This window comes from Hibiscus syriacus, unplaced genomic scaffold (assembly GCF_006381635.1).
Source record: "Hibiscus syriacus cultivar Baekdansim isolate YM2019G1 unplaced genomic scaffold, ASM638163v2 tig00110330_pilon, whole genome shotgun sequence".
Classification (NCBI taxonomy): Eukaryota; Viridiplantae; Streptophyta; class Magnoliopsida; order Malvales; family Malvaceae; genus Hibiscus; species Hibiscus syriacus.
In genome coordinates this window covers 863,541-934,794 of record NW_024062686.1, presented here as the reverse complement: position 1 = coordinate 934,794, position 71,254 = coordinate 863,541, and the positions used below count along the sequence as shown (strand labels likewise).

General features: G+C 33.8%; 9 protein-coding genes, 1 long non-coding RNA gene and 2 pseudogenes across 10 annotated transcripts; 7 read left to right on the top strand and 5 right to left on the bottom strand.

Moving 5' to 3' along the window:
* The first annotated feature begins 7,530 nt into the window (after positions 1-7,530).
* On the top strand, positions 7,531-10,805 carry LOC120119040 (PI-PLC X domain-containing protein At5g67130-like). The gene is made up of 8 exons (XM_039138949.1): positions 7,531-7,727; positions 7,815-7,937; positions 8,166-8,303; positions 8,737-8,835; positions 8,951-9,254; positions 9,352-9,575; positions 9,657-9,743; positions 10,349-10,805. The coding sequence occupies exons 1-8, from the start codon at positions 7,602-7,604 to the stop codon at positions 10,532-10,534; spliced, it is 1,287 nt and encodes a 428-aa protein (XP_038994880.1). The 5' UTR covers positions 7,531-7,601; the 3' UTR covers positions 10,535-10,805.
* A 233-nt stretch (positions 10,806-11,038) lies between these two features.
* On the bottom strand, positions 11,039-12,363 carry LOC120118906 (mitogen-activated protein kinase kinase kinase 18-like). The gene has a single exon (XM_039138821.1). It carries the CDS (start codon positions 12,288-12,290, stop codon positions 11,181-11,183), a length of 1,110 nt encoding a protein of 369 aa, XP_038994752.1. The 5' UTR covers positions 12,291-12,363; the 3' UTR covers positions 11,039-11,180.
* Positions 12,364-20,885: 8,522 nt separating this feature from the next.
* Positions 20,886-21,665, top strand: LOC120119051 (transcription factor HEC2-like). Its single transcript, XM_039138958.1, has one exon. The coding sequence runs from the start codon at positions 20,886-20,888 to the stop codon at positions 21,663-21,665; it is 780 nt and encodes a 259-aa protein (XP_038994889.1).
* A 10,040-nt stretch (positions 21,666-31,705) lies between these two features.
* Positions 31,706-32,913, top strand: LOC120119018 (glutamate receptor 1.3-like). Its single transcript, XM_039138932.1, has 2 exons — positions 31,706-32,196; positions 32,284-32,913. Exons 1-2 carry the CDS (start codon positions 31,885-31,887, stop codon positions 32,677-32,679), a joined length of 708 nt encoding a protein of 235 aa, XP_038994863.1. The 5' UTR covers positions 31,706-31,884; the 3' UTR covers positions 32,680-32,913.
* Positions 32,914-39,449: 6,536 nt separating this feature from the next.
* On the top strand, positions 39,450-41,120 carry LOC120118973 (heat shock factor protein HSF24-like). Its single transcript, XM_039138885.1, has 2 exons — positions 39,450-40,038; positions 40,301-41,120. Exons 1-2 carry the CDS (start codon positions 39,835-39,837, stop codon positions 40,958-40,960), a joined length of 864 nt encoding a protein of 287 aa, XP_038994816.1. The 5' UTR covers positions 39,450-39,834; the 3' UTR covers positions 40,961-41,120.
* Positions 41,121-45,415: 4,295 nt separating this feature from the next.
* On the top strand, positions 45,416-45,865 carry LOC120119075. Its single transcript, XM_039138969.1, has one exon. The coding sequence runs from the start codon at positions 45,416-45,418 to the stop codon at positions 45,863-45,865; it is 450 nt and encodes a 149-aa protein (XP_038994900.1).
* Positions 45,866-46,015: 150 nt separating this feature from the next.
* Positions 46,016-46,499, top strand: LOC120118977. The gene is made up of 3 exons (XR_005515804.1): positions 46,016-46,112; positions 46,179-46,280; positions 46,382-46,499. It is a non-coding gene; the product is annotated as an uncharacterized LOC120118977 (long non-coding RNA).
* Positions 46,500-47,098: 599 nt separating this feature from the next.
* Positions 47,099-47,892, top strand: LOC120118974 (calmodulin-like protein 30). The gene has a single exon (XM_039138886.1). It carries the CDS (start codon positions 47,221-47,223, stop codon positions 47,782-47,784), a length of 564 nt encoding a protein of 187 aa, XP_038994817.1. The 5' UTR covers positions 47,099-47,220; the 3' UTR covers positions 47,785-47,892.
* Positions 47,893-47,976: 84 nt separating this feature from the next.
* On the bottom strand, positions 47,977-48,878 carry LOC120118976 (annotated as a pseudogene).
* Positions 48,879-49,864: 986 nt separating this feature from the next.
* Positions 49,865-51,730, bottom strand: LOC120118972 (transcription factor HHO5-like). The gene is made up of 5 exons (XM_039138884.1): positions 51,341-51,730; positions 51,036-51,256; positions 50,629-50,953; positions 50,392-50,468; positions 49,865-50,328 (listed from the first exon to the last, which is right to left on the bottom strand). Exons 1-5 carry the CDS (start codon positions 51,537-51,539, stop codon positions 50,098-50,100), a joined length of 1,053 nt encoding a protein of 350 aa, XP_038994815.1. The 5' UTR covers positions 51,540-51,730; the 3' UTR covers positions 49,865-50,097.
* A 9,242-nt stretch (positions 51,731-60,972) lies between these two features.
* LOC120119027 (reticulon-like protein B4) lies at positions 60,973-62,582 on the bottom strand. The gene is made up of 4 exons (XM_039138941.1): positions 62,040-62,582; positions 61,772-61,958; positions 61,478-61,692; positions 60,973-61,358 (listed from the first exon to the last, which is right to left on the bottom strand). The coding sequence occupies exons 1-4, from the start codon at positions 62,554-62,556 to the stop codon at positions 61,183-61,185; spliced, it is 1,095 nt and encodes a 364-aa protein (XP_038994872.1). The 5' UTR covers positions 62,557-62,582; the 3' UTR covers positions 60,973-61,182.
* A 2,159-nt stretch (positions 62,583-64,741) lies between these two features.
* On the bottom strand, positions 64,742-65,992 carry LOC120119074 (annotated as a pseudogene).
* Between the last annotated feature and the right edge of the window lie 5,262 nt (positions 65,993-71,254).

Sequence of the window (71,254 nt, the reverse complement as noted above, 5' to 3'; positions counted from 1 at the left end):
TTTTGAAAACAACATAAAAATAAACCTCTCCGAGATTATCTTTGCTGAAATTATTGAAACCGTTAACCTAGTGCCAAATAAGAAACTCTGTTCTTCACTAGTTTACGGTTGTATTCTTAGTAATCTCTTTTCTAAAGCTCAACTCCGAGTTGGTCTAGATGCCTCATTTCCTCTTAAGAAACAAATCAATCTTCTTTCTTTAACAAGAGCGGGATGGGTCAAAAAATAAGGAAACCGGTGCATGGGTTCGATCTTCTACTCCGGGAGCTAGTTCTTCATAAGCTCAACCCGAAGCTAACGAAGATCCCGAATTTGAACAATTAATGAGGGATATTGATGAAGCTGAAGAAGAACCTGAACAACCCGAGGAGCACGCACAACAATCGACTCAAATGCCTCCATATTTTCAATCCTTCATGGAGACATTTGATTTCCGTTATGCTACAATGGATTCACGCTTTTCCTCTATAGAGTCTCATTTATCCACAATGGGAGCTCAACAATTAGAGATTCTTCAGGAGATGCGTGCAAACAATGAAGCAACCAATGCTCGTATTAATGAACTAACTCATGAAATGGCTGCTATGCGAGCCCGTTTTCCACCTACCGATCCGAATGCTTGATTTTATGTTTAGCTTTAAAACTTTGAACAAAATGAATATTGTTTCAACATTTTGAATTGTTTGATTTTGTGGATTGTTGGATTTTGGATTTATGGATAATGTGAACTTATATGTTTGGTATGTTTTATTCATTTTTGCATCATCATTAGCAATATGACCAATTTTGCCATATCACATTATTTATGAATATTGATGAAACTAATGGCTAACCTCTCTTTTGATTGTGATCTTAGCAGCTTAAGCTTATAATTAATAAATCAATTGGTTAAATGATTTCAAAATCTTGTTTTACAATGTCTTTTTGATTTAACAAAAAGGGGGGGAGAAGAATAAGTTAAGTGTTAAATGTTTTACATAATAAATTGAAGAAGTGTTAAAGTAAGGAAGAGTAATTTCAAAACTTGATTTCAAAAATCTTAAAATTACTAAAATGTTTTGTTATATCAAAAAGGGGGAGATTGTTGAAACATTTTGATATTTCGATATAACAAATTAAGTTAAATGGATTTTAAGATTTTCCAAATGATTTTCTAAGTATATTCGATATAACTATTCGAATATCAAAACATTACTCCAAATATTTCAAAAATCATTTTTAATCCTTACTTAAGTGTAAAATTAAGTTTTAATCATAAAACAATTTCAAAATAATTTTACAAAGTATTTCGAACCAATTCAAAGCCAAAAATTCCAGATTGCTCATAGGGGAACCGATTCCCCCCCATAGGAGGAACCGATTCCCCCCTGAATGGTTTGGCTCCGAGATTTCCAGAATGCTCGGAGGGAACCGATTCCCCCATAGGAGGAACCGATTCCCCCCTAAACAGTTTTGTTCCGAGAATTCCAGTATGCTCGGAGGGAACCGATCCCCCCAAGGGGGTACCGATTCCCCCTTGTACAACGGTCGAAATATTTGAATTTTACACTTAGGAACCGATTCCCTTCAAGGGGGAACCGATTCCCCCCACACTCCAAGCTGTTTTATTAAATGTTTTCACACTAAAACGGCTATAATCATCCCCAACGTTCAGAAGTGATCCAAGGTGTATTTAAGCAAGCTTAGAAGCCATTGATCAAAAATAAGAAACATCAAGCAACTAGAATCAAGAGAGAATCAAAGAGAAAGCATCAAACCTCAAGTTTGAGCATTTCAAGCCTATTTTCATTCAATATTCATTTTGCTTTCAAGAACACTTTTTGTGCTCAATTGTATTCATCTTTGAGTGTTCTTTTCTTTGTTCTAGAATTGTGCAAACATCTTACCTTGTGAGGTTTTCTTGTAAGTTTGCAAATTTGTAATATTCTCTTTGGGAAAAAGAGTGTTCTCAAGAGTTGGGGTATACTCTTGAGGGTATTGTAAGGTTATCTCTTTGGCCTCAAAAGAAAGAACAAATTAGTGAATTTGTTGGAAAATCCTTAGTGTGGATAGCTAAGGTAGTGGACGTAGACTTTATTTGAGAAAGTCGAACCACTGTAAATCGCTGTGCAATTACTTTTAATTTTCTGCAAAAGCTTCCACAAAAATTTTAATTGCCAATTCACCCCCTCTTGGCCGATTTCGTCAATCGATTAACTCAATAATTGGTATCAGAGCCTAACTCATTTGAAGGTTTTATCGCCTCTTGAGTCGATTCGGGAAGAGTTATATCGATTATTAAAGTCATCAATGGCCTCCGCTTCAAACTTCGACTCCGGTCTCGATTCGATGCCCATCAATAAGCCTCCTTTCTTCAATGGAGCTAACTATGCCTATTGGAAGAATAGAATGATGTACTTTATTCAAGCAAGTGACATGGGAGCATGGAATGCTGTAGAAGAAGGATACATCAAACCTCTCACTCATCCAAGGTTGTGGAGTGAAGGAGAGACAAGAATGTTCCAGCTCAACTCCAAAGCCATCCATATTATTTTTTGTGCTCTTGGACCAGATGAATACGGAAGATTTTCATCGTGTACAACCGCCAAAGAAATATGGGACAAACTTCAAGTCACACATGAAGGTACAGATGAGGTAAAGAAATCAAAAATTAGTATTCTAACGCATAGCTATGAAAATTTCAGGATGAAACCAAATGAAGACATCAAAGCTATGACGGATAGATTTTCAACGATTGTCAATGGTCTCAAATCATATGGAGAGATCATCTCAAATGAAAAGCTTGTGAGGAAGTTAGTCTACTCCCTCCCAAAATCATGGCAATCAAAGAAGACGGCAATCATCGAGTCTAAGGACCTATCGTCCTTAACTCTTGAAGAACTTATCGGTTCACTCCTCACTCATGAGATGATGCTCGAAGATGAGGTGGACCTTGATAAAGTTGAAGAGACACCAAAGGAAAAGGAGAAGAAGAAAAATATTGGAGTTGCTCTCAAATCCACAAAAGATGAGAGTGATTCTAATAATGATGATGATGACGAGGAAATGACATTGTTTGCCAAACGGTTCAGAAAAATGATGAGACCTTACCAAGGAAGAAAATTCAAACGAAACGAATGCCTCAAAAATGAACCAAAAGAGAAGGACCCAATCATTTGCTATGAATGCAAAAAGCCAGGGCATGTCAAATATGATTGCCCACAATTGAAGAAAAAGGGTCAATCAAAGAATAAGCACAAGGCTCATGTGGCTACATGGAGCGATGAAGAAATTTCCGATGAAGAGGAACAAGAAATAGCAAACTTGTGCTTGATGGCATTCGGGGAAGATTCTAAGGTAACCTCTAACTCATCCGATTTTGATGATTTATCTTATGATGAGTTATTTGAGGAATACAATGGGTTGGCTTCGGATTATGAGAAATTGTTTTTAAAATATAAAAATGATGTTTCAAAATTGAAAAATGAAAACAAACTCATATCCAAAACCAACAACGATCTTGAAAGTAAAATCAAAGATTTGCAAATCAAACTAGAAGAGTTTGAAAAGAAAAATTTAGATTTGCAAAATTTACTTTCAAAGATCAATGATGATCATCAAAAGAAAATTGATGATCTTAAAACTTCTTTTGATAAAGTTGGAACAAAACATTTTGAAAAAGGTGGAAATTCAAAATCCAACTTTGTTAGAAAAAGTTTTAGAAACTACAATCATAGAGGTCCCCAAAGAACCTCTAATGGAAAAATCATTAGAAGTATGTGGGTTCCTAAAGAACTCATAAAACAATTTCAAAATAATTTTACAAAGTATTTCGAACCAATTCAAAGCCAAAAATTCCAGATTGCTCATAGGGAACCGATTCCCCCCCATAGGAGGAACCGATTCCCCCCTGAATGGTTTGGCTCCGAGATTTCCAGAATGCTCGGAGGGAACCGATTCCCCCATAGGAGGAACCGATTCCCCCCTAAACAGTTTTGTTCCGAGAATTCCAGTATGCTCGGAGGGAACCGATCCCCCCCAAGGGGGTACCGATTCCCCCCTTGTACAACGGTCGAAATATTTGAATTTTACACTTAGGAACCGATTCCCTTCAAGGGGGAACCGATTCCCCCCACGCTCCAAGCTGTTTTATTAAATGTTTTCACACTAAAATGGCTATAATATCTTCTCTAATCATCCCCAACGTTCAGAAGTGATCCAAGGTGTATTTAAGCAAGCTTAGAAGCCATTGATCAAAAATAAGAAACATCAAGCAACTAGAATCAAGAGAGAATCAAAGAGAAAGCATCAAACCTCAAGTTTGAGCATTTCAAGCCTATTTTCATTCAATATTCATTTTGCTTTCAAGAACACTTTTTGTGCTCAATTGTATTCATCTTTGAGTGTTTTTTTCTTTGTTCTAGAATTGTGCAAACATCTTACCTTGTGAGGTTTTCTTGTAAGTTTGCAAATTTGTAATCTTCTCTTTGGGAAAAAAAGTGTTCTCAAGAGTTGGGGTATACTCTTGAGGGTATTGTAAGGTTATCTCTTTGGCCTCAAAAGAAAGAACAAATTAGTGAATTTGTTGGAAAATCCTTAGTGTGGATAGCTAAGGTAGTGGACGTAGACTTTATTTGAGAAAGTCGAACCACTGTAAATCGCTGTGCAATTACTTTCAATTTTCTGTAAAAGCTTCCACAAAAATTTTAATTGCCAATTCACCCCCTCTTGGCCGATTTCGTCAATCGATTAACTCAACAACAAGTATTAGATTTATTTATTTATTTATTTAAACAATGACAACTGGATCTTATTAATAATGGAAGGAATAAAAATTACAACGCATCAGAAAAACGAGATAAATTTGGAGACAAAAGTCACCAAAATACTCAAACAAAAGTAAGTAATAAACCTAACAATACGAAGAAAATTAAAATCTTCCGTTGAGAATGATGACCAATATCAAAATCCAATAACCTTCATATAAACTCTTTGTCTCTGTCGAATGAGACGCTTGACGAAGTGATAAAGGAGTTGAGAGGAACCAAATAATCTGGCAGACTACTTCGCTACATAATTTTGATTACATCAGCAAACAACCTTTAACCAAAAGAAGGGATCTGACTATATGTGACCACCGACTAACCAATCAAAAAATAAATGTGTTACTAGCATACTTTTTCATCTTATTGAAATTCAATATTCTTCTTAAGTGCATAAGTGTTTTTGTGCCAAAACTTTTCATGGAATATTTTATTAAGGGGGAGCTTTGTTTTTAAATGATTTATATGCTTGAATCTTTTATTTTTTTTACTTATTCTCCATTGTTGAATTATTTTTTATATAACAAAAAGGGGAGAAATAAGTGAAAAATTAAATTTCTCAAAGAAAAAAGGGAGCTTAATTTTTTTTATTAAATTCTGTTTTTCAAAATATATTTTTCTGAAGCGTAGATTTTGTTAAAAAAAATTCAAAGAAGTTTTGTTATATAAAAAAAGGAGAGATTGTTGAACTTGTATTTTGATATAATAAATATTTGTAAAATTGATTTTGGACCTAATAAAATATTTCAAAAATAATTCAAAATCCAAAATAACTTGAAAAATGTGTGTTCTTAATTGCTTTATATATATATGAAATATTTTGAGTTAATTAAAATATATTTAAAGTGTTTAAAATGTATTTAAAGCCTATTAAATATGAAAAATAATGTTCAATCACTATTTGACATTGTTCATACACGAGTATTGTTCATAGTTGGGAAACTTTGTAAGAGTTTTGAAACTTTTATTAAGAATTTGGAAACTTTACAAAAGTTTCAAAACTTTGTACACAGAAACTGTTGTAACAACCAGATTTTCTTCAACGGTCATACTTTTAAATAAGAGTTTCGAAACTTTCAATTACATTGTATTAAAAGTCTCGATACTTTCACAAGGTGTCGAAACTTTCTTCAAAGTTTCGAAACTGCATGTTCAAGTGGCCTTTATTGTATGTTTTTAAAGCTTCCCAACGACTATAACTCATCCCCAACGTTCATAAATGGCTAGCAACTCATCCCCAACGATCATAAATGGCTAGCAACTCATTCCACACAATATAAACACTCCAAGGACACTTGAAGAAGATTACTACACCTATTCAAGCTTAAAGATCAAGAGAAAAGAGTTTTTCATTCTTATTCATTTTCTCTTGTATATAGTCTATTGAGCCTTATTGAATATCTTTGTATTCATTCTTTGTGAGCTTAAACATTTGTAAACACCTAACTAGTGAGATATTCTTGTTTACCCAAATCAAATCTCGTAAAAGGGGAGTGGTTCTAGTTTAACCTTATAAAAACTAGAGAGTTGTAAAGGTTATACATCATCCTTGAAAGGTAAGAACAAATTAGTGAATTTATTAGAAAATCCTTAATATGGAGCTAAGGTAGTGGATGTAAACTTGGTTGAGAATTCGAATTACTATAAATCATTGTGCCAAATTTTCTATCTTTTATTGCTTCCGCACCAAAAAATTTTAAAGGTCAATTCATCTCCTCTTGACGGTTTTCGGCTGATCGTTTTGAGCCCAACAGTAGATCTAAAAGGTGAATCTCAAAATTTCCAACAGTATCTAACTTAGCCAACCCATCTACTGCCCTATTATTCCGCCGAGACACATTGGAAATGGATGCTCCGATCTCGCTGAACAAGATCATTAATATGAGAAACGATGGAGCTAGTATCACGGCCAGCACCATTGGATTGGAGAACTCTGGCTCCAGGCAATCCAACTCAACCACAACACAACGAAACGAAACCCCCTATACCAAGCACACCGAAGGCCAACGAAAACACCGAATTATTCAGCGTTAATAACCATGCAAGTACCACTGAACTTAAAAAATCCAAGCAACCAACGCCCTGCACTATCTCGGATAACTCCTCCACAGGCAGCGCGGAGAAAAAAGAGAATATTTTTATTTAATATAGAACTCATAACCTCAGAGAATATTAAAAAATAAAGATAAATAATTTAATCGGTCAATATATTTCTTCAACTACTTGTAAATCTTAAAAAATGTTTATAAAGGGGCCTTTAGTAGAATATGATGGCACCTTATAAATAAAGTGAAAACATGAAAAAGAAAAGCGCCACTTCAAAATAAGAGAAAATTAAAGGTGATAACAATATAAAAGACAAAAGCATCATAGTTAATTAATTTAAGAGGAGGATATATTAAATCATTGAAATAATATAAAATAATGACTATAAAATAATATTTTTTAAAAGAATTTAATATTTTACAAACATTATTATTTAAACTTAAAACATCTAAAAATATCAACTTTATTTTTATAGCTAAAATCATAGTCATATGATTGATTTAATTTTTTAAAATAAAAATAAAATTTTAATTTTATAAATAAAAACAAATTAAACGAGACAGCCTTCTGCAAAATTTCAGTCGGTCGATTGGCGTAAGTGTCAGCATCACACTCAAATCCACAGTAAAAATCTTCTCTTTACCTTTGGTTTAGTTTCTCTCTATCTCTTCCCTTCTTCGATTTATTCTTTTTCGGTCTCCCTTTTCCTCGAGCTCTGCATAAGCAGAAACGGAAGCCAAACACACACAAATAATGCTGGCGTGTTTCACGGACTATCTTAGCTTATGCAGATCTACTGCTGCAATTGGGTGCTTTTTCCTGTTGCACTTCTCTTTCTGCAGCACCATTTCCGCTGCTTGTTTGAACGGAAACTGCCAGGTTCGTTTCTTTTTTCTTCCTTCCTTTCCGTTTTCTTCCTCTGCGATCAGTTCAGTTTTGAGCTAAATTCACTAGAGATTGTTTCAGGTTCTTGACTCATGTTCCCAGTCTACAGATTGTGGTCCAGGTCTTTATTGTGGGAACTGCCCAGCTTTGGGCAAGAGTCAACCTTTTTGTACCAGAGGCCAAGCTATCATACCCACTTCTGTTGTAAGTGTTCTTCCTTTTCTTTCTTTTTGCATGCACTGGGAATGTAGTTTAAATTTGTTTCATTTTTTGGTAAGGAGGCTCTTTGTTTCCATTTCTTTTTATATTTTGGTTATGGATGGGTTTTACCATTCTGTTGTTGTTTTTTCCTCTTCTTTTGTACTTCCATTTTGTTCGCTGAGCAAATTGCTGATGGGACATTCATGTTTTTGGTGTGAATTTGGGGGCCAGATTGGTGGATTGCCTTTCAACAAATATTCATGGTTGATGACTCACAATTCATTCAGCATAGTGGATGCACCATCTCTGCAAGGTGTTCAAAGACTGACATTTTATAATCAAGAAGACACTGTTAGTAATCAGTTGATGGTGTGTACTCTCTGTTATTTTGCATCACCTTTAAATGACCTTGTTAGTTATTGCGATTCTAAGGGAAAAGACCCGGCTTCAACCAGCTTAGTCTGTAGGGTGTGTACATTAAGACTAAGAAAAAATTCTGAACCGATTCTACCTTATAATTATCAGACTAATAAAAAAAAAATTATCTAGAGGAAAGTATGAAAAGAAGAAATTGGGCATGATATGCTAAAATTACATATAGTCTAGTTAGTTGATAATGTGAAAGTTCCATTTATTTTTACACTTTGTATGATTTTGTCCGATTGGTATTAAATAGCATTTACTTAGCTTCTTTATGGTCCCCCAAACTATGGAAGCATTTCTTGTCTTTTTAAAGAAACAAATGAACAATTGATTTCTCTATATTCTAAACTTATTTGCTTTGTGGTTGGCTTCTGTCTAGAATGGAGTGAGGGGACTGATGTTGGACATGTACGATTTTAACGGCGATATTTGGCTCTGCCATTCATTCAGGGGACAATGCTTCAACTTCACTGCCTTTGTAATTTGTCTTTCCATCTTAGAAATTTAGCAGTTATAATGCATGCTCATCTTTTTAACTTCTAATTTTCAGTTTTTCGATACAATTTGCAATGTGTTGATTGGATCTTATTTAGCAACCTGCAATTAACACCTTAAGGGAAGTGGAGACATTCTTGAGTCAGAATCCATCAGAGATTGTAACCATTATAATCGAGGACTATGTGCATACACCAAAAGGACTGAGTAACCTTTTCACGAGTGCCGGTCTGGACAAGTATTGGTTTCCGGTGTCGAAGATGCCAAAAAAGGGTGAAGATTGGCCTACTGTGAATGAAATGGTGCAAGCAAATCACAGGCTTCTGGTTTTCACCTCAGTTGCTTCTAAGGAAGCGGAGGAAGGAATTGCTTACCAGTGGAAGTACATATTAGAAAATGAAGGTAATGGTTATATACGTATGATGTTTCTTTCTAGGTTCATATTGCGTACTTGCTTTCGAATATCGAGTAAACAACTTAATGATATTATGGGTTTCAGCTGGAGATCCCGGGGTAAAGTCAGGCTCATGCCCAAATAGAAAAGAATCACGGCCGCTTAATTCGAAAAGTGCCTCTCTTTTCCTCATGAATTACTTTCCGACTTACCCGGTTGAGAATGAAGCTTGCAAAGAACATTCAGCGCCCCTTGCTGACATGATTGGAACCTGCTTCAAAGCAGCAGGGAGTATGCTGCCAAACTTCATAGCAGTCAACTTTTACATGGTATTCAATTTGTAACATGTGTGCATGTATAATTTTTTGATCTAAAATATGCAAAGCACTAACACGAGATAAATCTTGCAGAGGAGTGATGGAGGTGGTGTTTTCTATGATTTGGATAGTGTGAATGGCCAAAGGTTATGTGGATGTAATACTATTGCAGCCTGTCAGGTTCGTCCAAAACTGAATTTAGTTTTTCGGGAAGCATTGGCAACTTTAGTTCCACTTTTCAGTAGTCATTCATGGGCTTATTTTGCAAAAAAAAAGAAACACTCCCCTTACTAACATTATATATTGCTGGCATCGTATCGCAAAAGAGTTTGCAATTTTTTTTTGTATACAAAACCTTCTCCAATGGTTATTGAAATCGAGGTTGCATCTCCGTAACATCTGGTTGTTGTTGCTTGCTATAGTTAGTCCAAATTCTAATGTATACGAACTTTATTTTTTCCCTTTTTTTGCATTAGATTAGCCGTGATTCCAAAACTGTTTTCTGAAGTACAGAAACATTCTTTGTTCTCTATGCTTTTACATGAGAAGAATCTAGTTCAAGGCAGGATGGGGAGTAATGGTGAACTTGGTCATGATTTATATCTTTTCGCAAAAGATAGTGTTGAAAGATACTAAAAGAAAGCCTTGGTGTGATTGTGTCCGCAGAACTACAATTTTGAACTTTATTTTGCCGTCTATTTCCTCTTAACACTTTTCTGATGGTGTTCCCCAGCAAATGGTACAGCTCAACTGACCTGATCAATTTCGAACTTGTTCTTGTACAGGCTGGAGCACCATTTGGATCTTGCAAGAACATATCTATGCCTTCTTCAAGTCCAATGACCAGCGCTGCAGGAAGCTTTTCCGGATCTGTTCAGTTCTCAAAATCTGCTTCAGCAGTCAGATATCCTAATCACTTTGTCATCGGCTTACTTTCCATGCCATGTATGTTGTTTTTGTTGCGACTATAATAGATAACTCTCAGGATAGCTTTTATAGTTTTACGAGGACTTATATATAATGTCAGATTTTTCGAGTCAAGGCTTAGTATACAGCACCCTGCCTTATTAGGTGGAAGGTCAAGGAATGCTTGTTAGAGTCATTACAATTTGATTATAAATCAAAGACCTCTTGTGATTCGAGGCAAAATCAAATGGTTGTATGAGAACCTGAGCTAGGAAGTGACCAAAGAGAGACTTGCAATGTAATGAAATAGTAGTTAAAATATGTAATTTGCTACACTAGTATGATTTCCCTTAACAATATCGGGACTATCGCATACGTTGGGAGGGTTTGGGACACCTCACAAATCCTAATTAATATCAATATTTGATGAATAGGTGGGGTTTGATCGGAATTTGAAGTTGAAGCAGGCCAACAAAATTCTTGCAAAATGCCAAGTTTTCGATATTCGTTGGTAAATGTATATTGAATTATCTGTACATGTGGCCAAACCGAGTAGCCAATGAGAAATCTTAATCGGGAAAAAGTCGGCTCATCTATGTTTTTACTAATAATTTACATTGAAAAAATCATCTCCAATTGCAATGAAAAATCAATTGGATCAAAGCCATCAGATCGAAGGCCATGAAACTATAACTTCCTCTCTTCTCTCTTCTACCTCAGCGTGATCCATCTCTCTGAAACTGACCAATTGGCTGCTTCATCACAAGCCAGTTCACGAATCCGATCCAAAGGTGATGAAATGTAACTCGAAAATGAAGGAACAGAGCTTGATTGAGAAGAAGATGATGATTGAGAAGAAGAAGATGATTGAGAGGAAACCCAATCTGGGAATTCAAAAGGAGATTTTGGTGAAGCTGAGAATTCTTCAAATGAACATCTCGGGGATGTTGATTCTTCTTCTTCTTCTTCGCATCGATTCATTGAATTTGAAACGATCTGATCATCACAAGCCATGAATGGATGATCTAGGAGCATCTCTGCCGTCCATCGCTTCTTCGGATCCTTAACAAAGCATTTTCCGAGAAAATCTTTTCCTTGTTCAGATAACTCTCGAGGAATTCCTGGCAATTCATCGGAAACCCCAATCTTAATCAACAAAGCCGCCATGTTCGTCCCTGGTTTGAAATTCCAAGCTGGCTTCCCAGTAAACATCTCAACAATGGCACATCCAAGTGCCCAAATATCCACCGCTGAATCATACACGTTTTCATTGACTGACTCGGGTGCGATATTCAGAGGAGTTCCCCTGATTTCCATCCTCCTCTTTTCTCCCTCTTCTTCTTCTTCTTCTTCTTCCCCATTTCGCTTCGCCAATCCAAAATCAGCTATCTTCACATCACCGTTACCAAACAACAGGATATTTTGAAGCTTAATATCACAGTGAACGAACCCTTTCGAATGAACAAAGCGTAGCCCTTTAAGTATCGATCTTGCGTATCTTCTAACATCGGATTCCATCAATCTCCCGCCGCTTTTCTTCAGCTGATCGGCCAAGCTTCCTTTATCCGCGTACTCCAAGAACAAATTATACAACCTCCCACCCTTTTCGACTGTGTGATTGCCACCTAAACAACGGATGATTTGGGGGCAAGAACCGATTCGATCGAGCACTTCCTTCTCGTTCTTCAGCGAAACAGAGTCGATGAGTTGGCAAGACTTGACAGCCATTAGAGGAGATTTCGAGAAGGCATTTTTGGGTAGCACCAAATTGACAGCGCCAAAACTTCCACACCCAATCGTCTCCCCTCGAACCCACTCCATTGGAAACTCGAGATTTCTTCAGCTTTGGGTTTTAGGATAAACAGAGTGCTTCTTCGTTCGTTTTGAGGCAAAACTGAGGTTACAGGGCGTGATTGTGGCTCAAAGACGACTCCTTCTATATATAGGGGGGTGGAATTGCTTTATTCATTTCATTTTAACTATTTTATTTGGTGGGAGTCGGCGTTCCAGATGAATTTAATTTTTCCTATAATTAATGCACGTGATAGGTGAGAATGTGTTGTTTGTTTCAAATTTCATATCTTAATTGAAAAACGTGGTGGATATGACACCTCCAAAAGGATTTTTACTCCATATAATTTATACAACGAAAAATAATAACATTATAATATCCAATAATTTATAATTTGACCATTTAATGACTACATATACTTATTTTCGTCTCATTAGATTTGTCTAATATTGATTTTTTAAAAATTAATTTTTTTAACATTGAATATAATTATTTTAAATGTTTTAAATAATTAATTTTTATAAAAATATATATTTAAAAATTACTATTTGATTAAAGATTTTTAAAATGTATTTTTTATATTTTATCAATAATAAATTTTAAATAATAATGAGTCAAAATTAAAAAAGATTAAAAAGTTAATAATAGATAAATTTTGTATGAGATCCGATCTGATTTGATAAGATTGTTTTTATAGAAAAATTAGTTTAGGTTTGTCTGGTCAAATTTTATGTAAGATGAAATCAAGTTAAGTTTAGTTTTGGATTTAAAATAAAAAAAATTTCTGGTTATTCCGAGATAATTTCTTTTACAAATTTAGAGATAATTACTATACTATTTTCTCTCTATATTTTTTTAATTATGTCTTTATTTTACCGAATAAAAGTAATGTTGTCCTTGGTGAGTGGTGCTTTGATTTTTCTAAATTCCTTGGTATTTGTCCTTGGGATCGATAGTATGAAAGCAATCAATGTATTGAAGGATAATTTTAAGAGGAGTTATTCTCAGAAATGGCATTTGAATGAGATTCGACGACGAGATTGGAGAGTTATTATTCAACATGTACATTGGGAGGGTAATAAAGCAGCTGATATAATGACTAAGAGTGCTAGATCTGAGAGTTTGGATATTATGTATTATGTTGATCCTCCAGGTTGGATTCTTCTATTGTTGCATGAGGACTTAGCTCATCGGTAATTATGTGTAATTGTGTTTTTTGCTTTGATATTAATATGGTTACTCTTTTCCTCCACTTAGGTTTAGGGAAGTTTTTAACGAGGCCTATACTAATACTCCATTGTGTATGGTCTCTTTATAATGGAATCAGATCTTTCATACACCAAAAAGAGTAATTTTTAATATATTTATATCAGGTCGAGCCGAATAAATACTTTCACCTCAAAAATTCGAGTTGAATCAAGTTCTGGCATAGGAAATATGATGTTCGATTCGGATCAAATCAGATGGACTATATATATACTACTAGAGTCGGATCGAATTCGAGTGGAAGATATGTGCTCTTTAGGTATCGTGTTGATCAAAAACTCGACCAATTGTCAACTCTATAGCATATTTTAAGGTTCATTAATTGGTCGAGTGATCAAAGAGACTCATGATGTTTCATCTTATGTGAATTCAAATCCTGACATTTGTCTTAAAAATGTAATACATCTCTACTTAATAAAAAAATATGTAGTATATTTAAAAAATTAAAAGGATAAGAAGAATTTTTTTTTTACATTACAAGGATAAGATTTTTTTTGAACAATGACAATTGGATTTTATTAATAAATAGAATGAATCAAAATTACGACGCATAAAAATAAAGAGATAAATTTAGAGATAATAGTTACCAAAATACTCAAATAAGAATAAATAATAAACCTAATAAAAATTACGAAGAAAATTCTCAGACCCAAACAAGGATAAGAAGTTATATTTTAAGAATAAAACAAAACAATATATGGAAGATGCAATGAGACATTTAATATGGCATGAGATGGCGGTGTGGGATTGGGATAACTCCCAACTGCTGCACAAATAATCAAAATTCTCGGAATCAAATTGGCCAACTTGTGTGAAACCAAACCCTATATGGCATGTATCTCATCGGGGGGGGGGAAAGTAAAGAAAAAGAGGTCAGCAGACCTTAACCATCACAAGTTGGGCACGTTCTAAGCCACTCCTGAAGTTTGTTGGCCACCGCCCTTGCCTTGTATCTTACCCATCCAATCGTTCTCTGCTTTCTTTGCTTTTCTTACTTTACAATTCTTTCTTCCTTCCTACTTCTATACATGTACTTTACATCTTGCCTGCCCTCTACTGCCTAATTTACTTTTTCAATCTTATGTTACATAAATGGACTTCTATATAACTTTTGGTCTTAAAACTGAAGTTCTATTTTGTTATTGTATGTTACTCTGGCCTAATATCATACCTGAATTTGGCCTATGCAACATGTTCCTCTTTAAATAACGACACACCACAATGAAATAAGTTTTATGACTCGAAGTAACAAAATTTGTAAATAAAATTAACTTTATGAGTAGAATTTGGGGGCGTTTAGGATTATATATATAAAAAATTTGAGTCGAGGGTAATTCTGTCCAGGGCAAGAGGGCGTTAAGAATCTTTTATTTAAGAAAAACACGGAACTTGACTTAGCCACCCTACTTTTCCAGACCCTATCAAACTACTTTAGACAACATCAAGTTTACGGAACATGTATTTAACGGGCCACGTGACGTGAGCCAAGATGCATCGAACCGTAGCTGAAGCCGACGGCGTCTATATTACGTAAGCACATAGCCTAAATATGAACCTCGACGGCCGACGGTCCACAAACAAAGTATTTCAGCCAGCAGCAATAACTAACCAAAGCAAATTGAATCATGCAATGATTGATGAACCACGCCATCAAACGCAGAGTTTTATACCAAATTATCTTTACAGTATCAGTTCAATATAAATAATTTAAAAAAACTTTTAATGTTAATTATTGAGTTAATGTGAAAATAAGCCATTAAACTATACTTTAAGTTAACTTTAGGTGCTTAAATATTTTTTTTGCTTAAAATGAGTGTTTAACATTTTTAACGTTATAATTTTAAATACCTACATTATAACATCAATTTAAAAAAAATCGTTAAATCACACATGTCATATATATATATATATATATATATATATATATATATATAAGTTTTATTTAAAAAATTAAAAATATTATCTTTAAAAAACCTCAATATTTTTCTAAAATCCCAAAAGAAGAAACTCAAATCCCTAAAATTTTTATTTTCAAACCCCTCATTACCTATGTCAACCATTTCTGACCACATCGTCGGTGTCAAACGGTCACCCATCCATCGTCGATCATCTACCAATTTGTTATTGCTGAAAATTCTCTAAGCCCCTAAAATTAACTTAGCGTATAGGTTTGACATTTATTTTTGTATCAAACTTTAATTATTTTATAATTCACACTTATTCCCATCAAGCTTTATGAAAAATACATACCCTAGTAATATTTATGAATTAATTAAATTAAAAAAGAACTTATCATTTACTAGCCACTTATTGTTATTTTTAAATTTCTATAATTTTTTAAGATTTTAGTTATAAAGATAATTTCGTAAGGACATTAAATACTATGTTATGAAATACAAGAGATATCATGTATTTATATTTTTTGTGATTTTATAGTTGATTATTAATTTTTCTCGTATGTGGTGACAGAGATAAAACTGAACTATATTAAATTTTGTCACTTACGTGTATTATTTTTATTTATGTTGATATCATGTTTTTCTTTTGCTTTTAAATTCTTAACAAATTTGAATAATATATTTTATTTTAGGTTGTGTTTATTTACCAAGTTGAAATAAAATAATAAATTTATTTAAATTCAGTTATAAAATGAAAATACCCCATAATTTAAAAAAAAAAACTCCTATTAGAAATGTTGGCAACGTGATGAGTTGAATATACATGAACATGAGTTGCAGCCTCTGGTAGTGGGGAGTTCCTATCTGGTATGAGGTCATGCATATGCAACCTTTTCAAAGGTTCATGGAATGGTGGCCAAGCAGGCAGCCCTATTGACTCTGACCCTTGCCCTAGTTTTTGCTCTCTTTGTAGATTGCCCAACTTGTTTGCTTTCTGCTGGACTACAGTTGGTGGGGTTTTATTATCATTTTGAGCCTGCATTCATCAAATTCATCTTGTTTGATTCAGCTTTTGGACCTACACATGTGAAATCTTCTATCCCCAAATCATGAGAGATTCTCTCATAAGATTTTTTTTGGCCTTTTTAATTATTAGAAATCAAATTAGCCTCAAATTATTTGAGTTTGAATTTAAATTTATTTATATAACTATTGAACTGAATTTGGGCTTGAACGGTTTGAGTAATCAGTTAACTCAAATTCGAGCATCATATATATATATATATATATATATATAAACATTATTAATAATGTTTGGTTCAAGTGGTAACCATCTTAATATTGTTTAAGCAAGGTATTGAGCTCGAATCATTGTGTATGTACAAAATCTATGTCGAAAGACTTACCACCAAAGCCAGAGTGCAAAGCCTTGGAACCTGGAGGGGAAAATTGCGTTAGGTTGGTTTTGGTGAGTATAGAAGTAGGGATGAGAATGAGTCGGGTCCGGTCGGATTTTTGATCCTCCCGGCCCGACCAAAAATTTATAAATTCTTCACCCGAACTTGATCAATTTTTTTGAGATAAAACCCAAATCCGACCAAAAAAATTACACCTTCCACCCGACTCGAATCCAACCGGATTTTTTAAATAAAATCCAAACTTGACTCGATCGGACCTAAAATAATGTATTTATTAAAAATATTATTTTTAGTCGATTAAAATAGATATTTAATTGAAAAAATAATATAGAGAGTGATATTATTACAATTATCCCTAAATATATAAGATAAAATTACAATATTTTTCGGGTAAAGTATTTTTCAATCTAAACTTGAACCCGACCGATCCAGACATAACTTTAAAAAATTTGGGCTTGACCCGAACTCTTTTTTTAAAAAAATCCGACCGTCGGGTTCGGATCCCATGCTATCCCCATATGGAACTGCTGAGCTGCTGAACTTGGGAAAATTAGGTAAGGGTTTAAATTTAGGGTTGATTGAAACTGAGTCTTTGATAGTAAGCTCATTCGGTACGTAGCATTAATCTAACAAATCTACCACCTACCATTCAACTTTACGTTTACTCTTTTTACTGAAAATTCAATGCTTCTGATTCCTCTATCAAACCTTCTGTTTTAGGATCTTCCAAATCCCAACGATTTTTTTTTCATCCAAACTGTTATTTTATCTCATTGCTCAAATCATTGTCCAATTGGGCACACCGTTATATGTCTCTATTAATTTACTAACTTAAAAAACCAACGGATAAATAATTTTTACACAAGAAATTAGCAAAAACCAATGATTTCAAAATTCTATATGTAATAATTAATAATTTAAATTCACGTGATTACTAACAAATTATTTAATTTCTTAATTTTTATAAAATATAAGGAACAATTAACCAATTATCAAAGTATACGACTGACATTCATAATTAAACTTAAATTTAGTGAGTAAGTGGTCGAATATTATAACCAATTAACCATAACACGTTTCTTATGTAACCTTTACCTCAGCAATTACATGTACAAAAAATCATAAAGAATACCAAATTTAGTTACAATTTGTTAGGTAGAAATACCAATCCACCCACCTGCGTTGCCCTTTCCCATTCAATTGAAGACTACTTTAGTTGGATGATCTAACTGCCAAAACAAGAAGAGATAATATTCAAGCGGATGGATCTAGTCGGGGTGGGTGGAGACGATTAACCCCAAATTTAAAATTATCATATATTTTAAGTTTTTGTATGTATTTTTTATTAAAAAATTGTTTTCTCCTCTAAAATTTTATAACTTCGAGTTCGTCCCCTAGAATTTTATAAATTCAAATTCATCTTTCAAGCATAAAATCATCTGCCCGACCCTTTATTCAAGGCATGACTGTTGATTGAAATAAATCCCATCAAGACTACAGCCACTCTAATTTGAATCCCTGTTGACTGGTTGATGAACAACTGAAGTTTTTAACATTTAAATCGTCAAATTTCAGGAATATCACTCTTTGATCACTCCTATCAGTTTCATACAAAAAAAGGAGAATGATCAATCTTTGGTTTGAACTAGAATCTTATTGATTGAATTTCGGAGAACTGGAGCACAGCTATGATACTGCTGAGCAAATCTAGTTTGATATGACATCCGCTTAAGAAAAGTGTATTTGGCATCCAAAGTGGGAAATGAGAGATTTCTTGGTATCCTCAAAGGATTGAGAAATCAGTGCAAGTCGAAGGCTTTTGACTCTCGATGATGGTACACGGTTCCTACTGCTCGGACTGTATTAAACCATATTCCTCTCATCGCTGCATGAATTTCGCCGCTGTTTCAGGTGGGAGTATCGAATGACTATGATGATGCGTGTCGACAATACGCGGAATCAAGGCCTGCTAATTGCGTGCTTTTCACCACAATACACTCCAACCGCCTACTTATGTACGGCGTTAATGGGCCTTGGTTATCAAATTGCCCCAAGAGCACTCATATGTGGGCTTCTCCATAAGTCAACACGTCTGCTGAGGCAAAGTTGCCTATGTTATGCCTCTCACATTCACCACCCAACCCAACCACTGAACTCTCGACAAGTATATATATATACTTGAATCATCAAAGCTTCACAATCTGGAAAGAGGTTGAAGTTCCATGGCAGCATTTGAGAAACTTGTACAAGCGAAAGGAGATCCATCTTTGCTGATGATAGAAGAATATCAGTGGACCACTCTCTGGGCATTGTAATTATTTGCACTGTCATTTTCCTTGAGTAGAAAGATGCAATCAAAGTAGTGTGATAATTTTATGCAACAGTATCATTTCCACGAGTGTTTTTTTTTGGTTTCTTATTTCACTGTAATTTTGGGTCCCCGTGTGGCCTCGGGAGCAGGATGGAGAGGAGGTTATCTGATACACACAACTGAGCAGATTATTTAAATATTGTCTTCGAGTTACTGGAAATGTCTTGAATCTCAAACCCCCAAGTGCACTTCAAATGTACCAGTCATGGTCTTTGATCATGTAGATATGGTACATGTACTATTTCGAACTTATTTAATCTGTTGAATACCTGTACATTTAAAAACGAAATACATGAATTGACGGTAAAAATCTCAGTTCCTTTTCAATTCAATGAAATTGTCTTATACACACATTGGTGAAGACTGAAACTACAAAGCAGAGCCTCACGAATGGAAGGTGTCAGTTGAGCAACAAAGTGAGAAATTGCAGCACCCGAAGCCACCATTTGCATAACTGCAGTTGCAGTGGAGGGCATCACCTTCACCCTTCCAACCACCTTGTAAAGTGTGCCAAAGGCAATGATGAGAGAGACCAAAACTGTGCCCACTGCCGTCTACTAATACTACCCTTTAAAAGTTCAAAATCCCACTTCTGTGATCTATCATCCCAATGTTACCGGAATCTTTATGAAGCACCGGAACCACCAATGGGTTGATTCTCCTGACAAACTTCATGGTAAATGGAAGAATATTTTTTTAAGGCAAAGCAAGTCCTTAAGTGTACTTAGGGATGGCCATGGGTCGGGTTTCGGCCAACCCGACCCAAAAATTTAACATCCTTCACCCGATCCGATCCTATCCGAAAATATATACCTTCTACTGACCTGATTTTTTGAGATAGAATCTAAACCAGACCCGACCTGAAATAATAAAAAATATTATTTTTATTCAAGAAAAACAGTGATTTAATTGAAAAATAATACATATAGAAGTATTATTGTAATTATTTCTAAATATATAAAGTAAAATTATATTTTTTTAAGTCGGGTCTAATCGGGTATTTTTCACTCTAAACCCAAATTCAATCGGACCCGACTCGAATATCACTTTTAAAAAACTCGATCCGACCTAACCTAACCTAACCTTAATTAATTTAGATAAAATCAAAACCATTCGGGTTTGATCTCATGCCCATCCCCAGGTGTACTTAATGGCAGACCGTAAAAAAACAAAGTGGTTCATGCACCTTCTTTGAGCAATATCCTTGAATCCAAGCCATCTAATTTGTGGGCCTAAGGATATGACAAATTTACTAAATCGGAGGGCTGAATTTAGAGTTAGCCCCACGTGATGGGCGGTAACTATCAGAGTCCAGAGATCACACATATACAAATCATAAATGCGTTTTTGGGACAGGGAACTTTCCTACAAACTTTGCATAAATATATATATATATATAGAGATTGGCCACAAGTTATATAAAGGCCTTTCACATCTTTGCTAGATATTAGTTGTACTTTCTAAATACAACTTTTCATCTCTCTCCTTTATCTTCAGCTCTGTGCATCTTTGATTAAAAACAAAAACCCTAATTCTATCAAAGCTATATCTTCTGTCAGCTCAGCTCCTCGCCCATCTCTCTGACATTTCAGTCTTTCAGCTTGTTTCTTTCAAACAGTGCTTTTTCAAAAGGCCAAAGAGTATCAGATAGCTAGTTTGCGTGAAGGTTCAATGGATGTTGACATGATCAAACCCTCAGTAGCAGAAGATCACATGGATATGATGACAATGATGATGCAAATGGAAAAGCTTCCTGAATTCTGTGAGTCGCCACCTTTCAAGACCTATGAATTAAACTTCTCCAATGGGACTTCAAGCTCCACGATCTTACCTACACCACCCATTTACCCTAACCCCATTAATGATCCTTCTTCACTCAACACATTCATGGCCTTGCCACCTTCCAATTTATCATTCATCGGCAATGTCCAAGCTCAAGAACCCATGGCTCCACCTCTTCAATCCAACAACAAATTGAAGTATCAATCTCTTTTCAATAACTCCAACTCGTATCCTCCTTCGGTAGATAAGAAGAACTCGATGGCAGCTATGAGGGAGATGATCTTCCGTATAGCGGCAATGCAGCCGATTCATATAGACCCGGAATCCATTAAGGCTCCGAAGAGAAGGAACGTGAAGATCTCAAAGGATCCACAGAGTGTGGCCGCCAGGCACAGAAGAGAACGGATAAGTGAGCGGATAAGGATCCTGCAAAGACTCGTTCCGGGAGGCACTAAGATGGACACTGCTTCTATGTTGGACGAAGCTATTCATTACGTCAAGTTCTTGAAGAAACAGGTTCAATCCCTGGAACAAGCTGCTGTGAATAGACCGATGGGCGTAGGGTTTCCCACTGCAGCAATGGCTAATGTGGGCTACCCCTCTTTGGCGAAAGCTTGCCAGCCATCTCATCATTACCAAGTTGTAAGCAATATGCGGATGCTTAGATAATTTAGAATTCAGTTCTTTGATTTGTGTAATGGGCAATAACCATGTAATGCGTTTGGATTTACTTGTAAAGTGTGGACTTCACTTGTTCTTGGTGCCACAAAGGATCCCATCATATGCTTTCATTATCTATGATTAAACTTCTTAATATTATTCTCTACATATATCTCTAATATTGTTACACCCATCCAACGATTAAAGATTTTATCAGCAGAACATGACAGTAACTTTAAGAATTTCCCATGCATAATGCACTCGAGTTATTTGATTAAATATTATTAGATTTTTGTACTCAACTCACTTTGATATGAGCCCTGTTACACATTAAATTCGTATATGAGTATATTTCTACTCTTATAGCTCAATTAAAAGTATGAAAACCAATTTCACGTAAGATATAAGTATATTTTATTAAGTAGAGAGGTATTATATTTCTAAAAAAATATCAGAATTTCAACTCACGATAACATGAGTATCTTGACCACTCAACCAATTTAAGAGATTTCAATATATTTTTTGCGATAGTTTATACTTATTGTTATTTTGTAATATATATTAACTAATGTTTGGTACTTTGGTGCATTGGGAGAATAATTAATTTGAAATATTTCCTCTTCCATGCAATGAAAATTCCTATACATACATTTTGAGGGTTACCGTACATTGTTCAAGCTTGTATTATATAATTATATTCTTAATAGCAAATTCTTCAATACATGTCATGTACTGAAATATACCACTAATTTTGAAGGTAAAATTTTTAAATGGTCATTAAACCATGCTAAAATACTCCTTTTGAACATTGAACTTTTAAAAGTTACATAATATATCATTTAATCAATCCTTCAATTGTATTGCAAAATGAATATTACATCTTTAATTATCATTGAAGGGATAACTTAACATGTTAAATTAACAAAAAAAAAAATCTCATTCAAACTTCAATTATAAACTAAATTTCATTTTGATATTTTTAAATATTTTAAAATAATAATTCTAAAAAATCAATTATATATATGTATATAAATTCACGATTCATTTTTAAAAATATAAAAGTATTTTTTTAAATTATAACTTTATAATTAATCTTTTAATTCATAAAATTATAATTATTTTTTAAAAAATATGAATTTATTAATTCACCAAATTTTTTATAATTAATTTTTTTATTTAATTGTGATTATATTTGAAATTTTATAATTTATAATTTTTGAAATGTAATAATTTCAGTTATAAAAATGAAAACATTTTTTTATTAAAACAATGTGATTCAATTCTTTAACTTTTTTTGAATAGTTTTAAATATAATTTTAAAAATATATTTACAATTTCAAAAATAAATTTTGAAAATCCAGATATTTAAAAAAAATTCTATTTTTTTGGAATTATTACTTAAAATTATTGAAAAATATCAAAAAAAAAAATTAGTCACAATTGAAGGAGCAAATGAGATTTTTTTTATTAATTTAATATGTCACATTAGTCCTTAACGAGAGTCAAATATCAATACTTCTTTTTAACAAAATCTAAAATTTAACATTCATTTTATAATTTTTTAAAAGTTAAATGATCAAAAAGATCATTTTATCATAGTTTAATGATTATTTATAAATTTATATCGGTATATATTGTGACGTGAGCTGTAGAATCATCCTATTCTTAATAGTCGACACGGTCCATGCCAGTTTTCATTTTATTAGGTTTGAATGCTTCATTTGCCATTGGATTGATTTAAGTTAAATTTGTTTTCACCATAAGAAGATTGACAGATACCAACGTCGGGTTTTTCAGTTCGCGGTTCCTTTTTATTGTAATTAAAAAAAACTAAGAGATTTCTCTCACAAAATATTACTTTACTTGAACTCTTTAAAGTTATTTGAATTCTCCCTGACAGCTAGATAAATGATCCTAAAAATAGATATATAAAATAAAGAAAATATATATTTTAATTTATATAAAAAGTTTAAAAAGAGAAAAAGTACATATTTTTTTTACTATTGATAGTAAATTATAAGAAGATTGTATAAAAATATATAATAATTTCAAAGCTATATATATAATTGTATAAACATAATAACTCGTAGCTTATACGTCCTTATATTCACCATAAGTTTTTTATTTTTCTATTTTGAATTCTTAATAAGTCACACTTTTAATTTTTTAAATTAGACAAAAAAATCCGAATCACATACTCTAATACTAATAAATTTCAAACAATCGATGAGGCATCGACGATGATGGTTGATAAATTTAGGGACTATGATTTAGGTATTAAGGCTTTAGGGATTTTCGAGAATTCATGGTTTTTGTCGATTTTTTTATATAAATTTTGGAGTTTAAGACTTTTTTAGGCATCAAAATAGTCGTGACAAAATGATGTCGATTTGGTGAGACATCTACGTCAACAACGTCACGACACAAAACTTTCATGTCATCGTCCCCTTAAGTCATTAATGGCAAATAAACATCTTTGACCATTAGTATTTTATAAGTAGCAGTTAGATATATATATATATTCTATGTATAATATTAAATGACGCGAACGTGGGTGGTAGGTTGCCTCCCAAGGCAGGGTCGACTAGTTTTAGTGTTGATGTCTAAAGGGTCATGCCTCACTTAATCAATTCCATAACAGTCCATTTCTGCAGAAAATGATTTAAAAAATGGGAAATGAAAATGGTCAAAGGTAATGTAATGAAGTAGAGGGCATGTGAGATATCCCACTAAAGGTCCCGACATCCCCACACAAGGGTATGTATTTAGTATTTAGTAAACGGGCAATGTTCATTGCACCCCTCCTCTGACACATTCTATCTTATTTCATGCAAAAATCCATTTTATCCATCTACTTTCTCTTTTCTTTTCTTTTCTTTTTCAATTTTAAGATAAGTTCTCATGTTCATTGTGACAGGATAAATGGTACATATTCATGGAAATTTTATTTTCTTTATTTGGTCGGTTTATCCTCACTAATTTGAAAATAAAATTTAAATTTTGCATTAAAACTCCTAATTTGAGCTATAAGCTCTTGTTATTTTTATGATTTTCTAATATTTTTTAAATTAAAGATGATTATATTAAAATAAATTTAAATCGACGAATTTAAGAAATATTAATCAAATTAAAATTTAATTCATAATTCCTTCGAACTAACAGTTGTGAATGAGTCGGCTGGTTATTATTTGATTGACTTGGTAGAAACAGGAAAATAAATAAATAAATAAATAAATAAATAAAGGGCATAGAGAGGCGCCTGCAAGCAATGGAACTTGGGGGAGGTGAGACTATAAATGAAGGGTTGGTTGGGTGGCTTTGGTGGGAAATGGATGATGCTTTAAAGAGAGGGAGGTAGATCTAATGTTCTTCGAAGCATGAAGATGTTGTAAGACCTCTGACACCGATTTGGATAACTTTGTACATGTTTATTGTTTATAGTTTTTTCAATATGTTTTTTTTTTATCTTCGGTATAATTTATTTATTAATCATTAACCGATTAATCCAAAATAAGTACTTCAGAAGTCTAATATTAATATAACACTCCCAATTTAATTTGTTTCATTCGCAAATGTCAGTGTTCGAACATTTGATCTCACTTAAAAATTAAATGTCTATATCTCACTAAATCAATTAATTATTAATTTTTTTTCGATGTCTTTTAATTTGGAATCTTATTATGTATTCATTGAAGCCCAATCCATTAAATGCTCTATTTTCTTGCGGCAATATTGGGCTTTTTAAATCATGAGTTCTACTTAAAGGCCCCCAAGCCGTGTCCGGGGAGGAGCTTGGGGCCTTGAGTTTTGCAGTGACAGTTTAATTTGGTACATGTTTTTCCTTCTAATCTTTATTTGAAGCCGTTCCCTCACAAGTTCTTAACCTTGAGGTCGTGGGATCGAGCCCCACGGAGGGTATTTCATAATTCGGAGGTCTCTTACGGAAGCTGCTCTCAACCTGGTGTTAGGGGTAGCCTACTATCTTACCTCTCCCTTACCTCATACATATGAAAAAAAGGGACAACCATTTCTTGTAGCATTTATTTGCATTGGTGGAGTAAGTGCAACATTTTATAGAAAGTAAGAGGTGCTGGGCAAACGGGTTTTTTATTTAGCCTATTAGGGCACCTGTTTTTTTTTATTTCGGAGAATACGATAATTGCTATAGTAATCAGTGACGAGTTTTTTAAGATATTTTTTTAATGAACCCGAATGAGTGATGCTCACGTGGATCATTAATTTATTGCAATTAACAGGATTCGTCTCCTCCATTTAAAAAATATCTTTTAAAATAAATTGAAATAATAATTTAAATTTTAAAACTTAAAAAAAATTAATGAAAATCATCACCTCGAGGTGACTGTTGTTGTTACCCATTGATCAACTACTACTATAAACGGCTACTTTTTTTTTTTGAATTTAAATGAACCCGTCACCTCGACGAGTTCCATTAATTTTTTTTTAATTTTAACATTTTAATTTTTTTTATAATTTATTTAACAAATATTTTTTTTAAATAGACTCGTCACCTCGAGATGGCGTGTTCCATTAATTACATTAAATTAATAGCCTATGTGGGGTCTACTCATCCGGATCCATTAAAAATATATATCCAGGGAACGAGGTGATGAGTTCCAGCATCACTGTAGCGATTGTTGTATTCTCCAAAATAAAAAGTCGGGTGCCCTAATGGGCTAAATAAAAAGCCCACTTGCCTTAATGGGCCAAAAAAGCCAATGTTCTGTTCTCCTGCTTTGCTTTGGGCAGTGCAGTTTGTAGGATATGACAACTTTCATTCTTCTACAAATTCAAATTTATGGGCAGAGAGAAGCTATTTGTAGATAAAACATTAAAACTGGTGCCGAAATATCAGCCAAAAAGCAGCAACAGACCAAACAACAAATTGTAAAGACAGATGGGAGCCATCGAGAATTAAGGGAAGCTGTCCTACAATAATGAACCCACCAAATTGACTAAATAACAACAATCCCTTTCACACAACACTCCAAGCCCCCTCTTATTGATCTAATGATCTCCAACATCCAATCGCCATCATCATCTTGGTATAAAATCCCCATCGAACTGTCTCCTCTTGCATTGGCAAAACCAATCTTGAAATAAGCTAATAAGAAAAATAAAATATCATAACCAAACTTGAAATGATCATATTATTGACGTATGAACTTGGATGAAATTAAGTTTGAATTGTATGTTTTTATATTTGGGTAAACAGTGTTGTAGCCTGTAGGGTATGTTTGAGAAGGTGTTAAGAAAACTGCAGACATATGAAGATAGGAGAGGGACTATTTTTTTTTGGGTTGCAAGGGGAGGGATTAATTAGGTACTCAATATGCACGAATCAACTTACCTCAGTAGTTAAAGGAATCGTTGTTGTTCTTAGAGGTCATAGGTTCGAGCACCAGCTGCTGTAGCAAGGTGATTTAGCATTCATTGCAAAATGGTTAAGAGTATTTAAAACATATACTACTTTGTAATGACCTTAGCTTAATAAAAAAATCCAAAAAATATAATATAATCCTAATTGACATTCATAATTATTTAAATAAATTTATTGTCAAAAAATTGTTTAAATAAATTTTAAATTCAAACTCATCTATTCAGTAATCTAAGTTAGAAAAAGATTATTATCAACTTTAAAAAAATTAAATTCAAATATTTACATTATGTGTATATATTTATTATTATAAAATATAATTATTATTTATATATTTATACTTGTGTTACACTTCATAAGTTCCATATTTTTCAAAATCTAAATTTATTTATTTATTTTTCAATTCAACTATGTTTCAGCTTTCTGAAATACACTTTTGAACGAAAATGTAGCAAGGAAGGTAAAGCATTTCTGTTATTGGTTTGGAAATATCATCAATGTTATTCTCCTATAGTTTTCTTTTTCACTATTAATTTTATTAAAAATAAAAATATTTAAATTACTTTAAAGTTTACGACCACAATCATAAATTAAATGCATAATAAATATATTTTCCTAAATACGATAAAACTAGTTACTTAAGATCACGAGGACTATACAAAAAAGATAAAAAGCCTAACCAAATATACTCAGGTAAAAGGTAGATACAAACATATTTGATCAGATCAACAAATGAACCACAAAAGAGGATAAAGTTATTGAAAGGTCACTGACAAATCGCAAAGTAGAATTGAGCAATGTGAAAATACTATCTACGAATGCAAACCGCTTATCTCAATCCAATCTAAGGTTCCAAACCAGGGAAGATCATCATGATAACAAATAAAAAGTTATATTGATCAATCGTGACGATGTTAAATTTAACTCTGAAAAAAAAGCTAAACGAAAATAACATTCAAATAACCGAAAACGTATCATAAATGCAGAAGAAGATGTGTCAAAAATATAGAAGAAGACATGTTATAAAGACAAAATTATTAAAAAGAAGAAGAAAGTTAGGTTTATTACGTTTAATTATTTTCTTTTGAAATTTAAATATGTAGTAATCAATTTAATTAAAAAGAAGAAGAAAGTTAGGTTTATCACTTGCCACTAAATGCTTATACTGCTAGTAATTTTTGAGTTTGAATCCGAGATTTAAAAAAACCAACATCAATTCTTTTATTTCCGAGGTCGTTTGATTCGTGTATTCAGTTGTCACTCTTCATCACATTGTTACCATTTCCCCCTGCTTGCCGGTAATTATGAGAATTGAATTATTATTATTATTATTATTAAAATTAAGAATTAAGCATTGTATTTTAACAATGTTGGCAGTAATAAAATCTTGGTATAATACATTATTAGAAATGACGTTTGCCATTATTATATATGTTTCATTAAGTTGTTGATGAGCTATTCCTCGTGTACAAATCCCAAGAGTCGATTTATTTATTAAGAAATACATTCTTAGGTTAGATGAAGTTTATTTACAAAGTTAGGGTAACATAGTGGTTGAACATGGCAATTGCAAGGCCTGATTTTCTCATTCTCTGAAGAAGTGGCCATGAAGGGTTGCTTCCCCTTCAACATGGTCGACGTTGCCTCTCAAACATTCTGGATCACTTTTAAAAATAACTCTATAAATCAATTTATCTAAATCCAAATATTTATACATCATAATGAATTAGTGGATCTTTTTTATGTTGAGTTTGAGATTCTAAAATGTAACAAAGCAATCACTGTATTTAGGTTTCCCCCCAATTAGGGCTATAAACGAGTCGAGTCGAGTTCGAGTATTGTTGAGCTCGACTCGACTCGAAAATTCGCGGACTTGAAATTTTCAAGCTCGACTCGAACTCGAATTCATGAACTAAAGCTCGTAAAAGCTCAAAAAGACTCGAAATGAAAAAAAATCTTAAACCTAACTTGATTGAAGCTTCAAACTCGAACCTGAATATTAAATACATGAAAACTTTATACTGCATTTAAAAAAATCAACACATTAATGTTAATATTATTAATAATTTATTTTTTAAAAATAAAATCTTAATATATTACATTTTCGAGCTGCCCGAGCTTTTCGAGTCGAGTATTAAGTAGCTCGTTTCGAATTGTTAAGAACTTGAGTCGAGTATTTATCGAGATTTGATCGAGTCGGTCTCGAGTAGCTCGCGATCTGTCTCGCCTCATTTACTGTCCTAGCCCCAATAGGGCAGCCCAATTTTTTTTTTTTTTTTGCAAAATAGGACACAAACACCTTTATTTTGATATCTACGTCATTTTCTAAAGTACATGAAACTCGTCACGTCGAGATGACGAGTTAAATTAAAAATATTTTTTTATTCAAATTTTTTACTTCGATGTGATAAATTTTAATAAAAATTATATTTTAATAAAACTCATCAACTTGATGTGATGAATTTAAAAAATATTTTTATTAAAATTCGTTACCTCGACGTGACGAGTTCAAAATCTTATGTAACATTTATCATATCCTCTAAAATAAGAACCCAAGTGTTTTAATGGGCTAAGTAAAAGACCCGGATAGTCTAATGAGCCAAAAAGCCATGTATTTATATACGAAATTGGTGACAGAAATGGACCGCAAGAAAGATTCTGGCTAGTAGCTTTGGGCTATGGTAGTTTTGTAACACTTGGGCTTTGGATTTATATACGAAATTGGAGACAAAAATGGTCTGCAAGAAGGATTATGGCTACTAGGCTATGGGCTGTCTTCATTTTGTGGCTCTCTGGGTTTTGCTGGAATCTCCATGGTCCCTATTAGGGAACCCACTTCCAGATATATCCATGCAAAATAGAAAAGGCTAAACTTGCAGGATTATCGAAATCGATCTCTGCTGTTTGGTTTCGTGGAAAATTTAGTTTGGTAGCAACCTGGGCTTAATAGCCAAAATGTGGATAAATGGTGTTTCTTCTTTTGCTTCGTCTTGCAGGTAGCTCTAGAGGGTTCTACTTAGGCTTTATTATTCACCCGCTGCCATTGTTGATATAGGGGAAACTGGGAAATTGCAGCTAATGGAGGAACTTTAAATTGCTCAATTTTCCACACAAGATGGCCCTACCACAATAATTTGGAGGTTTCAAAGTAATGTAAGTTGCTAAAGATAACTTCACGGTGGAAAGGGATATGGGAAGACTCCAGGAAATTCCCACCGTTGACCCAAAATGATAAACTTTAGCTCTTCCTTTCCTGCAACTCAAACGAATGGAGATTGAGTTTCAATTCTCAAGGAGAAATAAAAAGATTTCTACTCATCAGAGGCATGTCGAGTACCATCTTTGCCAAGCTTTTTGTTTTGCTACTATTACTGTCATCAAATTGCAGCAGTTGTGATGAAACTGATCAGAAAGATGTTGATGATTATTCATGTATGATGCGTTGTAACACCGTCAAGGATGCACACCATATCCGATTAAAATTCAACCATTCGCATGGAAAAGTTACTCCCATAGATCTCGATGGTAAAGTGATTCAAAGCATTTCATCCTACTTTAATCATGTTAGAATTGATGTATGAATCTCACCAAAAAGTAGCTGTGCATAATATTGCAGATCATTATCAAAATTATGTGGTCATCAACAATCTGACTTCACACAGGTTACCGATTCTATGTACTCTCACAAATTATGAAACCGCAGTCTCCGCCAAAGTCGATGCCTTTACCAGGAGAGTCGAGGCAAACATACTCTGCGCGCTACCTGCGAAAGATAAAGCAGCAATGGGAAACGAATCCTCAACGAGTTACATGTCTCGTCATATGTATGAAATTGCTCGTGAAATTGCTAGTCTAATCGGAGACTACAGGTGGTTAAAGCCTGGAAAGATCGTCTACGAGGAGTCCGATAGAATTAGTGATTTAGACATAGTCACTTTCAACTTGAATCCAACACAAAATGCAGGTGGGATCATTCAAATGGCTGCAACTTTATCGTTTTTGACGTCCAAGCCAATGAACTATTACACCGAATTAAGCATTGCCGTGCCGGTGAGATCGGTTCCCAGGCAATTTCTTAACATAATTCAAGATGAGAAGAACCCCGAGGAAACACAAATAACAGGGTTTTGGGTTGACATTTTAAAGAAGCTACTTCAATTATGCCAACCAATTTTACCTATAAACTGGTTCCTTTTTACGGTTCTGATGATCAATTGTTGAAGGAACTTTCTCGCAAGGTTAGTTTTGAATCATGAATCTAGTAAAAGTAAGTAGCTATTATCAAACATGAGATGACTGACGAAAATTTTCAAAACGTTTGTATGCATTGAAGACTTTTGATGCAGCCATTGGCTTAGCAGTAATTACCAAAGAACGGTCGCAGCTGGTAGAATTCCCATACCCATATTTTGAACTTGGCCCGGTGCTTGTGATGAAGGATAACCCTGAATTGAACCAAGTTTTTTCATTCATGATCCCTTTCACCAACGAGATGTGGTTTACTTTGGCAGTAGTGACGGTCTTTAATGCTTTTGTTATTTGGTTAGTTTAATGTAGAACAGGTCATGAATCTGGCGGTTCACCATTTAGACAAATTGCAGCGAACTTCTGGTTCCCTTTCACAACTCTCCTCTATGGAGGGCATAGTAAGATGCTCTATGGTGGCTCATTTCAGCTTGTTCTCGAGCATGTTCTATATGGATATCGCTTTACCCGTACTTATTCTGTGTTGCAGGAGAATCACATAGGAACAACTTGACTTATTTTGTGTTGGCCCCATGGTTCATCCTAGTCCTGGTTGTTTCTTCAACCTATACGGCAAGCTTTACTTCCATGATAACAAGCTCAGAGACCGAGTCGTCGTCTCTCTTAGATGTAGAGAATCTTAAGAAAACAAATGCTATTGTGGGTTGTGATATGGAAGATTCGATTATGGCCGAGTATTTAGTGGAGTTCGTTGGGTTCCAAAGAAAGAATATGAAGCACATTGCTCCATCATCGATTGATGATTATGCAAAGGCTCTATCAAGTGGAAATATAAAGGTTGCATTCTTTTGGGCACCTTATTGGGATGTTTTCGGAGCAAAATACTGCAAAGGTTTCAGAGCTTGGGGTCCAAAATGTGATCTACGCGGTTCTTCAATTGTACTATGAACGATTCTCTTCAATTTCTGTTCAGTTTCAACCCCCTTAGGGGATGCCTTTTGACCATTGTCTTTTGTTGTACCGCAGATTTTTCCACGAGGTTGTCCGTTTGTTCCAGATATGGCAGAGGCCATGCTGCGGTTACGAGTGAGTGGAAAATTGGATCAAATGAAGGAAGAGATGTTATCTTCTTCGGATTGTTCGAGTTCAACAATTGGTGGCACCATAAAACGAGGAATAGGACCCGGACCATTTTCAGGTTTGTTCATTTTGTCAGGCTCGACGTCTGTAATTGCAATGGCAATCACAGTTATTGGACGGATGAGGCGGCGCTGGGAGAGTTTCATACAAGGAATGCTGATGGGTAGAGGGCTTTGGGTGTGGATGACTACTCTGTTTTCTCAAAACCAGAGGGGAAATCAGCTTCAGCTTCAACTGGCGAGGACTAGTTCATCTTCCCCGACACAGCTTTCCGGCTCATAGCATCATCAGTTTAAATGACCATCACATGAATATGTCACGTTATGCTGTTACTGCTACAATAAGTTAATTACATGATTTGCCACTAGCACCTTATGTTTGTACTAGAGGTGCTGAGCTGAATCCCTGAATTACCAGATAGGTCAATTGTTTGTCTTACTTAAACTTGTAGTTTAACTGTTATTTAAGGCAGTAACTATACGAACAAAGTGATTAAAGTGATTATTGTTATTTTTAGAGATTTCGGGTTCGAGCAAGATGTCTGTTAGGATATTCAAGCGTTTATTGTTAAATGATTGAGAGTTTTTCGAATCTATATTATCTTGTAATTATCCATACTAATAAAAAATCTAACAAATTTTAATGTAATTATTAAAATTATAAATATTTGAAAAAATATTTTAAAATTTTATTTTTATATTCTTCATTTTTAAATGGGTAATATTTTTTTAAATACTTTAAAATTTAAAGAACAGATAATATACATAAATAACAACTAAACAAAACTAAACTTCTTATTCTCCCCACCAAAGAGGCGAAACAAAACATTTGCCCTCCAAGGCCGGTACACAAATCCTTTCAATAATGGTTCGTGCAGTTATATTTAATTTAATTTCATAATAAAGTAATAAAAATAATATATTTCTATAATTTATTAATAAAATATTAAAATAATAGAATATGTTTCCGTTTTATAGATCTGTTTTTTAATTGTACTCATGGCCTGGAAATTTTTGAGTCGGCTCTGCAGATTGTGATAGTATTTCCTCCCCTATTGGCAGCCCCCACACCATCTTTGGCCTACCAAGTAATAGTTTCAGCTCAGGCTATCTTACATCTCTTGGAAGGAATTGATCTTCTGATTTTATCGTTTGATGATGATCGTTGAAGGTTATCCGCCGCAGATGGTGAAGACGAGGCTGAAGCAGTGGGTGCAGGTGGTTGTCTGTTTGCAGTGACAGAACTATGTACAGATTCAAGGGGCCTCCTAAAATTTTTATTATTAAAAATTTATAGGGAAAAATGTATACCTAGACCTTTAAGTTTTGATTTATTTTGATTTTACCTCTCTTATTTTTATTATTAATTATACTCTGTCCCTTAAACTATAATCTTGGTTTCGTCCCTGCTTTTTCGGTAAAGCACAGCTGGCGGTGAGGACGATGCTCTTCATGTTAATATTATCATTCATTCATCAAAGGTTTTAGGGTCAATTACTGAGATTCATTACATGTTGGCCCATTCAAATACCAAGAAATATTGTGATTAGTATATAGCATTAGCAAGTAGACGATGTAAGTGGAATACTAATTTCAATGGATAAGTTAAAGGCCCGTGGACGGCGCCCGCCATGCACGTGGGGAGATCATTTCTTCTATTCGTCTTTCTTTCACGCTGGATGTTGGGGAAATTTTTCTACAAAAAAATGCTCGACATTTATGTCGTATTTTTTTTATTAAGTTAATATGATTATAAAGTAGTATCTATTCTAAATATTTTTAATTATTTGACAATAAATATTCAATCAATCTGTTGCATCCGTTGGTATTTGAACTCGTAATTTTTAGGAAGAACAATAATTCTTTTAATCACTAAAGTACGATATAGTGTTGTAATGTTTTATGTAATGGTTAAAAAACGTGTACACGGCTAAACATAGTTTTAAGTTCCCATTAAGATGGTCTGCTTCCCCCACATTTATTAGATCAAGTGAAAAATATATATATGCGAGTGAGTGGATGAGAAACCAAAAGAAAAAGCAGATTTTGTATATTTCGCAGTCATCCGTTGGTCCACAAAGACTAATTTATAGGAACAACGCCTCTATTTTTATCCCATTGTGTGGAGTAGCCGAAAACAGGGAATTTCTACTGTGATATGATTAAAATACTGCTAAAAAATGATGTGATTGGTTAAACAAGTGACCGGTTAAAATTGATATCGGAAATGTTATATGATTTAACTGGAAATATTATTTGAGTTGGTAAAAAATAGTAATAATCGGTTATGTTATCGTCATATGTAAAATTGGCTAAAAAAATGTAGACGATAACATAACCAGTTAATTACTGGAAACATTATCAAACATAATAACATATTAGGTAGCGCTTATATAACGTAATAGGTAGCACATTTTTAAAGCTGATGGGGTTTTGAAAATCCGACGATAACAAAATATGTTAATTACTTAATTTGTTATTAGTATTATCAACATATTAGGTAACGCCTAAAATGTTACAAAAGTTTAAGCTGATAGAGCCTTAGAAATCCGACGATAACATAACCGGTTAATTACTGGAAACATTATCAAGCATAATAACATATTAGGTAGCGCTTATGTAACATAATAGGTAGCGCATTATTAAGCTGATGGGGGCTTAGAAATCCGACAATAACAAAATACGTTACTTACTTAATTTGTTATTAGTATTATCAACATATTAGGTAACTCCTAAAATGTTACCAAAGTTTAAGCTGATGGAGCCTTAGAAATCCGACGATAACATAACCGGTTAATTACTGGAAACATTATAAAACATAATAACATATTAGGTAGCTCTTATGTAACGTAATAGGTAGCGTATTATTAAAGCTGATGGGGCCTTAGAAATCCGACGATAACAAAATAGGTTAATTACTTAATTTGTTATCAATATTATCAACATATTAAGTAACGCCTAAAATGTTAAAAAAATAGGTTAACATTTTAGGTGTTACCTTAGAGAGTAACATCTAAAAGGGGTTAGGGTTTACCTTAGAGAGTACTCGAGATTCCTTGCCGAAGGGTCCTCGCCGTCTTGAGTCACCAGAGGTCAAGAAGCCGGAACGTCAAGGTCGTTTTTGGGTCTTTAGTGGGTATGTTTATGGGTTTTAGTCCTGAATTTGGGTTTGGAAAGGTGGACCGAAGGTTTAGGATCATTTTTGGCTTGGTTTAGGACACCAAACTACCACTAGTAGAGGCCGGAGTTAGGGGTGAGCATGGGTTTCTTTTGGGTTTCAATTTTCTTTCTTTGAGAAATGGGGTTGTTTGAGTTTCTCTTTTAGGTTAGTTTGGTTCTTTTTGGACACCGTAGGTGGTGGCCGTGAGGAGAAAACTACCGGTAAGCGAGCGACGAAGTCGGTGAGAAGCTCTCTAGCCTTGAAGGAGGCGACCGAGGGATAGAGTTTAAGAACTCTCACAAAGAAAATGAGCAAACAAAATTTTTAGGGTAAAGTTTAACCCAAATTGGAAAAAAGTTGGTTTATATACCATAGATCTAGGGGTTATTCTCGCGCGTGTCCCTCTAACATTGTCGTGAATTTACATTTTAATCACTCGTTGGGACTATTTCGTCGTTAGTTTAATTGTGATGTCCTGATTTCGCGATTTTGCATATTTCTATTAGTAGTTTATTTTAGGTTTATTAATTTGGGATAATTATACTTCGACCCTCTTAATTTCAACATGTATTTGCACTGAGGTCACTGTTTAAATTCTCAAATTGCATGCTATATTTTGACGAATCATTAATTTAGTCCCATTTCTACTTGTCACTTTATTTTTATGCTTGTTTCAATTTGAGTACCCTATTTTAATAACTTCTATGTTGGTCCTTAATGTTAATGTTGGTTTTATTGTGATTCCAATGTTCGGATTATATTATATTTTTGTTTATAGCCATGTTGTTTTGTTGATTTTACAACTTAACCCTTAAAGTTACTATCCTTTTACTCTGGTTACTCATTTTCATAATCGATTAATTTCCTGTTACTCGCATTTAAGTTTCCTGATATTTATGGCATTTTGGTTTTTCTTTATTGTAAAGGCATATTATATTGAGATAAGATGTCGTACAAGGAGTTTATGGAAGTATACCTTAACTAACAAGGAGTTCGTTTCCTAGAATTGTTTATACAAAACAATAAAAATTTTCTTTTTTTACATCTCAATGAGCTTTTTTATATATATTTATTTAATGTATGTAATTCATTAAAAATTAGGGTAATATTATTTCGTATGGAGAATCCATGGAAATGCCCCTTAATTAATAAGAAGGGTATTTTCGAGAATTATTCGTACAAGATAATACCCCCCTTTAATTCTTATAAAATAGGAAAATAATTTAAATGTATATTCAAAATTTCCAATTTCAATATTTAGATGACGTATAATCGTTTAGGTACCGATTTTGGGCGTTGTAGGGGTGCTAATCCTTCCCCATGCGTAATCGACTCCCGATCCCTTTTCAAAACGAATTTCTGGTTAAACGCATATCACTTTTTATCTTTTAAAATCATTTTTCTTAAAATTATTTTAAAATACATTTTTAGGTATTTGACCTACCTAACCCAAAGATCAATGGCGACTCCAAATTTGTTTGTTTATGCATCTATTTAAAAACCCAACATTTTTCAAAATTAAGTTGGATCACTCCCTGTCATAGCCCCAAAAAACTTAAGTACTGTTCCGACAGTAATTTTATAAAAGTTAGTATAAATAAAAAATATAAAAATTAGTATAAAAATATAAAATTTGGTAATTTACCATATATCGACCGACAATATCAATCCCCATTTGTACAATTTTCTTATTTTCACCCGGCAACTTGGTCTCGATAATTTTATGTCGTCATCCAAAATAATATAATAAATACAAATTTAAAAAAAAAAGATAAATAAATTTATAAATTTACTAAAAAATAAAGTTAAAAAATTACTTTCCTGCCCTAGACTATAGCAAGATTAGACAACCGAAAACATAGTCTTTTAGACCCATTTCGAATATTGTAACCTTGTAAAGTTTCCGGTATAAAAATGTAAAAAATAGCCGATCCCAACTAGCGTTACGATACACAGTAAAATTTTTCAATATCGAAAGATACCGAATATACACCAAATTATCAGATTTATGTATAATATTATAATTTAATAAAAAGTCGTGTAACTTTAATATCTATCCGTATACAATAACAAAACTAAGTTGTTCGCATATTTTATTCAAATATCATTATTATTATTTTAAAAAAGTAAAGTATCATTATTTTTGTGAATAGTTTGAATTTAATAATATATATTCGAAATTATTTTTAATCATTAATATTTTATACACCTTAAAAATATAAATTACTCAAACTCAAAATATCATTAAAAAAACACACACACACAACACTTCCATCCTATCATTATTTAATACACAACAAAATAATCTTACAAACAATCTTAATATCGAGACAAACGACCTGTTTATTTAAGTTTTGGATTTTTAAAATATAATTAAAAAATATTTATTCCATTTTAAGATTATGTATAAAATTAATTTTTTAAATTTAATACATCCTTTATTAAATCATAAAACACATACTTATATATATATATATATGTGGTCTAATTAACGAGATTGATTTAAGTGATAAGTATTTTGTATTGTTCAAGTAATAATTTATGTTTGAATCGTTATAAATGTAAAAAAATCACCGATAGATTCACCTATTAAAACTATATATAATTCGAATTAATATAAATTAATCAAAATTAAATCTTAAAATCGAAGGACAAAAAAAAAATCCGTGGTCTAATCTTTAAAATATTTCTACCATATTAGTCCAAGTTTGACAAAAGCAGTGGATAAGAAAGTCAAAATGATTTGTGAATAGATTTCAAACATCTGTCTCCAGAGAAAGCTGTGTCCGACACTTTATGATTACAAGTTGTAATAATTACATCTGATCTTATGGGTAATGGTTAGCTTAATATAAAAAATAGTGATTAAAGAATGTTTTAAAAAATATTTTAGTATTTAAAGTTTTTTTAAAAAAAATTAAGTGTCTAAAGTTTTATCTAATATATTTTTAGGTGTCAACCGTTTAAAAAACAGTTTAGTATGGTTTCTATCATGCTTAGTTAAGATTTCTATAGCAAAGGGCTAAAGTAATGACTCGATTCTAAGTTGTGATAATCGAAAAACACTTCATACCCTTAAAGGTTACATTTTTAGTTTTCGAAAATCAATGATCGGTAATCGACCATCCTTTTATAATCAAGGCGATTTCGTTTCAAAAAATGCAAGTCAAAATTAAATTTTGGTTTCGATTAATAGTTGGGAGGAAGGATCGGCCTGTGGCACATTCGACTTTCTATGAACACACTTAGCAGCGGTCCGCTAAGAGAAACTTAAATCGTGTTAGATTCTCAATTGAGATCTAGAATTTAAATGTTTTGAATTAATAAGTGATTGTCGATATAAACTCTACGCTATAAACTCACAAAGAGTTTATATCTGAAAATTGATTTTAGATTCTTGATTCATTTGAGAGAGAAATAAGTTATAGGAGTTGAGCCTTACAAATTGTAACCGATATGAGTCGAAGGTAAAATCCAATTTAAGGATCTATTTAAATAGAGGCAAAAGCTTTAGCCCAAGGTTAATTTTTTACCAATTAAATTAATTTTTATTTTATTTTATTTCAATTAATTTTATTATTTCGTTTTAATTCTATAAAATCCCCTCTAATTTATTTTTCAAATCATACCTGAAGTCAAATAAAAAATAGGAAATTGTCAAACTCTTAACCTCAATCAATACTTACTCTCACTATTCTATTTATTCTTATTTATTTTATTTTATTAAAATTATTTATTTTTACATCATAACAACGCGTGTCACACCTTATCATTACACTCTCTCAAACAATGACTCTGTCCATCGGGCTTTATAGTAATGGGTTTTCCTTTTATAAATAAAGCCTATAAAGCCGTCTGCTCCTCTCTCTCTCCCATCTAAATCTTCTAGATCCTTTCATCGCCTCTCTTTATAAACAACCCACCAACAACAATCCGCCAAAGTAGAGATAGAATCCAAGTCTCTGTTTTCTTCTTCTTCTTGTGATTTTACCAGTAAATATAATAACGTAGAGTTATGATATTGTTTAGCGTCGTTAACTAATGGAAACTGATACGAGCAAACGCTGCGACAGCCTTGTTCACTCTCGATTCTTTCTCTCTGGGTTTTATTGCTGGGGTTGGGAATTCTTGACCGCTCTCCTTCTCTTCAGTTGTTCTGCCTGAACCATCACGTTATATTTTGTAGTCATTTTTCTCTTGTAATCATAGTTATTTGTTAAAATATTTTTTTTCGTGCTTGCGTTATATTTTGAGAGGGGGCTTGGTCAATCGGAAAAGATGGAGCTAAGGTCAGTTCCGGCTCCGTTCTTGATGAAAACGTACCAGCTGGTGGATGATCAGATCACCGACGATGTGATTTCGTGGAATGAAAACGGCACGTCTTTCGTCGTTTGGAAAACTGCTGATTTTGCAAGGGATTTGCTTCCCAAATATTTCAAGCACAATAACTTTTCCAGCTTCGTCCGTCAGCTCAACACTTACGTAAGTTGTTCGTGTTCTGAAGTATTCTAAACCTAGATCAGATACGGGAAAATTGTATTCATGTATGAATCAATTATATGCTAATCTTTTTCCTTCCAAGGTTGAGGAAAAAGATTTTTCTGTTTGTTTGTTTTAAAAATTAATTAAAGATTGATTACGACGGGGATAGGCGAACTAATGAGAGGAATTACAGATATTAGGTGAGGGGTTGTGATTACGGGCTGTGAGAAATAAAATGATTGAATTCACCGTTTTATTGCAGGGGTTTCGAAAGGTTGTTCCGGACAAATGGGAATTTGCCAACGAGCACTTCAAGCGGGGCCAAAAAGAGCTCTTGTCAGATATCCGTCGTCGCAAGACGATCACAAATTCGCCGGCGAACGGAAAGCCATCTGATGCGGGACCTTCTTCTCCACCAACTAATTCTGGTGAGGAGCTAGGGTCCACCTCCACGTCGACGTTACCGGATTCAAAGAATTCCGGATCGGCGGAAACGAAGCCGGCGACCAAAATCGAATTCGCCGACTTATCAGACGAGAACGAGAAACTTAAGAAGGATAACGAGATGCTGAGCTCGGAACTGGCGCAGGCCAAGAAGCAGTGCGACGAGCTGGTTGGGTTTTTAACTGAATGCGTGAAGGTAGGGCCCGATCAGATCAATCGCATCATTGGGAAAGGAAGCTCTGGGTCCACCCATGATGCCGATGTTCCTGGCCGCTGCTACGGTGACGATGACGAAAACGACGACGGCGAAGAAGGAAACGGGAGTTTGAAACTGTTTGGGGTATGGTTGAAAAGCTCGGGGAAGAAGCGGGCACTCGAGGAGAAAATCGTGTACGGTGGCCCACACGCAAAAGAGATGAAGACTGTGGATTTTAACCACGTGTCTATGGTGATGAAAAGCGGCAAAGTTTGCAACTGACCCCACCATCAACACTCCAAAATTATATTTAGGAAAAAAATTAGTACCTTTCTTTTAAAAAAAAATAGGAACAAAATAAATAAATAAAATATACATGGATTTGTATATTTCAAAGGTTAGGCGGGTGAATTAGTCAGCAATTTTGGGATTAAAAATCAAAGGCATGGGTCCTTCAACTTTGCTTAATGTTACTTTATATTATATATTTATGGAATTGATTTTCCCATTTAGACAGTGTCATCACTTTTAACAAATGAAATTTTGTAATTGTGATTAAATGTAAACATTAGTAATTTAATTGAGTGTTATTATTAAATGATTACAAATATTTAAGATATATATTATTTTATAATTATCTTAACTTAATCAAAAAAAGTGTAATTATAGCTTATTTATAGTAAATACAATATCATGAAGATGAATTTATTTGCAATTAAAATCGGATTCAAATCAAATGCCAAATATGTAAAAATCCGTATTTCTATTTTGTTAATTTTCAGTTACATCTTGTTTTCTCTAAATTTCTTGCACTCTTTGGTTGCTTTTCTTGAACGAGTTTCCATCTCATCTGAATTAAGAATGGTACGTTAGCCCTAAGTTCAAGTTATTTACGTCTAATTATTAGCAATTGTTATTTTCTTTTTATTTTTATTATAAAAGATCAGGTTATCAGAATCTTTCTGATCCTTGCAAATTTGAAAGGAATTCAGCCTTTTGGTAGTTAAGGTGGGATTAAATGTGAAAATTTCGGGGTTTTAACTATGGCTTACTGACTTTGCAAACACGTGAGATGACAGAGGAGGTAATTTTTCAAATATCCTGGATTGTACATGTATATATGTATATGTATAGCATACAAGGTTTACTTTTCCAGAATCCTTGTTTTTTTCCCTAAAAAAAATGTGCTGCACACACACCAGCAAATCCATCATTATAACCTTGGTTCCTAAGATCACTAATCCTAGCAAGGTTACTGATTATAGACCAATTTTCTGCTGTTAAGTGGTGTAAACACTAATTTTTTTCTCATTTTGTTATTATTATTATTATTATAAATATTATTATTATTATTATTTATTATTATTAATTACAAGCCCAAATCAAAGGCCCAACCAGAATCGGCCCAAACCTAAAAGGAAATCTTAAACCAATTTAGGGTTTTAACTAGGGTTTCCAAACCCTAGCTCCCAGCCGCCGCTTCCAGTGAGTTCCAGTCGCCCCACGTCTACACTGCCGACGCCTCCACTTCCAGATGTCTAAGCCTGCCGTTGCCATGATGCCACGCCTCGAAGAAGCCTCCAGAAGCACCACGAAGCCACCCACGTCGCTGCTCTAGGGGTGAGTCACCACCATAGCTTGGTGACTCACTGAAGCTTCCACTCTTTAACCAGTCCGAGAGGAGAGCCGTGGTGACTATAAAAGCCACCGTTACCTGCAAAATAAAGGACATAGAGAGAGATACACAACAAGCAAAGAACGGAGACATCAACCAACAGACCAGAGAGAGCAAGAGTCAACAAAAAAAAAACAAGCAACAACCACAACCAGCAGCAAAACCAAAACGAAGAAAAAGCAGAGAAAAAGAAGAACTCACCTTCGAGGTTCTGCTCATCATTGGAAATCAAACGTCGCCGGAATCGTCACTAAATCGAAGGTAAAAAAACCTTCGGGTTTTTTTAGATCTAAGACGATCTAGGTATGTTTAGGTAAAAAGAAGGCCATATCTGGTCTTAGGATCAAAAAAAGGATATTTTTGTGTGATTTCTCGAATTCCGGCCACCGTTCACGGTGACCGGCGACGGCGATCGGAGCCGGAATACGGTGGCCGGCCGGGACTGGCTTCCCTCCGATGAGGGAAGCTAGAGAGAAGGCAGAGAATTCTGGTTCTCTCGTTAGAGAGAGAACCAGAAGAGAGAAAATGAGAAGCTGGCCCTTAAGGGCCGACCTTTTGGGGATTTTAAACCCCTCCCCAAACGACGTCGTTTTGAGGAGGGTATATTTGTAATTTCTCGCGTGGGTAAACTATACCTGCTGCCACCACAGTTTTGTAACTTTTCATTTTGATCACTGAAAATAAATCTTAAACCTTTTAATTCGGTCTTTCGATTTTATTTAGTTTATAATTTAGTCCTAGCCTGTATACTTATATATATTTAGGGTAAATACCGTATTTATTCCTTATAACTTTAATAACTTTCATTTTGACCTCTAATTAATTAATTAATTAAGGATTAATTACATTAGTAACACTTAGTTTTCATAATATTTCAAACTAAAGCATTTAATCTTGATATGTCATAATTTAGTCACTAATTTTAATTATATGTTTTATTACTTTTTATATTTAATTTTAATTTTATTTATTTTACTCATTGTTTATTTATATTTTAATTTTATATGTTTAAATTATTATTTTCATAATTATTTTATTATTATTATCTTATTCATATAAATATATACCTATATTCTTTTAAATAATAATGTTTATTTATTTTCAATATCAAAGAAAAGGACAGTCTTAAAACAACTGGATGTCCTATTCTGGTATTTTAAATAATTAAACATTATAAAAATTATAATTTAGTTTTATTTAAATTATTTAAATTTTAATATTTATTTTTATTTTTTAATATCGAAGAAAAGAGCTGTCTTAAGGAACCTAGAAGTCATTTTCTGATATTTCTAAATAAATAAATATTTTTATAAATTTATTTAAATTAATATATTTTCTTAAAAATTATAGTAATAAAATTTGAAATAACATAATTATAAATTAAATATATTTGAATTTTTAAATTTCTAATACTAGAGACAATTTATAATTAATAAAGTACCAATTTTGGGCGTTGTAGGGGTGCTAATCCTTCTCTAAACGTAACCGACCACAAATCCCTTTTTATTATTAAAAAGAACGAATTTTTGGTTAAAACGCAGATCAGTTTATCTTTTAAATGATGTTTTCTTAAAAACTCTTTTAAAAGATAATTTTTAGGTATTCGACCTACCTGACCCAAAAAGGTTGATGGCGACTCCCAAAATATTTTAAAAACCATTTATTCATATCACTTTTCTCACCAAGTAAAAAATTTGTGCCCGGGCGAAAATCGGTTACGACAAGTGGTTTATAAAGCTATCACTAAAATCATTGTGAAGAGACTCTCTATTCTGATGGCTGATATAATTACTCCCAACCAATCTGCCTTTGTCAAAGGTAGATCCATTATTGATAATACCCTTCTTGCCCAAGAACTTGTTAAAGGTTATGGGAGGAATTCTTTATCCCCTAGATGTGCTATTAAGATAGACCTTCACAAGGCTTTTGATTCACTCCATTGGGGATTCATATCTTCTATTCTCAAGGCTATTGAGCTGCCAACTAAGTTTATTAATTGGATAGAAACTTGTTTCTCTGAAGCAAGATATTCTATTTCTTTTAATGGCACTTTGATTGTTTATTTCAAAGGAGAAAGAGGCATAAGACAAGGAGACCCTCTATCCCCTATCTTATTTGTCCTTGATATGAACATCCTCTCTAATCTTCTTAATATTGCTGCCATAAGAGGTGTGCTTGGGTTTCATCCAAAATGTAAAAAACTTGGTCTCACTCATCTCTCTTTTGCTGATGACCTGCTTATTTTTTGTAAAGGAAATCTTGAATCTATGACTGGTGTGATTTCAGTGCTTGAAAAGTTTTATGACATGTCTGGACTCAAAATTAATGCAGCAAAATGCGAACTGTTTACTGCTAGTATTCCTAATAGAACTATCGAGATTATCAAGCTTTGTACTGGTTTTTCTCATGGTCTTCTCCCTGTTCGGTATCTTAGTATACCTCTTGTCACTAGAAAGCTTAATGTTAAAGACTGCTCTGGCCTCATTGACAAAATTAAATCCAGAATTCACCAGTGGTCTGGGAAACATCTAAGTTACGTAGGAAGACTTGAACTGATTAAAACAATCCTTCTTAACACTGCAAATTTCTGGTGTAGGAAATTTCTACTCCCTCAGGCTGTCATTAATAATATTAATCATTTATGCTCTCGCTTTCTTTGGAAGGGTTCCGAATCTGCTGCTTCTGGTGCAAGAGTCAGCTGGGAGAGGATCTGTTTTCCTAAGTCTAAAGGTGGTCTGGGATTAAAGGACCTCAAATCTTGGAACAAAGCCACTATGATTCAGCTCATTAGAAACCTTATTACTGGTGAAGGTTCTTTATGGATAGCTTGGACCTACAACTATGTTATAAAAGACAAAGACTAGTTATGACTGAAATTAACACTACTAGTTGGAGCTTTAAAAGACTTAAAATTAAAAGCAGAGGCAATCCTTATTCTTGATGCAGGTGCACTGACTACTAAACGCATTTAGGAGGAGATAAGAATTAAACATACTAAGGTCCCATGGCACAAGCTTATATGGTTTCCCCTTCACATTCCTAAACTAAGCATTATTTCTTGGATGACTATCATTGACATACTTCCAACTAGAGCCAGACTCTCTCGTATGGGAATTACCACTACGGTCTCTTGTGTTCTTTGTACTGATTCTAATGAATCCAGAAGCCATTTATTTGATAATTGTTCAACAGCAACCAGCTTATGGAAAGCTATCTTAACTCTCAATCACCTATCAAAGCTGCATATGTCATGGGATGAAATGCTTTCATGGGCTTCTTCTTCTTGGAAAGGTAAATCCCTTCTAACTTCCATATTGAAGATTGCTTGGTGTTCCTTCATCTACACTATATGGGAGGAAAGAAATCGCAGGATCTTTCAAGGAAGAGCAAGAACTATTGAAGAATTGTTAAGCTCCATTAAAGACATTGTAGGTGCTCAACTTAGCAATAGAGACCTCAATAGAATGGATCATGTTAACTCTCTACTTTGTAACAACTGGGGTATAGGTTAACATTCTTTTGTTGTACATAGCTTTCTTTGATCCTTGACTGGGTTCTTTGTATTGACTCTTACTTGGATAAATAAAATTTTACTTATCCAAAAAAAAAATCCATCAAATGATTGCAGAAGTGGATAAAGATGGAAGTGGTGCAATTGACTTTTATGAATTCATGTATATGATGACTACCAAGATTGGTGAAAGGGACACCAAAGAAGAGCTTACGAAAGCATTTCACATCATTGATCAAGATGACAATGTAGAACATCTTCTTTCATTTATTTTTATTTTAGATTCCTTGTTTGATTCCTTGTTTTGAATTCAGGGGAAGATATATGCCCAAGACATCGAACGCATCGCCAACGAGCTCAGCGTAAACTTAACTGGGAAAGAGATCGAAGACATGATTGAAGAAGCCGATCGAGATGTAAGCAATAATGACATTTCTTCTTCGATCTTAATACAACAAATTTGTTCATCTACCTAGTTTCAAGCAAAGCATATCAATTGACCATTGAATGAATGCAGAAGATGGTGAGGTAAATATGGATGAATTCATGAGGATGATGAAGAGAACAACATATGGGTACTAGAAGTCTCCATTTTGATGGTGAATTGGGAGGGTTTAGAGCTCTTGCTTACAATATGTTTTGGATGAAGCTATGAACTGAACTGAAAATATGTTAAAAGTAGATAGTTATTGGGTTAATTTTGTTATATTCTCTATCTGACATATCTGGTCCACTATTTGTCATTTTTATACACTTCGACGCATGAACGGATGCATGATTTTACTTGGGGTGAACTTGAACTATTAAAATTTCAGGAGACAAAGTAGATTTTCAATAGAAAATACATAGAAAAAATAAAAAATATAAAGCATATAGAATGCCGTGTACCACTACGAAGTCCTTTGTTTCCTGGAAGTCACCTTTTTCTTTTCTAAGTATATAACCAATGGACGAATAAAGTGCCCTTAGATTCCTTCTCTGTACCTAATATTCACAGCTGCCGATATTGCATCTATCACCGCCTCTACTAGATTCTTCAACGCCTACTTAAAAATCTGGAATTTCAAGTTTTAGAGTCCAATTGGAATCCTGCGTGGTAATGTCAATGATTCTCCGCGTGGAATATCAAATTGTAAGGATGGATGTGAACGTTTTGGAATAAGAATATTAAACCAAAACCGGTACACTCCCTTTTTATTTGTTTAAACCCACAAATTCAATTAAAAGTGATATTCTACTTCATCTTCCAACTTGCTTCCCTGTTGGGAAAGTAAGGTTATATTTAAAGAGAGGCACCCGACGTAGAAGACCATATCAGAAACAGTTTCACAATTCCTTACTGAAACATCATAGGAAATGTCGAAGTTGAGTTTCATCGAGTTCAATTACGGTGTGCTTCCGAGGAACTTGTCAAGAAAACCGAGTAACTCGAGCATCAACAGGGAGAGGCAAAGCTCGAACGTGTCATCGAGGTGTTTCCAGCCGAATATGGAGGAAATGAAGTGGATATTCGACAAATTCGACGCCAACAAAGATGGCAAAATCTCGAAAGACGAGTACAAATCAGCTATGAGGGTGATGGGGAAAGGAGTTGCGGAAAGAGATATGGCGAAAGCATTCACCGCCATCGACGCCGACGGGGACGGCTTCATCGACTACAAGGAGTTCACTCAGATGATACATAGCACGGGAGAAGGGATCAACGGCAGGGACATCCGAAGCGCGTTTCAAGTGTATGATTTAGATGGAGATGGGAAGATAAGTGCAGAAGAATTAATGGCGGTGTTGAAGAAGATGGGGGAGAGATGTAGCTTGGAAGCTTGTCGTAAAATGATAAGAGGTGTGGACGTTGATGGGGATGGTTTAATCGACATGAACGAGTTTATGACCATGATGACTCGCACCATGAAGCCCCTCTAATAATTGATGTGGTGTTGTTTTAACTACATCTTCTTCTGTTTTTCCTAGATTTGTAATAAATATTTACAGTTTTCAGAATAAAACAGCATAAATCAAATAGCATAAAACGGAACAAAATATGGTTCATAAAGTAGGACAGATAAACAAAGAACAATAAGTTGAAACTGTTGGGGGGAGGTCCTAGTATAATAATCATCTTGCCATACGTCCTACGACAGGAGCGACTGGAATCCCTCTGCCTTGTCGATCCACGTTTCCGCCAACCTTGATCACCAAATTGTACTCAGGGATGACAAACAATGAGGAATCAAGATTCTAATTAGTCCTACTAAATACTAATTTCTTATGAAATGCGCTTAATTTGATCAAAATATTATAATCGAGTTCAAGTATCAAATACTGTATTAATCAGATTATTCTATCGATTTAAAACGGAATAAAAACTATAAAAAAAGTATTTAAATATATAAGAATTTTAATTTTAAGGGTGACTATCCTCAGTCGCTCCCCTCGGTCCATCTCTGACCGTATCAATTTGGAACACTTTAATAAGGTCCAAAGATTAAAGAATAAAAAAAGCGTAGCCAACTTACCGATCCCCATATCAATTCTACAGTTCTTGAGCTCTCTATATTCTTGACAAAGTGAGCAAGTCTCGCAGCAGAAATGAATGAACCAAGCAATCAGAACAAGGACCCTCTTCCAAGTCATATTGTCCTCTCAACCTCGACCTATAAACACATGAATACAAGCATGATAACCCTGTAAGCGCCAGCAATCCATAAACCCCACCACTTGCTGCACAAGCTGCAACCACAATTTTTCCCCCCACACAAATCAGTTTCTGTATGTTTAAAAAAATGGTCTTAAATTGGGTATTTCAGAAGCTTACAGATAGAGCCTTTGTTAACAATCTCAGCAATTTGTCCGAAGGTAACACAGGGACAGCAAAGGCCAGTAGACCACGCTGTGGCAGCACTTGCTGATGATCCACGGAAGGGTGAGACATGGGAAGGAGGCATGCTCATGGGGGCTGTTGGGAATGGGAACCCTGCTGCTGCATATTTTGCACTACCATGAGCTGAAGAATACATTTCTTCCTTCTGATTAGCGTGGAGTTTGTGGAACCTCCCCCATTACGTATCCCTAACTAGAGAGAGAGAAAAAAAGGCTTTACTTGGTTGCAAATATCTAGGTTGGTTACTTCTTATTAATTTATAAAACCAAATAAAGCAAGTACGAACCAACTTAATTCAGTAATTAAAAAAATTATTATTATTCTTAGAAGTCACAGATTCAAGTGCTAACGATTGTAATAGGTGGTTAAGCGTTAATTGTGAAATGGTTGAGAGTATTTAAAATATATACTATTTTATAATCATCTTAGCTTTAATTAAAAAATATAAAGGAAGTTTGAGATTACTATGAATTTTAATGTATTAATGAGAAAACATCAAATCTCTTTGCTTTTAGTCAAAATGGACTAAAATCAAATTGGAAGGATCTTTCCCAATATTCTTTTCATCCTTTTACTATCTTCATTAAGTGCTCATAAACCCCATTAAAGAGAGTTTAAACTTAAAGAGAGAAAGTTCAATTTAATGAAAATTATAGAGAGAATATTTGATCCAAAGATAAATTTGAGAAGTTCATAGCTTAATCTACCATTTAGTGGTATTAGTTGAGAGATTTAAGCAAAGTTCATCATCAACCCTAAATTGTATAATAAATGGTTTATCATGCTTAAAATAAAATATAAATATATTCTCCGTCGAGATTTGTGCTCATTTGTATTGATTCCGATAAATTTGCAATAATTTCCCTGCCTTTTTCAGCATACATAAAGGATTTTGCTTTAGACAAGGAATTGTATCACCCATTTCAAAATTAACTGCTCAATCAGGTTGTTATGTTGTTTTTGATTTATTATGATAGTAGTGAGTAATGACCATATATGTTAATAAAAGGTATCTTAGCTAAGTGGGCTGACGAACCAGAAAGGGCTATGACTCATCATCTAAATGGGTCACCATTTTGCAGAAAAAAGAAATCATGGGTTGCTGTTAAGAATGTCCAAATATCAAGTACATTAGTTGTCATTAAGTCTTAACATAAATGAAACAACTCTGCAAAAGATTGTTATTTTGGTTCATACAAATCCAACATTCAGACAAGCATCTTGATTAATGGAGAAACCAACAGTCCAATTGGTGTCTTCAAAGCTCTCTTTAAAATCTCCCCAAGTCACTGTAATTATGATCCGTTTCCCCATGTCATTGCAAAATTCATGGGAACAAGTTATCAGACTACAGATCAAATTCGGCCATCCGATTTTTCATCTTCTTCCGTGACCATGCTATTGCCTCCGGTGGTACTCGACAGGCCTTTTGCACGCTCACCGGCAAAGAGGGGACCCTGTGGGGAAGCCGACTGTGAAACGTTTGCTTTCATGGTTTTCTTATTGCACTGATTTTGAGCCGACTCTCCCATGTTTCCTTGCCCAGCTGAAGAAGCCGGAAGCTTTCGGGAGTGGAGTCTGTATTTCTGCACATTCAACACCCAAATTCAGTAAACATAAAGGAGGTCAAAAAGGAATTGAAAATCAACCTGCAGATGGCTTTTCACTTCATCATTGGTGAGACCATCAACTTGCATCAATTCTCTAATCTGTTTAGGAGTTGCCACTGTGGAACATTAAGACACCAAGAAAGAATCAGATTCCAGTCTTTTGGTCCTAAAAACAGACGTAATTCTATGAAATCGAGAACATAATGAAGCAGCCAAGAAAAGGTTCTTTTAAAATGAATCAATCAAATCTGATAACTCTATTTGCAAAGGCCTGACCTTTTGAACCTCCAAGCTGTTGAAGAGCTTCGACAAATCGTCTATGAAGCTCAGGTGACCAGCACCGCCTTTGTTTCTTAGAATTATGCATACGCTGCAGCAATTCATGCTGCTGTTGATGTTCGGTCTGAATCTCAAGTTGGTTTTGGTCTGAATACATGGACGGGCAAAGACCAATTCCACGGCTGCCGTTGTCCTTAGAAATTGGCTTACGAGAACCCAATTCAGAACTTGGGAACATGAGAGAAAGCCCAAAATTTTCCTGTCCCTCGACTATTTCGTCATTACAAAGTTCAATTGGGTTCTCTTCTTCTTCTTCACTTCTCTGTCAAATCCATGCCACTTAAAAAGGTTAGTAATAAATTTCCATAAAATAAGATGAAAACCAGAGCTGGTTTGGGAATTACCAGTTTCAGTTCTGGAACTTCGTTTGATTTCTTGCTGTGATCAACGTTGTCGGAATCAGAGTTCCAGAGCTGAACAGAACTCATCCAGCTTTTCTTTTTCTCCACATTTACGCTTCCATTTTCCTCAGTATTTCCCTTCAATGGCAACATCAACCCTTTCGTCACTGATCCATCATCCATTTCCTTGCACTGCATTTCTTCCTCCTTCAATCTTTCAATCCCTAACATCCCATAAAAATAATCAAACTAAATCCCAGGAAAAAAAAGGGAAAATCAAAATTAAACAAGAAGATTAAAAAAAATACCATCTTTCAAGAGAAGCATACAAAGGGGAAGTTCGCGTTTAAAGGCATCTATTTTCTTCATCTCATCTTCCAATCTTTTAACAAAATCACTAATCTTCAATAATCTTTGGAACCCATTTTTTATCTTCGAAACTTCTTTCAGAAACTCAGATATGCTCGATGGTACATAAACAAAACTTAAATCCAAGCTCAAGTCCATTAGTTTTTCTCTCTTTTTTCTAACACAGCAGACCAGTCGTACGTTTTATATGGATGTGTAAAAGAGATTCAAAGATTCGCTGCATGTTTCGCAAACGGATCCTCGCGTATTTTAAACTTATAAGGCTGAAGACTCGTGACTGACTCGGCAGTCTAACTCAGGGATATTTGTAAAGATTTTTAGGTCTCGTACACCCAGGCGCGGCAAATTGTTGAAAAAGAAAACTTTTCTGATTAAAATGAATAGTTTTTCTTGGGGTGTGGTTTTGTGGAAAAACAAATTAGGGTAAGTTACGTATTTAGTCCGTTTTAGTATTTAATATTTTTTTTAAAATAATGTTTAATTTTTTATATTTTATTTTATTTTAATACTCCTCATTAAAAATTTAACATATTTAGTATCTAAATTATCAGTTTGATCTGTTTTATTACCTAAATTTTTAATTTTTTTCAAAACTTAATGTTAAACTTTGAATGGAATATTGAAATGAAACAAAAATTAATGTTTTTAATGACGAAGTACTAAAATAAAATAAAACTAAATTTTAAGTATAATTTTAAATAAATTAAAATTTTAAGTAATTAAAATATATCAAAACTGATAACTTAAACACATAATTTAACAAAAAAAATATTATCTAAACGGTGTAAAAATTTACCTTAAAAAGTTGATCGTTTATAGGGTACACTTCCTATAAAAAATTGAACAAAAGTATTTATATTTAATAGGTTTAATATAAAATTAAGTGTTTAAATTATACTCAAAATTAACTTTTGGTACTTAAAGATTTTTTCACTAAAAATAAGTGCCTTAACTAATTCTGACCGATCCTTGACGCACATTTGACTTTGGTGGATGAGACTTCTAGTAAGGGTTTTTCGCATACATAAAGAATCAAACTTAAGCGTTATTAAGCTGCTTACCACTTGAACCAATCTATGTTGATTAATATTGTTTTTCTTTAATAAAAAAGTAGGTATTAATTTTTTTTTTGAAAAACAATTTTGAATAGTATTTTTATATTATTTAGTTTAAAATTTAATTATTTAATATTATTGTTAAACTATATTTTTGAGAAGATAAATATTTAATTTTAGATAAAATTTAGTCAAAATTAATAATTTTAATAAATTAATAAGATAATATTTTTTAACATTAAATTTAAAAAAGAAAAGGCCAAGTTATATTATCGTACCGTCGCAGTCGAAAAGATAAGCACCCCATAAAATACAAAAAAAAAAGGTGTCCTTCAAAAGAATTGATAATTAACAAATGCAATAATTGATGGCCGTAAATGGTTTGTCATCGTGAATGAAAAGACATCTTCTTCTTCGTTTGTAAGCACACAATTCAACCAAAACCCAACACCAACACCAACAATTCAACGAATCCTTCCTTATCTTTTATCACCTTTATTTCCTTCTCGTGGAGATATCGAATTTTAAATTGATGGTTTTGACACCTCTCCTTTTTAATCAAAGGAATCTCTAGAGGATGATGAAAACCAATATATATATATATATATTATTAAACACGTTTACTCCTAACTTTTAAAGGTTTAATATAAAAATAAATATTTAAATTATACATATTTTCTCGTTTAAATATTTAAATTTTTTTAATAAATTTAATTATGTAACGGTTTCAATGTTATTATGTAAGTATCTATGATGTAATGATTATTAGAAAATAGGTCAAATTAATTAATATTTGACACGTGATTTGATATTTTATTTATTTTACTTTTTAAGAAAAATAAAATTCATATTTTTTTTTGAAAAGATCAAACTTTTCTTGTTTTTCATAAAATATTCTTAAGACCTTCAATTTACCTACCGATCACTACTATCGTTGGAGACCATCCAATCACTTGTCGATCACTCACTCGTGGACCACCCTTCGACTATCCACATATCGGTTGGGATGTGTATGTACTGGGATTTAGGTTTAGGTTTTTTTGAGGGTTTGAAGTTACGATTAACGATCTACAACGGGTGGATAGACGGTCAGTGGGAGCGACAGCAGCAATGGATGACCAATGGGTGGGGTGGATGTTTTGGGTTAAGAATTTTAGAAATATTTTGAGGTTTTTTTTTAAAAATAATCATAATTTTAGTTTTTTAATTTAAATTTCAATATGTCTTGATTTTATTAATTGAATTCATTGCCTAACTTGGTTGTTTATATCACTTTGTGAGATTTTGAGCCTTAAGCATGCATGTTCTTATTTTTATGCTATTTTTCTTGCTTGAGAGTGTTAAATTGAATGATGAAAATCTAGAACTTGTGGCTTGTACATATTCTTGTTGTTTCATTTGTTTATGAACTTTAGGTGCCTAATTTATAAATTATTTGTCTTGATTTTTACCCTTTACTCTAGCTTTTTTCCTATCCTTTACTTAAGTCCCATTACACTCTTTCTAAAGTCCTAATAATCTTGCATCTCATTCCTTATAAGTAGTGGAGAATTGATCATGTCTCAAGCCTATGGAGATCCTTGTTTATTTTTTACTTTAAGCGAACTTGTTTTCTACACCCGAAACATATTGAATGATTTGAGTGAATCTTGGTGAGGAATTAAGTTAGGCTGAGATTTTGGTTGATAGATGATAAACGATTGCAAGGTTGATTGATTCGTTCTTACTTGTACCTATTCGGCTTAATTGGTGATTAATTCATGTCATTCTTGTGAGCTTAACTTTCATGATTTTGCTTACACATGCAACGATTTGGGCGAAGTAAAATTAAGTTTTTGATTAGTTTAATCCGAGCATACTTAAGGGCAAGTATGAGACATGTGAGGGGGATTTGATAAGTGCTTGTGATTGGTGTTTTTTATTTGATAATTGCCATGTTTTTTCACAGCTTAATTGGGTTGTTTTTGTTTATTTTATATGCGGTGATTAGCTTACTAGAATTGGCAGCAAAAGGATGTATTTTGCACCTTTTTTATTTTACTGGTCATGACTAGAGGTATGGATACGACGTTGTCTAACGTGGCATCTTCCAGAAGATCCAACCAGTAGCAGGGATTTCTAGAAACAGTCTAGTCAGCATTATCCGAAGAGAATGGACTAAATCTTTAGGAATCTAAATTTAAGTTTGAATTCAAAAACACTTGGATTTATCTTTTAAGATTTAGGATTATTTTCATTTTGAATTTCTTGTTATTTTTATGGATTTAGAAGCCTATAAACACCCTCCTTATGGTATGGCTAAATCATCATAGAGATCATATATCATTTTACTTTGTTTATTTTTACATTTTTCAATCAATTTTTTTCTTACTTTCTTTTTCTTTAAACTATTTTTATTTTGCAAACTATACTAAGCATGATCAATTATATCATGCTTAGCTAATTTCTTTAAAGTCAAGAGCTAGTACAAAATCAATCCATGCATGAGAATTGAACATCGCTTAAATCCCTTCGGGAAACATTTTCGTCTTTCTGATTAGATAGTTTGGCAATCGACCTTACTACAATTTTAAACGTTTTTCAAATCAAAAAGAGCTTGTTGGTTTGGATATCGTTTAATATACTGTTGGGAGGAAGGATAGGCTTGTGGCAATTTGACTTCTTGTAAACACTCTTAGTGGCAGTCTGCTAAGGAAAGACAAGATCAGATTCAATTTTCGACGAGACAATATATCCGAGTTGGGCTTTTCCAGTTTAAATATGATTATTTTAACGGCAATAAATGTGGTTAATCCATTCAAGAATCATCTTTCAAAGATAGACTTGGAAAGACCAGTTACATGAGAGAAGGGCAAGTTACAATGGGTTGGGCCTTGTAGACTGTAACCGACATGAATCCCTGAACAAAATCCTTTTCAATGATCGCAGGAATTGAATCAAGCTAGCTCGAGGCGATTTTCATTTATTTGTGATTTCTAAACTTTATTTCATTTCTCTTCTGATTTACTGCTTTTCTTAATTTTATTTTGGATTTATTTTTTTAATCTACTTTCTTTCTTATCATCTAAATTACACCTACCTTTTTTTTTATTTTTTGTTTAATTACTGCTTCTGAATCTGAACTCAAAATTTATTTATGCAGAAATTCTGTTTTTTTTCTTGTGGATCGACCCTCTTTCTATACTACATTTTATTTTATTTGAAGATGATATTATTATTTTTTTTGACGAGGAAAACGACGCTTGTCACACCTAGATCACATAAGGACCAAAGAAGAAAAAGGTTAAAAACCTAACCAAAAGACTCAAATAAAATAAAGATATTAACAAATCTGATTGCATCGGTAAACGAACCACAAAAGTGGATGAAGCTACTGAAATACCATCGAAAAATCGTAAATTAGAGTCAAGCAACGTGAGAAAACTATTAACGAACGCAAAACACATATCCAAATCAATCTGAGGGTCCAAAGTAGAGAAGATCATCATGATAACAAATAAGACCATCTTGATCAATCGTGGCGATGTCAAATCCAACCCTTAGAAAAAAGATAAACAAAAACAACGACAAAAAATTGTAAGCTACCAAAAGACAAAGAAAACATGACACAAAGGCAGAGATAAATGTGTCATAAAGACATAGAACATGTCACAAAGGCATAGTTATTATTATTAAAAAAACTAAAAAAAAAATTGACAGACGGCAATCAGTATTTAAACCGGTGTCGTCACCGATTAAATAAAATTAAAAAAAAAGTTAGATTATCAATAAAATTGACGCAAATTATTTAAGAATAAAAGAAAAAGGAAGTGAAAGAAAGCGACTACAATTTTAAATTATAAATTTAATTTAGACTACTTATCTTTTACCACACGAGAAGTTAAACATTATATGTTTTCATAGTATCAAACTAATGTGATGCTTTTAATGATGTCATAATATTAAATAGTTTTGTACCAAAAAATAATATTAAATAGTTGGAAAAATTCTATATTATTCAATTATTAGTAAATTATGTACGAACCAAGTGACATTCGTGATAAATGGATTGTTGTTATTATTGAGGATTCGGATTTGAGCACCATAAATATCAAGAGTGTGAACGTTCAATGTTAAAAGGTTGAGAGTTATCTTCGAATATATATTGCCTTGTACTTACTCCATATTATTAAAAAAAATATTGACTAATAATTTAATTGTTAAGATCTTAAAAATTAGATGATTAAAAAACACATGTTAAAGAAACAAATAGCATTTGTTCAGAAACAAAAGGTAGAGATGAAACAAAATAAAATGAAAAAACAAAAAATTATAACAAACGACATTCATGATTAAACATTAAAACTGAATTTTTTTTGCCTAAACTAGTCAAAGCAATCAATCCATCACCACCCAGCTGAGCTATGCTTATTCTCTGCATCTACTTGATTTTATACGGGAATGGACTGAAAGTGGCGGGTATATCGTCCCTTAAAAATTTAAAATTATTATAAATTTAGATTTTTTTCTATATATTTTTTATTAAAAATATGTTTCTGTCATTCTATAGGTTTTTATAAATTTAAGTTCGACCCTTAACATAAAATCATGCGTCCGTCCCTGATTATATTATTTCCTATCATTAAACAACTACTTCCGATCATCTTTTATGAAATGATCATCTAGCTCAGTTGGTAGAACACAAGGTTCTTAACACGGAGGACATTTCATAATTTGGAGGTCTCCCACGAAAGTTGCTCTCAACCTGGGGTTGAGATTCCCATTTGAGTAATGGTATGAATGATAATCAGACCTTTAACTCTTCCTCATATGCAAAACCATTTTCATTTTTAGCTCATACAAGACAACTTGTCAACTGAACCCTCCACGGTAGGAGGTGTAGTAGAACCATTTCTATACAAGTTTGAGACCATCAACCTCTAGCTTACTCCGTTGAGCAATAACCCCATATCCATGGATAGACCCCTAAGAATTTAAAATTATCTTATATTTTAAATTTTTATATATATTTTCTATTGAAAATATGTTTTCGCCCCTTAAATTTTTATAAGTTCAAGTTTACCTTCACTGAAATTTTATAAGTTCAAATTCGTCCCTCCGACATAAAATCTCGCGTCTATCCCTGCCCATATCTCTTTCCATTCATCGACAAATGGCCATTCACTTGTTCCTATCATTGCTCTCACACCCAGTTCAGACAACATTCTTAAAATCCTAATTGCTTTAACAAGACTCCAAAAATTGGTCACAACCCAAAATCATTGATCAGATACTAAATCGGAAAAACTAAAAAGAAAACTTTATGTTTTAGTGGAGTGGTATGAAGATAAGAATCTAACATTTCATCAACGGTTCCTTACCACGTTTTATCGTTGGATTGGGGGCAGAGAACCAATTGTTTTAGTTAATCAAGGAGATTCTAATTTCTTGGGCACACAAATGCCTAAAGATATATTAAATTTATAGAAGACCTATCCTAAAGAAGGGAAGGAAAATATTAGTATTAGATAAAAAAAAGTGAAACAAAGCCATCAAAGTGGCTTTGTCAAAAAGGAATCCTTGGCATGCCCCTAAGTTTTGTCATACAATTATAGGTCAAGGCCAAACACATTTGATGGATCATTTTGAATTAACTGGAACTAGGTTTGGATTCAAAACTATAAGACTAAATAGTCCCAACATTTTTTTAAGCTCACATTGCGATCACCACATGAAATATGGTATCATGCGAATTACAAGCTTTATTAAAAACCGCAATTAATTCAACATTATCCTTAACCAACGATTTAAAGTAGTTTTCTTATGAGCAGCTTTATTAAAGTCAACCTGCAAAAGAGTTGTACTCTTCCACCATAGCTCACGGCAATATATAGGGAGAAAAAGAAAATTTTCTAGATAAATCCTCCAAAATATCTATGTACACTTTTATTAATTCTAATTAGAATTAATTTAAATTTCATTCTAGTCCCAAAAGTTCAATCTTCCCTTAATGAGTCTTGATAATTACTCCCATGTCATCCTTTTATCTCCATTTTAATAACATTAAATAAATGCATAAATTTTATTTATCAATTTCCATCTTTTCCCTTTCAATTTTCTAAAATTTCAATTTAGTCACTAAAATTCACTATTATGCTTTAACATGGAAAATCAAATTAAATCCACTAATCCACATCAAATTCTACTGATTAAAAATATAAGAATATTGTTTCTAACTGCAATCTACCTTCCTTCAAATTTTATAAGCTACCGAATACTGATTGGATCCAATTATCCGAATATTTTACAAAATTTTATCGCTTAATAAGCTTTTATACAAATCCCAAATCAAAAATCTTACACGAAAATATCATTCTTGGAGAGAACTATTCATTTACGGTACCAATATATATATAATTTTAAAATTACATTTTTAATCCCTAAACTTTTCCAAGTTTATACTTTGGTCACCAAACTTTCAAATTTTACATTTTAGTCACTAGTCAAATTTTGAGGTATTACATTCTAGTATTTTCTCCGCTACTATTTTAATTGTATACATTGTAATGATCATTAAAAAAATTGTTATTTGCACGAATCAAGTTATCTAGTGATTGAAGGGATAATTGTTATTCTTAAAGGTTTCAGGTTCGACTACAAGCGGTTGCGGGGTATTTGAGTGTTCATTGTCAAATGGTTGAGAGTCTCTAGAACGAGAAATTATTTGATGGACCCAGGACACCACGTCATCCATGGTACCAACCAATAAGATTCATTCATCTCAAAATAACTTCAAAATAACTACTCATTACTTATTTACATGTAGGAAGAGATGAAGATTCACCTTAAAAAATGAGATGGATGGATTTTATTGGTTAGGTCTACAAATGACGTGGCGAACCAGATCCATCTAATATTTCCCCTCTAGAATAGATACTATCACGTGTAATTACTCTATATTAATAAAAAAAATCCCGTTATCTGATACACGTCTAAAATTAATCAAGACTATAATTTAAACACTTATTTTTCATTAACCCATTATTTTTAAGATGGCAATAGGTATAATCTTTATTTATCTATTACATTATTGAAGATATTGTTAGTATTGTAATAATCTTTATTTATCTATCAAAATATTTGTTTTCAAAGTTTAGTAACCGTTTACCCCAAAAAAAGTACACGTTACCAAATAATCAAATACCAAACATATTTATGACATTATGGGCCATATTAATACAATATCGCACGAAAGAGGCCATATTTCCAAGTAACATCTTGTCCATTTTTTGGTTGTCGTTGTTGCATTTATGGGCCAAAAAGCCCTAAGAACTAAAATGGTAATTAGATTATTAAAGTTTTTTATTACTTCCTGTATTATATAGAATTTATGGATTTAGTCTTTATATTTTAATTTGGAAATTTTTAATCCTTAAACTTTTCCCGATTTGAAATTTTAGTCATGATCAAACATGTTATTAGGACTAAAGATGTTATTCTATAAATGTAAGATTGAGGCCTTGATATGTTTGCTATCTCAAGTTTGAGTCCAATCATGCATAAATTTATCATATTGATGTGTATACTGAGGTTTTAAGTATCATTAGCACTCCTAAGGCGATACTTGTGACAATAAAGTATTTAAAGAATCAATCTTAGATTGAGCATCTAAAGGATAAATTCATGTTCATCAGTTATCATATGAGAAAACATCTTAAAAAAATCACATTGATAATATCCGTTGAGTACCTTAATGGTTGTAAGATCTTTAGATGTGAATATTGATCATTATGTAGTTATGAAAAAGATGCAGAGTTATTTATTCGTGAAGTACCATATTTAGCACCATAAGTGAATTAATGTATCTTATAAATTATACACGACCTGATATAACATTTGATGTAAATTTTTTAATAAGATGTAACCCTTAACCAACACATATATTTAAATATCTCAAAGGAACCATTGATATGATATCATTTTACTCTAATGGTTTAAAGTCTATATTAGTTTACTATAGACATGCAATATATTTACTAGATTAATATCGTGATCAATTCTGAATAGAATATGTATTTACAAGTGAGGATACATTCGACGAAGTAAACATTATCCACTACTTTTAATTGTGCATAAATAATTGCAATACATGAAACATGTGTTTAAGTCTATTGACCTTATATATCCAAAAAGACATACGATTTACTTCCACAAAAAATAGAAATTATTTTGGATAATGTAACATTTGAAAAGTTGATATATAATATCACGATGTATCACTTCAAGGATGTTAAGTGATGTTGAATATGAGGTAGAGTAAAATGTAAGTTGTACTCTCTTTTTTTTTAATTGTCTCATTGAATTTTCATGCTAAATTTTTTTGAGACAATAAACTATATATTATAAAGAAAATATGGTATATTTTTTAATTAAATTATAACAAGACATTTTATAATAAATTTATGATATTGTTATAAATTGATCCTCGAAGGAAAAAGAGTACACCGCATGCTGCAACTCCCATATGGTCATATGGAAGAACTCTATTCAATGTAGGGTGACTTTTGAAGTTTAAATTTATATATCTTATGATGTTTAAAGCCCTATAATCAGAGGCCATGTTCATTCTTAGACAATACAAGCAATATAAAGATTGTTCTCCCTCATATTGCGTTCTATATTATCTCATGGTCTTACTTTTAATTCCCATTTTACTTAATAGAAGTGGATCATAACCTATATATATATTAGTATTGTTTTTTCATTTTCTTCTTCCTAATTTCCTCTTTACCAACGTTCTTCATTGTATTGGTTAGATTCTCCACAAGCATCTCGCACACTTTTCCAACCGTACTCCCAAATGGCATAATTCGATCCCCATGCTTTGCCACTATCACAGGAACTGTCGTACCCGTCATAACAACTGCATAAACACCACAACAACCAACAGCACTACAGTGATTAACATTTCAATTAATCGAGACCAAATTGGAGTTGTCGACGCATATATATATATATATATATATATATATATATTATTACCTCCACAAAGTGTTGGGAGATCAAAGAAGCTTCCCACATAGGAGAAAAGTAGAAGTAAGGCAACGCTTTGAGGAAATACAGTCCAATTTGCCTCAACATCAGTCGCATCAAATACCCATCTTATTACTTTATCAGTCACTTCCCAACAAGCGTTTGCGGTCTCCATGGCGACTTGCTCTCGGAGCTTTTCCAATCTTGATTTGCTTGCTTCTTCCCTGATCCAGATAAACTCGAATACAGCAACTTATGCGATAGTAACAACTTTGGGATTACTTTAGGAATGAAATTACTTACCGGTCAAGAAATCTGTTCACATATCTCCAAATGAACAATGAAGTGACAACGAAAATGGCTCCCCACGAAGCAATAGTGAGAAAATTGTATTCACAAACGTGCTGCAATAGCCATGTTGCAGTTGAGCTTACAAGAAGCGATCCGCTTATCTCCTTTCTCTTCCATAAAGCTATGTCGTTTACAACTTCTGCAACAACAACAAAAAAAAGGTTGTAAAAAGCACAAAAATATACCCCACAAAGAGTGTATAATATCAGGAACCTGATACCTGCAGGCTGAGAATGTACAATTTTATCTCGAATCAGATCAAAGATAGCACCACCGGTGCTTTTAGCACCTGAATGAAGATGTTCAAGCATAACATAAAAGAAAATCGAAAACATCATCTTCAGTTGATCAACGGAATCCAGGATTTTTCTAGTGTCTCCATATATCATAACCGGAAAGAATACATCCAACGTTGTTCGAATCGAAGAATCCAGTTCAATGAGCTCTTGGGCGAACTTGTACTTCTTGCTAATATTCCAGGAGCTTACTCTAGAGGATTTATCAACGGTTTCCTTTGCTTGATTCAAAAGATTCAACAGCTTCTGGATTTCATGAGAATTAGCGGACCGGTTTATCTCCTCGACCCTTGGTGTAATAAAATTAACTGTATCTCTGAGATGATTGAGAAGGGGTTTAAATCTTTTGGCCGTCTTTCTTGCATTTGTTATGGCTACCACTAACTGGCCAACTACGGTTGATAGAGCAACACCTGGAACGGCGTTGATAATTTGATCCATATTTCAGTGAATATGATCACGGTGGAGTTTATTTTTCTTTTACGAAAAATAGGAGAGCGTAACAGGTATTACATATATAGGGTAGGCAAAATGAAAATCTATTGAACTCTTTTGCAGTTTGCTTCTTGGAACCTGCCATGCATGTTCTTCCAGAAGAACCGATGATTTCATGTTTGTTTAACCTGTTCTGATAGTGTATCTGCCTGGAAACTCTCTCCTTTATATTTAATTCCAAGTCGGGCATGCAAGTTCTAAAGTCTAGCTCAAGAAATCATATGAAAATTGCAGAAAACTACCCCGCTTATATAAATATTATTAAGTTGAATAGCGGAAATATATTAATCATGTTCACAAAGATTAGATATTCAAGAATGAGTCATCCTCTTATATTAAATGTTTCTAATATATATGTTTATAATATATATAAGGGAGAAAGCAATGTAAAATTTGAAGTCAATCCCTAACTAACAATTTTTATTATTTGCTAACGAACAAGTTGTTGAAATAAAAGATGGTTGTGGTTAAACAACAGCTGGTGGTGAGGCACAGTGAAGTTGAGAAAAAGGATGATTACGATGGTGCACTGAAGGTCGTCAACAATCCCTAACTGAAGGTTTTTGACCCCAGATTTGAGTTCTAGGGAGTCAACCGAGGGTTGCGGTGAGTTTGGGGGTCGATTTAGGTCACCGTATCACTGTATACGGTGACCGGAGTGGCAGAGCGACACCGACGTAGGGGGGTTGCTCGGTGGCCGGCGAGTGGTTCACTGGTTTTTGGTTTCAGGCCGAGGGAGAGAGTAGAGAGAAAAGGAGGCTTTTTTTGAGTTTGGGGGTTAAAAGGAGTTTAAAACAAAAAAAAGTTGGCTTTTATAATTGAGTTTTAGGGTAAAACTAGGTTTTATCCCCTGACATTTTCACGTTTTCACATTTTGGTTACTGGACCTTTGTTTTAAATTTTATTGCAATTTTGATTCATGCTTTTGTATTTATTTTGGTTTAGTCACTTATTTCCGCTATTTTTATTTATTCGAATTAGTTGCTGTTTTTTTTGTTACATTTCAGACCGTATTTCATTAATTTATTTGCTAATTCACTAACTTCTAACATACTAATTGCTAATTATTTACTAACCTACTAACTTCTAACTTACTAATTGCTAACTTACTTTTTTTTTTGTTTTCGCATTCTAATCATTCTACGAATAACTGTTAAAATTCACTAATTGCTCCGGGCTAAGATCTACATTATTTATGATTCGAATAAAATTCTAAAATAATTGTTAACCTTTTTTTATTGTATTTATATTTTCATTATTTACATTTATGCCCTTTATTTTTCTGTTATTTACATTTCTGTCTTTTTATTTATTTATTTCATTGATTTCCGTTCTTTCATTTTTTTATTTACATTTAAGTACTTTATTTTTCTGTTGTTTATATCTATGTCATTTAATTTTATGCACTTTAATTCATGCCCTTAAATTTATAGTATTCACATTTCTGCCCTTTTTAAATTTCAGCGTTTAATTTTCTGTTTGCTAATTTGAGCTTGATATTTTATTTTGGCATTTGGTGAGCTTTGTTTCACTTCTAGTGCATATAATTATTTAGTACATCCAATAAACGGAGGTGACGCCTTTTAGTATGGGGAATTTACGGAAAAGTCTCTCAGATATAAGGGAAGTGTGTTTCCGAGGATTGTTCATACAAAAAGACATTCTTTTATATGGGTAATCTGTGGAAAAGTCTCCCAGATATAAGGGAAGTGTGTTTCCGAATATTGTTCGTAGAAAATAATTCCTTTTAAATAGATCATAATTTAAATATCACTCGAATTTATAATTTTCAAATATAGAGTTGACGAATAATCGAATAGGTACCGATTTCGGGCGCTTTGGGGGTGCTCATCCTTCCCCACGCGTAATCGACTCCCGAATCCTTTTCAAAATGAATTTCTGGTTAAACGCATGCTGGTTTTTGTGTTTTAACTTGATTTTTTAAAACTATTTTAAAAGACATTTTTATGTATTCAACCTATCTAACTCAAATGTCGATGGTCACTCCAAATTATTGGTTTTCTCAAACCCTAATCTTTTCAAAATCAAGTTGGTTTGATTCCATTCCTAGCTCCCAAAAAACTTAAGGACAGTTCAGACACCATTTTATGCCCTGGAAAAATAGTTATCACTAAAGTCTATACATGTTCAGCTTGAACATGGACAAGGCCAACAGTCTAGCCTGCACTAAAGAACCTGCCCTTTCCAGGAACAACAGCCGGAGAGAGGGATCCATCAATGGCTTACCAGGATGATTACTAATAGTTAGTCTGTGATGATGATCAGTCACAACAGGACCCATATACGGACTAGAATTTTACTCAAAGTAGGGATGAACCGAAAGAGAACATGAAGGAAGAAGCTTTAAAAATGCAACTTAAATAATCTGTCATTGATCCCTCAACAAGTTTAGTATTCATAAGATTTATATTTAGTTTCGGTTATAAGATTTTATATCTAGACTTTTAAAAGAGTGTTGGACTTTATGGTATGAATTTAAATCTTACTATGAATGAAATATTTAATTTGTTTTATGAATTTCCTTTGAAAAATTGCTTTCAGCCATTTATTCTCCATTCGCCTGGCGGCTCCACCATTGGCACGCCCACCGGCAGCAACAGCTCCACCTCCTATGCCTGGAAACGGCCACATTCCACTTCCAAGACCAAATCCAACATCATCGAGTGTTGGAGCAATACCAAGCCAAAACCCACCAAGAGCTAGAAAACCAGGCCCCTGCGTATTCAACAATGAGGTAAAACTTCGGAAGATATTGCCTTTGTACCCTCCAACCATACCAGAACTTCACTGATTTTCTGAGATTGGGAACAAAACCGGCGTGACAGGTAACGGGAAGCTATTGTGATCAGAGGCGGCGGCGACATTGGTTGCTGAAAAAGCTGTGCCTTTGGTGGTCGTGCTGCTGCTGCTGCTGCGTGAACGTTTAGCATTTCTATTTTCTCCTGGTGCCACCGCCAACAGGGATGTCCCTCAGGGTGCTGCCATGAGTCCAGTAACGTTGACAGGACTTGCAGAAATAGCGAGGTAGAGAAAAGTTATAGTTGTTGTTGTAACAAAACTTAGTGTTGGTGGAGTCGCAGCGTGGACAAAGTAGCTGCTCTTGTTTTACGTTAAACAAATGGACCCATTTACAGCTTATTTTGCACAATCAGTTTTTTCAAAAAAGTATTTACCAAATACTAAAAATAGAGGATTTGACTACCAATCAGTAACTTAGGTTCAAATAGACTTAAAAACTTTTCAAAAAAAGTTATTTATCAAACACACTCGTGTATTTTGTGTCGGCTCCCAGATTCTAGAGTTACAAGACAAAGCCCAAAATATGCATAAAAACATGTTCAAAACTCAGATCAGGCCCCATTGGTTAACGAGATTTGCCTTCAGAAAACTCTTCAGAGGTCGATTCTACGAGGGCTATGCAGATTACATAGCTTGAACATTATCATTATAAACTCCAGCTTAGTTAACAAGACGGGACTAATATTTTTTAACTAAACCTTTCCCGTTTGTAGTTTCAGACCATATGTGGCCACGTATAAACTGATTAAGGGCTAAATTACATAACTGACACCGTTTGCTTTTAATTTTACCTTTCTGACACCGTTTGACCAATATTTCCAAAAGTAGCACCCTTTCTGCTGAGTTGGCAAAGGCGCGTCCCCGGGGACGCGCTTTACCCGTGTTTTCGCTGAGTTGGATGCCACGTGTGAAAGGCGCGTCCCCGGGGACGCGCCTTTGCCATATCAGCAGACACGTGTGGAAAGCGCATCCCCGGGGACGCGCCTTCCATTAAATGTCATAAATGCCCCCATCCGTTTTTCCTAACTACCCCTCCTCCTCCCCTATGTAAACTCCCTCAACCCTCCCTCATTCTTCACACCAAAATCATCTTCTCCTCTCTTATATAACTCAAATTCTCCAACTATTTGAGTTTTAAATTTGTTATTAGTGGTAAGAAATTTATTTTTATGTTAGTATTTTTTTAAATAGTTATTATTTTTTATATTAATATATTTATGTAAATATTATTTTTTTTATTAAAATAATATTTATATAATTATTATTTATTTAGAATTATTAATTTTTTTTGCTAATTATATTGTTTTGTCTACAGTTATAATGGAAAACGAAATGCTGTTGCGATTGGATATTGATCATATCTCCAGACATTTTAGCGATATGGTAATATTTTTTATAATTAATGTTAATATTTAAATTTATTTTTATTTTAAAGTTATTATGAATTTATATTAATTTTTATTTTTTATAATATATATTATTTAGGATGCTGATCGTATTTTAGAAACTTTTATTAAAAATCCACGTATACCGACACCGGAACGTATTTTGCCATATTTGGCTTCTACTGGGTTCGGGTATATTGCAACAATTATAGGCGGTTGCAAACTCGAACCTGTCCTAATTTCTGCACTGATTGAGAGGTGGAGGCCCGAGACACACACTTTTCACCTTCCATGTGGAGAGGCAACAATTACATTGGAGGATGTCTCTATGCATCTGGGGCTTCCCGTCGACGGAAATATGATGTGTGGTATGGCGGATGGTGATTGGCAATCAATGTGCATTGATTATCTTGGAGCTGCTCCGCCAGAGTTTAATGGAGGTAGAATAGCTTTATCTTGGTTGAAAGCTAATTTTGAGGTTTTAAATGAAAATGCTTCAGAGGATCAAGCAAAGGCATGTGCTCGGGCATATATTCTACGAATAATTGGAGGAATATTGATGCCCGACAAATCTCGCAACCAGGTGCATTGTATGTGGTTGCGGCATCTGATCGATTTTGATGAAGCTGGAAGATATAGTTGGGGTGCTGCAGTTTTGGCATTTCTCTTTAGAGAAATGTGTCGGGCGACGAATTATAAGAAAACTGCTATCGGTGGATGTCTTCTGCTTCTACAATCATGGGCGTGGTTCCGCATGCCTTTCTTATGCCCGATCGTGAATGAACCATACGTATTCCCCTTATTGTTGAGGTAATTTTTGAACTAAATTTTGATTTAAATATTTTCAATTAAATAGGGTGATATTTAGTTTATATTATATTTCATAGGTGGTCTATGAAAAGAAAGGACCATAAAAGTATACCTACTGGGTTAGAGGAAATTCGTTTACTTATTGATACGAAAGCTGGGTCTGAGGTATGTTTTTAAATTTGTTTAATTATTAATATTTTAATTTAAAATGTTAGATATAATTAGAATATTTTATTTATTTGAATTGTATATTTATATTTCAGTTTCAGTGGATACCTTATGCGAGCGATGAAGTGAAAGCTTGCATCCCACCCCACCTTAGTGGGTCATTAGAGGTATGGATATCGGTTATACCTCTTATATGTTATGCTATTATTGAGTGGCATCCAGTTGATCGCGTGCTCCGTCAGTATGGTTGTACGCAATATATTCCTGGAGCTCCTAGGAATTTAGACGACGTGCATAACATAGATAGACGGGGAAAGAAAGATGTTAACTGGGTGGTGAGACACAGAGATTGGATTGCGCTTTGGGAGAACCGATATACACTGTTGGCCCCTCGACAATATTACGCTGAAACTGGTCATATGGTTACGGATAACTATATAGACTGGTTTAATGAAAATGGGAAGCCGTTTCTACTTTCAGCGGAAGCACGAGGGGTTAACATTCCTAGGCGCCGAGAAAGACGTCAACCGTCTCAATATCAACGTCCCCCGACGCGTGGACGGAGAGAAGGCGCTACCGGTTCTGCATCAGTCCCACCACAACATTCTTATTCGTCGATGCCGCAGGGGTACATGCCCAGCCCTCCACTTCATATGCCAAGCCCACCAGTTTATATGCCATCTCCGTAGGGTTACATTCCGAGCCCGCAGGGTTACATTCCTAGCCCGCCAGGTTACATGCCTAGCCCGCAGGGTTTTATACCATATGGAGGTGCATATACGACTATGTTTAATGATCCAGCATATGGTTCATATGCATCTTATTTGGCTGGTGGTGCTTCTCCGCAGACACCTCAATCTCCATCTGGATCACATACATCGATGCCAATGTTTCCACAGTTTTCACAGTTCCCGGGGAGCGGTGGGATTGTTACTAGCACTCCTCCAGGGTCGTTATTTTATACAGGCCCTTCAGCCCCTTCAGCGTCATCTACACCAAATGAAGAAAATGCTGCTGATGATGATAGTGAAGATGAGGAGACTGAAGAACAAGTTCCACGAAGAAATCCTCCACGAAATAGGCAACCACCGCCATGTGGAACTCATTCGAGAAGACGACATCGGTGATCCAGTTATATTTAATGTTATTTAAATAATTATATTTCAGAATTTTATATAATTTGGTTATGTTATTTAAATGTTTCATGGTTGTTACATACATATTTTTTAATGTTATTTTTTATTCACATTTAACATTAAATGTTTGATAAATGTTTTTAAAATACAAATTATATTATTCGAAATTTAAAATAAAAATAAAAATAATATTATTCAAATTTAAATTTAAATTATAGTATTCGAAATTTAACATTAAATTTCAACTTAATATTCCAATTGTATTCGAAATTAAAAGTTATATTCCAATTATAGTTCACAATACTTAAATTGAAATTAAATTTATCCATACATATGATTTTATCATTAACATATATATTAAAACGTATACATTAAAATCAACTTATGTTGAGTTCATCGATCGACGGAATCAACCAAGAAGGGGGTGAATTGGCAATTTATTCAATGTCACATTTCAATGCTCATTCCATACAATTTCAATGTCACAATCAACTTATCACTTCACATTTATTCAATTTATCCATAACATTTTATCTAATTTATTCAAACTTCACATAACGTTTTAATTTAAGTTATTCTTAACTTGTTGAACTTTCAAAAGAAGTTAAATTTTGGTTATAATTTACCTGATTTACTGATATATCTAGTGTCCCCGAGGGACATGAGTGACATAATAGGGCAATGATAACATATTCTCTGATGAAATAATGGAAGGCGCGCCCCCAGGAACGCGCCTTCATGTGAATAGTGAAATAATAGGTACTGATATATCTAGTGTCCTCGAGGGACATGAGTGACATAATAGGGCAATGATAACATATTCTCTGACGAAATAATGGAAGGCGCGCCCCCGGGAACGCGCCTTCATGTGAATAGTGAAATAATAGGTACTGATATATCTAGTGTCCCCGAGGGACATGAGTGACATAATAGGGCAATGATAACATATTCTCTGACAAAATAATGGAAGGCGCGCCCCCGGGAACGCGCCTTCATGTGAATAGTGAAATAATAGGTACTGATATATCTAGTGTCCCCGAGGGACATGAGTGACATAATAGGGCAATGATAATATATTCTCTGACGAAATAATGGAAGGCGCGCCCCCGAGAACGCGCCTTCATGTGAATAGTGAAATAATAGGTACTGATATATCTAGTGTCCCCGAGGGACATGAGTGACATAATAGGGCAATGATAACATATTCTCTGACGAAATAATAGAAGGCGCGCCCCTGGGAACGCGCCTTTATGTGAATAGTGAACCGATTATAGACACTATTATATGCAACGTATTATAAACTTTCAAAACAAACTTCAGTTCACAATCTTTCAAATTCTCAAATTCCCAAACTCTAAATTCTCAAATTCTCTGAAAATGAGTCGTCTTTCTGTTGTTGTTTTGTATGATGGAGAAATTACGGAAGCTGAAGAGGGGGTTGTTTTTGAGTCAGATCATTATATCCCCTTAACCTTGAAGAGAAACATCACAATTGAGGAGTTAATCACAAAAATTTCGTTAAAGATTCGTGTAGCAGGCCAGAGAAGACTATCTTCACTTCAGTACAGATTTCCTACTGAACTTTTTCCGCTCACGTATACATCATTTTAGCTTTCAAACGATGATGATGTTTCTATGATGGTTGATGCTCATATGGGGAGTTCACAATCTCTTATTGAAATGTATGCCACTTTTATTGAGGTTCGTGCAACTCGTGGTCTCTCATATTCCTCTCACTTTGGCATTGCATATCAAACTGATCAAGTTGATAGCCCGACACAACTGATCTGTAATGATTTCACATCATTAATGGCGGATCCAACGCCATATACCATGCCATCAAGTTCAATAGGAAGGCATTCATCTGCAACTGCTTATGATCTCAACCCACGTGGCTTCACCAATAATCCATATGGCAACATCTCTTCTACTTCAAGGGGCAGACATTCATCTGCCAATGTTTTCGACTTACATATGGAAATGCCAACGAGACGACAGTCTATTCACATCCCACATGATACAATGGCCTCAAGTTCAAGGGGAGGACACGCAAGTGGGAACTTATTTGACCTCAACATTGGATTATCGGAGGAACCCTCATCTCCACCAGAAGAACCTCTTCGGGAGCCAGGTGCAGATGGTGCTGAAACGGGATTATTCGTTGAACCTGACTCACCACGGTTTAACGTACATTCTGATGATGACGAGGATGACGTTCCGATAAATACAACACCAGCCGAACTTCCTGCACATATGTATGAGGCTGATTATGATGCAATGTATGAGCCTGAATTTCCAGATCTTCCTGATGTTGGCAACTATGGA

Excerpts from the sequence above, each read along its gene's own strand:
- LOC120119075 (XM_039138969.1), top strand. The coding sequence starts at position 45,416 with ATGACTATCATTGACATACTTCCAACTAGAGCCAGACTCTCTCGTATG.
- LOC120119027 (XM_039138941.1), bottom strand. The coding sequence starts at position 62,556 with ATGGATCAAATTATCAACGCCGTTCCAGGTGTTGCTCTATCAACCGTA. Across the intron at positions 61,959-62,039 it reads TGTACATTCTCAGCCTGCAG|AAGTTGTAAACGACATAGCT; the intron begins GTATCAGGTTCC and ends TTGTTGTTGCAG. Across the intron at positions 61,359-61,477 it reads TCTCCCAACACTTTGTGGAG|TTGTTATGACGGGTACGACA; the intron begins GTAATAATATAT and ends GTGTTTATGCAG.
- LOC120119018 (XM_039138932.1), top strand. The coding sequence starts at position 31,885 with ATGATAACAAGCTCAGAGACCGAGTCGTCGTCTCTCTTAGATGTAGAG. Across the intron at positions 32,197-32,283 it reads ATCTACGCGGTTCTTCAATT|ATTTTTCCACGAGGTTGTCC; the intron begins GTACTATGAACG and ends GTTGTACCGCAG.
- LOC120118972 (XM_039138884.1), bottom strand. The coding sequence starts at position 51,539 with ATGGACTTGAGCTTGGATTTAAGTTTTGTTTATGTACCATCGAGCATA. Across the intron at positions 50,954-51,035 it reads AAGTTCCAGAACTGAAACTG|AGAAGTGAAGAAGAAGAAGA; the intron begins GTAATTCCCAAA and ends TGGATTTGACAG. Across the intron at positions 50,329-50,391 it reads AAGTGAAAAGCCATCTGCAG|AAATACAGACTCCACTCCCG; the intron begins GTTGATTTTCAA and ends TTGAATGTGCAG.
- LOC120118973 (XM_039138885.1), top strand. The coding sequence starts at position 39,835 with ATGGAGCTAAGGTCAGTTCCGGCTCCGTTCTTGATGAAAACGTACCAG. Across the intron at positions 40,039-40,300 it reads TCCGTCAGCTCAACACTTAC|GGGTTTCGAAAGGTTGTTCC; the intron begins GTAAGTTGTTCG and ends GTTTTATTGCAG.
- LOC120119051 (XM_039138958.1), top strand. The coding sequence starts at position 20,886 with ATGGATGTTGACATGATCAAACCCTCAGTAGCAGAAGATCACATGGAT.
- LOC120118906 (XM_039138821.1), bottom strand. The coding sequence starts at position 12,290 with ATGGAGTGGGTTCGAGGGGAGACGATTGGGTGTGGAAGTTTTGGCGCT.
- LOC120119040 (XM_039138949.1), top strand. The coding sequence starts at position 7,602 with ATGCTGGCGTGTTTCACGGACTATCTTAGCTTATGCAGATCTACTGCT. Across the intron at positions 8,304-8,736 it reads CTGTTAGTAATCAGTTGATG|AATGGAGTGAGGGGACTGAT; the intron begins GTGTGTACTCTC and ends GCTTCTGTCTAG. Across the intron at positions 9,255-9,351 it reads GTACATATTAGAAAATGAAG|CTGGAGATCCCGGGGTAAAG; the intron begins GTAATGGTTATA and ends TATGGGTTTCAG.
- LOC120118974 (XM_039138886.1), top strand. The coding sequence starts at position 47,221 with ATGTCGAAGTTGAGTTTCATCGAGTTCAATTACGGTGTGCTTCCGAGG.